The sequence below is a fragment of the Castor canadensis genome, chromosome 8, assembly GCF_047511655.1.
Source record: "Castor canadensis chromosome 8, mCasCan1.hap1v2, whole genome shotgun sequence".
Classification (NCBI taxonomy): domain Eukaryota; kingdom Metazoa; phylum Chordata; class Mammalia; order Rodentia; family Castoridae; genus Castor; species Castor canadensis.
The window spans coordinates 95809915-95882003 of record NC_133393.1 but is presented as its reverse complement, the minus strand read 5'-3'; the positions used below and the strand labels follow the sequence as shown (position 1 = coordinate 95882003).

Here is a 72089-nt window from a genome sequence, read left to right as displayed (position 1 = left end):
AAGCAATCTAAGTTATTAAATGTAAGGTACATGCTGTTGATAGTAGTTCTTTATTATTCTGCTAAAGCCATCATATAGTTGCAGTGACTCTTGTCATTTTTAATACTGGCTTTCTTAGGTTTTTGTTCTGTGACAAAAACCTGAGAATTATCAAGATTTATTTTGGCTCATTGTTTCAGAGGTTTCTGCTCCCACTTGGCTAGTTCCTCTGCTGTTAGCCTGAGAAGAAGCTGAACATCATGGAGGAGAGTATGTGGTAGAGCAAATTTGCTCATCTCATGGAAGCCAGGAAGCAGAGGGGGAGACAGGGAGGGACCAGGAAAACAATGCCTGCTAGCATCTACCACCATTGACTAACTCCTCCAACTGGACCCCACCTCCTAATGTTTCAAGCACCTCCTAGCATAGTGCCACCAGTATAGACCAATTTTTTCATACATGAGTCAGTGGGAAACATGTCATATTCAAACCATAACACTCTGCCCTTGGGCTGTAAACACTCGTAGCTACTTCAAAATGTAAAATGCATTCAGGCCATCTCAGAGTCCTCAAAGTCCCAACAGTTTCAACATTTTCAAAAGTACACTTCTAGTTTATTATGAGATTCAAGGCCAACTCTTAGGTATGAACACCTACAAAATTTAAAAGTATGTTACATATTTTCAATATGCAATGCCATAGAGTAAAGTTCCCATTCCAAAATAGAGCAATGGTGTCTTAGGAAGAAGAATGGACCAAAGCAAGACTAAAACATAGCAGGGCAAACATTAATCCTGTGCCACCATATCCACCATCCAAGGCACTTTGTGGTATGATACAAGTTGCAGAGGTTGTAAAGCATCCTGCCCCTATGGCCTTGCTGGTTTTCAGCCATATGTCTGTCTATTGGGCTGGCTCTGCTCACTCACTGCCTGCAACTTTCTTCTGCTGACCTTCCTCTTTCCTGGCTTTTCTAAATTCCTGGAGTCTCCATTGCAACTTATGCTTCACCTTCACAATATCATGCATTTCTCTCTTAGGGACTGCCTGAGGGGACTCAGAATCTGCCCCTCATTTCCTAGCCTCCAAGGCCTTGCTTGAAAATCTATGTGGAAAGCTCTATGCACCTATGACTCTTCCATTCTGCACACCTACAAAACAAGCATCACATGTGTGATACCAACATCTGCTGCCAGCGTGATCAGTAGCTGAGGCCATTGGACCACAGGGATTGTGGCCTCTGGGTGCCTGGGTGGCCATACAGAGATACTTCTGTAGAAGGCCCTATGTAAGGAGGATGACATGGAGCATTGGGTCAAAGCAAATTCACTCAAATGAATTAAGTTTAACACACTTGTGTCTCTTGTAGGTAAGGCCTGGCTAATTTCTCAGATACCCTCAAGGCATCTCTGCAAAGTTATTGGATTCTTTCTAATGACACTAAAAAAGGCCATTTGGGAGTCTTTGGTAGGTATACTTTCTTTGGTCCCAACTTTTTACATGTCTTCTCTGAGGAAAATGCAAGTTTTTAAAAAAACTTGTTCACCATTCTCAGTAAAAACATGACTGAAAGCAGCCAGCAATATTCAAGCTACAGCCTGAATATTGTACTGCATTGAAATTACCTTCTCCAGATTAATTAGTCTCTTGCTCTTAAATTCAGCCTCACTCAAAGTTTCAGGGCATGGACAATTGTAGACAAATTCTCTGCCAGAGTGTTACAAGAACTACTTCTAGTACAATTTCCAATGTATTCATTTACACTGAAACCCCATGAGCTATCCTTCACTGTACGTACTTCTATCCACATTCTGGTTTTCTGAGATTCTATCAAAACCACCTAGTAGTAAGCTCTACTCATAGTATCCAAACCCTTTTCTTGCCTGCTTCTCCAACTTTTACAGAATCCTCCCACAAACCAGCTCCAAAGGCTTAAGAAGCACATTGTCAGATGGTCACAACAATGACCCCACTGCTTAGTACCTATTTTCTGTTAGTCAGCTTTTCATTAATGTGACAAATGCCTGAGAAATATCAGTTTAAAGGGGGATTGTTGTGGTGAGGCAGAACATTATGGTGGGGAGCATGTGATAGAACAAATCTGTTCACTTCATGACAACCAGGAAGGAGGAGAGACAGGAAGGAGCCAGGGCCAGAGACCTACTTCCTCCAGGAAAGTCACACCTCCTACATTTTCCAGCACCTCCCAAAACAATGCCACCAGCTGGAGACTAAGATCTCAACACATTATCCTGTGGGGAGAGCTTTATTATTCAAACTGTAACATTAGTGATATTTGTCTTCTCTTATTTTTCTTTGCCTTGTTAGAATTTTATCAATTTTTATTTTCCTACTATTTATTTCATACATTTCCATGTAAATTTTATTTTCCATTTCTTTCTAATTGCTTTAGGTTTCAAGTGTTTTTCTTTTCATTATTATGCAAAATTAGGATGTTGATTTAAATGATTCTTGTATAGACATATATTCATTTAGTGCTGTAATATTCCCTCTAAGTGCTTTGTTATATCTCACAATTCTGTAAGTTGTATTTTTCACCTTTACTTACAAGAAATATGTTTTCCTTTTTCTTGAGACTTCTTTTTGATCAAATATTTAATGTGTATTAAATCCCAAATATTTTGAGATACTTTTGGCTCTCTATTACCATTTCTGGTTTGTTTCTACTACGGTCTCAGAATATATTTGGTCTTATTTCTTTTCAGTTTGCTGAAATATGTGTTATGGCACAGAATTTAGTATGTGTTTATGACTAACCCATATGGATGTTGAGGGAATTATTGTATAAGTGTGGGGAAACCCTGAGGACCCCAGAGACTCTTGGAAAAGAGCGGGGTCACTGTAGCTTTTGTGCAACAGCCCTAAGAGAGATAAGAAGTCCCACAGGGCTTTCTGCAAACTTCCTGTTCTCTCTCTCTGTGGAACAGGGAACACCCAGTTCTGCTTCTGGGCTCATAGCCATAGTGACGTGACAGCCAATCCTAGTACAGAGGTCAAAGGAGAACTGGGGACTGCCACTTACTTCTTCCTACTTTTCTGCACTGCTTAAATATGCTTTTCAGAAAACAAACTGTACCATTGCTGCCCAGCACTTCCTTGTGTTCATGTTGTTATTTGCCACACATTCCCCCAAGACCAGAGGACCCCCCAGCTGCAGCTGATCTGTGGTAAATTGGCACCCAATGTGGGACCCCTCTGAACATCTTGGCAGCTCACAAAAAAAGGAACAAGGGAAGAAAAGGTTTGACACGGAGCCCCAACCCAAGGAATTGAGGACCGTAAGTAGGGGAACAAAATGGGAAATGTTCAAAGTTCAGAGCATAGACACTTCATACAGCTGCTTGTCTGTTTATTAAAAAGCAAAGGAATATCTTACACCCAGGGACAAAATGAAGGTTTTATAGAGACAGTTATCCAATTTAATCCTTGGTTTCCTGAGCATGGAAATTTAGACCCTGGTAGCTGGGAAGCAGATAAGAGAAAATGTAAAGAGAGCTCACCAAAGAGGGGAAAATATTCCTATCCAATTTTTTGGTATATGGTCCTCTATTCATTATTGCTTGGGACCTCTAACAGATCCTTTTAAAGAGGCTCCTGAATCAAGTCTTCCAGTGGACAATAAGGAGGAGGAAAAGTCTCCCTCACAAAAACTTGTGAAATTTAAGTTTTCCACTATAGAGGATTCTGCACCACCTTATGCTGGTCTTTACCCATTTTGGCTCCATTTAAGGCTACCCCTCAAACAGGTACCATTCCTAAGAATGGTACAAAACAGGGAGAAGAAAATGAGGAAGTCTTTCTAGAAAAAACTTTCAGACAGCTATTATTGGAGGAAGGGAATGATGACTCTTCTCCTCCACTTTGGCTCCTTCACTTTCAGAGAACCCTCTGGGCTTTCCAGTCATCCTGGGACCTCTGGCATAATGACAACATGAGCCTATTTCTCTTGAAGTGCTAAGAAGGTTTAGAGATTCAGTTAGGGAGAATGGAGCTAATGACTTGTACACCCTTACTCTGTTCAAACATATGAGTCAAGAAAACTGTACACCATAGGATTACAAGCAGTTAGCTCTAGCTTGTCTTAACCCTGCTGGTTTCCTTATATAGAAAAAAAATATTATGATGAATGTGATGAACAAGGGCAAGGAAATAAGGATGCATGTGTGTCCTTAATGGAGGATCAGCTACAAGAAGTAGGACAATATGCTGATGCCCAACAACAGATGCCTGGTACACCCCAATATTTTGATCAGGTGAGATTATGTACAAAAAGAGCTTACAGTAGTCTTCCTAACTCCAGTAAGGAAGCTACTGAAGAATTTCTAAATCTAAAACAAAAGGCCAGTGAGCCATGGGCTGAATTCTTGGCCCTTGTAAAATGTGCTATAAGTCTCAAAGTTCAACATGCAGAGAAACAACGGTTCTTGGTCTGTCAAAGCGCATATGAGGGGGCTACCAAAGAATGTAAACAAGCTATCAGACCAGTAAAAATAATGATCTTTCTAATTAGGTTTCTGCTACCCAGGATATTGGCACTCAATCACATATGGCTGCCGCTCTTGCAGCCACCATAAATTCCTCAAAAGGAGCCACTTTCCCCACCCAGATGCCATGTTTTGGGTGTGGACAGTCAGGACACTGGAAAAGAGATTGCCCACAAAGAAGAAAGAACCCCCCACCTAAAGGGAATCCTTCTAAAATGTGCCCACAATGCAATAAAAGCTGTCATTGGGCTAAAGACTGTAATTCCAAATATCATGCTGATGGGAAACCTTTAAACAGGACTGGGGGCAACCTTCAGCCCTGCCCCAAGAAGGAGCAATTTTCTGTATCCAGTGGGAAAACTCCTGGAGTTTAGGATTTGATCTTCTGGTCTTAGAGGCATTGACCATCTCCCCTGGTAATACACCAGTCCCAGTGACATGTCATTTCCATAACTCTAGAAAGGAATTAACAGGAATAATTATGGGAAATGAAAAATAGCTTCTTCAAGGACTTACTATGCATCCTTATTATACTATGTTAAAATCCAAGTCTCCAACAGTAGTCTATGTTTCTAGTTCTAGGCAATGGATAGGATTAGAGAAGGATGCCAAGATTGCAATATTTTTGCCTTTACCGACTGAGACCCCTCCTCAAGTGTATTGCACTCAACCCATTTTAGATCAAAGGCCCTTAGCTACTATCTATATTTGGGGAATAGCTTTTTGGGGTCTTCTAGACACAGGAGCAGATCAGAGTGTTATCCCTCAATCATTATGACTTAAACATTGGGGCACAAAAAGAGGAACCACAGTACAAGGAGTAGGGGGACCACAATTGACCAAGGTTAGTGCAGAAGTACTCAAATGGGAAGATGAATAAGGCAATTCACGGACTTTCCAACCTTTCATAATTACAGGATTACAATTATGCTTATGGGGAAGAGTCATTATGCAACAATTGTGCATGACTCTTATCACACACGAAGCTCAACAAGATAAGGCAATCATGAGACCCTGGGAGGAGGTCCTTTCCCAACGTTTTTCCTGTTGCTGTGGAATTGATTATTCTTGTAACCACCTCCCCTCTTAGGGGCCACTGATATAAAGTCCTGACACACAGCTATACCACTTAAATGGTTAACCAATGAGCCTATATGGGTTGATCAGTGGCCACTTTTGGGACAAAAATGACAACAGGCTTATATATTGGTACAACAACAAGTAAAAGCTGGACATGTGGAGTCTTCCAATAGTCCATGGAATAGTCCTATTTTTGTAATAGAAAAAAAGCCAAAGGAAAATATTGATTATTACATGACCTTCAAGCCATTAACAAGGCCAGGCAAACCACAGGCGCTTTACAACCTGGCCTCCCTTCTCATGCCATGATTCCTGCAGGATTTGCAATTATAATTATAGATTTAAAAGATTACTTTTTTATTATCCCATTACATAATAATGACAAGGAAAAATTTGCCTTTACATTGCCATCCATTAATAATGAAAAAACAGCTCAACAATATCAATGGAAAGTATACTTCAAGGAATGAAAAACAGTCCCACCATATGTCAGGCCTATGTCCATGCAGCTATCATACCCTTCTATAAAACTTGGCCACAGATTAGATGTTTCCATTATATGGGTGATCTTTTAATTGCTTGTGCCTCATTTATGCTAGTACAACAGGCCCTCAAAGACTTATAAAGCTGCCTAGCTGTCTAGCTCCTGACAAAACACAGCTCTGCCCACCATTTAAATATCTGGGACACACTATAGTTGAAAATATAGTCAATCCTCCTAAAATAAAATTAAACATAAAAGAGGTTATGACATTAAATGCATTACAGACACTGTTAGGAAACATTAATTGGATTTGGCCTTTTCTCAAGATCCCCTTGGACTCTTTAAAACCTGTATTTGAGCTATTAAAAGGAGATTCACAATTAAACTCATTAAAAAAATTAACTCCAGAAGCACAACAGGCTATAAAACTTATTGAAGCTACTCTTCAACATAGTTTCATCAACTGGATAGACCCCAGTCAGCCCCTCCAGCTGATCTTATGGGGTACTCCAACTACTCCAACAGGGGGTATTATTCAATGGCCAAATAACATGATAAAAATGCGCTTTACTCATAACACACCCCCTAGGACTGTAAGGCAAAGATGTAAATAATTATCTGGCAATGATCCATCACTCATAGTTACTCCCTTCACCAATATTCAGATAGACAATCTTTATCAACAAAACTATTTATGGCAAGTTGCAATTAGTAATTACACAGGACAATTTGACAATCACTATCCTAAAGACCTTACAATAAAATTTTTAACTTCTCAGGCCTGGATTCTATCTTGCATCACAGCCACCAAACCACTAGCCAATGCAATCACTGTATATACTGATGGCACCAGTAAAGGGAGATCCGGATACATCTTTTGCTCCCCCTTGGGGACATGTACAGAATAAATAAACATTACAACCCCAGGAGTAACTGCACAACATGTTGAAGTCTTAGCAGTTCTTGCAGCCCTGCAAGGTCTCTCTGGTCTGGTCAATATAATTTCACACTCCCAATATGTAGTTAAAGCCATTAACTCTGTTGAGATAGCTAGACTAAAAGGAGATCTTAATTCTACAATTTTTCAGTTATTCACACAGGCTCAATTGGTCATTCAGGCTCATACTTCTCTGTTTTTTATTACTCATATCCATTCACATACAGGCCTGCCTGGCCCTATGGCTGAAGGCAACCAAAAGGAAGACCAATTTATTTCCTTTACAAGCACTAAAGAGTCTCTCTCCACCTTTCAACAGGCTCAACAGAGTCATGCTATCTTACATCAGAATTCTTCTGTATTACACAAACAGTTTCCATGAACAAACTAAACAACTCATCAGGACATGCCCTACCTGCAGCACCCTCCTGCCTTTGGGACCTAATATGGGCATAAATCCTCATAGGCTAAAAGCTAATCATATTTGGCAAACTGATGTTACACATGTTGCTCAATTTGGAACATTAAAATATGTTCAAGTAACAGTTGACACTCAAATCCCATATTTACAACTGCATATACTGGAGAAACCACTAAACATGTAACTCAACACTTGCTTGTTGCATTCGCAACTGTTGGAATTCCTAAATCCATAAAAACATATAGTGGTCCCATCTACCCAAGTAAAAAATTTCAAGAATTCTGTAATTTATGGGACATTACTCACAATACTGGGATTCCCTATAATCCCCATGGCCAAACCATTGTAGAACACCAACATCAAAGAATTAAAAATCAACTTATTAAAATAAAAAAGGGGGAAAACATCCCTAGGTCTTCACATACACAATTACATCTTATATTATTAACTTTATAGTTCTTCTCAATTGATACTCAAGGCATTATACCCATGGAAAAACACTTCTGTGCATGGAACACATGCTCCCCTGTGCGTGTTCTTTGGAAGAATTTAGAAACAAACACATGGCAGGGCCCTGACCCTTTACTAACTACAGGTCGAGGGTGTGCTTGTGTCTTTCCAGAACATGAACAATGACCAAGATGGCTGCCTCTCTGATGCATCAAACCAGTCACAGCTGTTGATGGAACCCATGAAGAGATGTCGGCTGGACGATCAACCATGACCCTGTTGTTGCCCCCCAAAAAAGAAGAAACCCCCAACAGTGACCTGGGGAGCCCTTAAAATTTTGGTTCAGAAGGCCCAAAATTGAGGTTCTACTCATGGGCAGGATGTCACTAGATTCGAGTTACTTCTTGTCTGTCTGTTGGATGTCCTGACCATTAATTCCCAGGGGGCCAGGGTGGAGGAAAATTACACACACTGATCATTTGTGCCTCATCTTGCAATCCTTTGCCCCAAAGTTTGGGGAGAACCATTGCCTGTATTTTGGAATAGTGCTTCTCATGCCTTAGGAGGCGGACCTTTGCCTGATGGTTATAACATCTCTGAACAGCTACAATTATCTCAGTATGACAGTTCCTTTGTAGGACACCCTATGTGCTTCTGTTCGCCTAGAGGTGTTAACATGACCCCATACCTTGTCTGCAGGCTCAACTTAATTATAAATATACTTGGGACAATTCTACTGGGGTGGGGCTCCTACTCTCCACAGTCATCCCTGTTAACAATTGTACTGATAATAACTGCACTAGACCCTCTACACAATGTCCTTTTCTCCCCCACTGCCCTAAGGTACAGACATTTTCACAAGGCCTTGGTTACGATCATGTGCCTCGGACAACTTGCATAAGACTTTACCCTACACCTATACATCCTTGGGTGCATTTTATGTCTTGGACCTTTCTCCTTACTTGGAATGAGTCTAATCCCACTGAATCAGTTTACCCTTAACAGTTCTCCAATATTAACTGGGGATCTAAACCCAAAATGTGGCATGGCCCCCCCACCACTCCATTATTCAATATCAATCTCAAGGGTACACCACCTTGGATACACTCCTTGGTTCTTTGAAACCTTATAACCTTTCCTCTTGCAACATCACTGTTTTTCCTAATAATCTAACCTTCTCTTGGGACTCCTCTAATTCTAATCATTCACTCAACTTTTCTGCCAGTTGTGTCAGGCCTCCTCATGCCTTTCTTATTGGTAATCTAAACTTTTCTGTTACTGCAAGCCAGATATTAGGACATATACAATGTAAAAACTGTACCTTGTATGCTTGAGTTGATTCCTCAGTTACCTCTCCTTTTTAAATTGTGCACCATCCTCCCTTTGCTTGGTTACCAGTTACCTTAAACCATACTTGGACTGGTGACAATGGGTTAGCATTACTACATCTAGCCTTAGAACAGATTCTTTGCCCAAGAGATTTTTAGGTGCTCTCATCTTTGCAATTGTCTCCCTTATAACTCTCATAGCCAGCACAACCACTGCTGTGGTGGCATTGACCAGGCAAATTCAAACAGCTCACTATGTAAATACTCTCACTAAAAATGTTTCTAACATATTGTATTCTCAAAATGACTTTAACAGGGACCTTCAACAAGGGATCCTCAAACTACAAGAAGAATTGAACCTTATGGAAGAAACTCTCACTGGAGTAGTCCAATAAATACAGCTCACCTGGGATTCCCAGTATCATCATATCTGCATTACTCTTGCTCAGTGGAATGGCATTTACCACAATTGGACTTTGATACAACATTATATTCAGGGAGCTTGAAGTCAAAATTCAACCTTACACATCCAGCATCTAACTAAAGATATTCTTGAGCCGCAGGCTGCCCATCTCTCCACTATCTCCCTGGACTCCATGAAGAGTTGGCTAGACAAACAATTCTAGTCATTGGTTCAATTTTGGACTTAAGGGACTAATAAGGATGGGTGGACTCATGCTTCTGGGTCTACTTAGTATTATATGGCTAAAAAGACTAATCACTCTAGAAAGTAACTGCCACAAAAAAGAAAAATTTCTAAACACTGTTTCATAAAAAATAAAAAGGGGGAGATGTGGGAAACCCTCAGGACCCCCAGAGCCTCTTGAAAAAGATCAGGGTCACTGTAGCTTTTGTGTAACAGCCCTAAGAGAGATAAGATGTCCCACAGGGTTTCTGTGAACTTCCCATTCTCTCTCTGTGTGGAACCCAGTTCTGCTTCTGGGCTCATAGCCAAAGTGATGTGACAGCCAATCCTAGTACAGGGGTCAAAGGAGAACTGGGGATTGCCATGTACTCCTTCCTGCTTTTTTGCACTGCTTAAATATGCTTTTCAGAAAATAAAGTGCACCATTGCTGCCCAGCACTTCCTTTTGTTCGTACACAAGAACTTAGAGGACCCTCAGCTGCAGTTCATCTGTGGTAGTATAAGCATTTATCAGAGTAAGTTAACTAATGGTACTATTCAAGTCAGGTATGTATTAACGGAATTTTTGCTTCCTTAATCTATCAATTACTGAGAAAGGATGGTGGATGTCTTCAAATAGAATATCTCTTATTCTATTCTACTCCTATTCTATTTTATTCTTTCTCTTTTGGTTCCATCAGTTTTTCCTAATATATTTTTATGTTCTGTTATTAGATACATACACATTTAGAATTGTTAGTTCATTTTTGAGTAGTAATCCTTTAGCATTATGAATGCCCATTTTTATTGCTGATAATTTTCATTGTTCTGAATTATCTTAGTGTAAAATAAAATAAATATCTTACTTTCATTTTGATTAATATTATTATTGTGTATTTTTGTCATTCCTTTACTTTTAATGTATAGGTCTTTTTTTATGTCAACTGTACTTATCCCAACACAAAGAAATGATAAATGTTAGAGTAATGCATATGGTAAACACATCAACCAAATCACTACATGCTATTGTATACATATATTGAAATATCACCCTGTACCCTATAAGTATAGACAGTTATTATGTGCCAATTAAAACTATGTATTAAAGTATATCTCCCCTAAAATGTAAAGATTAAGTTCATTCAATGTAAACAACATACATTAGCAACTAAGGAAGGATTGAGTAATAGGATTACATGAAATTAAAAATCTGCACAACAGAAGAAATGGTCACCAAACTGAAGAGGCTGCCCACAGAGTGGGAGAAAATCTTTGACAACTATATAGCTGACAAATTATTAATAACCAGAATATACAGGGAGCCAAAAAAACTAAACTCCCCTCAAAATCAGTGACCCAATGAAGAAATGGACAAATGAACTCAATAGGGCTTTATCAAAGGAAGAAGTCCAAATGGCTAAAAAACATATGAGGAAAAGCTGAACATCTCTGACCATAAAAGAAATGCAAATCAAAACCATGTTAAGATTCCACCTCACTTTTATTAGAATGGCTATCATCAAGAACACAAACAACAAAAGCTGGTGAGGATATAGGGAAAAAGAAACCATTAAATATTACTGGTCAGAATGTAAACTAGTACAACCACTGTGGAAAACAGTATGGAAGGTCCTGAGAAAACTAAAAGTAGAACTGCCATATGATCCAGCAATTCCACTCCTAGGGATATATCCATAGGAATGTTAGACAAGTTACAATAAGGTCCCCATATACCCTTGCTTATTGCAGCATGGTTTATAATAACTAAGCTATGGAAACAGCTACAATACCCACAACTGATGAATAGATGAAGAAAATGTGGTATTTATATACATTTTTCATTGCTCTGCTTGTTTTTTTTTCCTGGTCTTTATTCTTCTCTCACTTTACTTTAGCTGTATTTTTCCTTTCCCTTCCATTATTTCTCATTTCTCCTTTTCTTTTGTTACTTTTTTTTTCTATTTTTCTAATATTATTCACTAGCATTATGCCTCCCATGTTCTTTTGATTCCTACCCTTATTAACTAATATATTCCTCATAGATGCAGTACTATTTTATTTCTTTGTTCTTCTAAAATTATAAGAATTGTGGTAGTGATTGCTTTTAACTAGTAATTACTATGTATTCATTGCAGGTTTCTCTGTCCATTGCAGGTGCTTCTTTAGTTAGCTTTCTCCTTTCTCAGTCATACTGGAGAATGTATCCAGTGCTTTAAGCATGTTGAGTGTCTGTTTTGCTACTAGTTACTCCTCAAGTCCAGTAGTGAGAAACTGACCCTGAATAGTCAAAGCAATCCTGACCCAAATGTAATATTGGAATTATCACAATAACTAACCTTAAATTATACTAAAAACAGAATTGTGCAAGCACCTAAACAGACAGCTAGACTAATGAAATATAATAGAATCTCCAGAAATTAGCTCAAGCAGATACTGCCACATGATTTTTTTTATTGTTGTGATGGGTGGGGGTACATTGTAGCATTTACAAAGGTTCTTACAATGTATCAAATACATCATAATTGAATTCACTCTTTTCACTACTCTCTTTCATCCTCCTTACCCTGATTCCTGGAACAGTTTCAGCAGGTATCATTTTTGCTTTTATACACATGTGTATACATCATTTGCTCCACATTCATCCTCCTACCTTACCCCTCTCTCCCAGCCCAGGCAGAACCTGTTCTCCCCTTTTGTTCTCTGATTTTGTAGAAGAAAAAACATAAAACATAAAAGAGAAGCATGGTGTTTTTGCAAGTCTGATTCTTGACAAAGTTACCATAAACAGACTTTGGAAAAAAAAGATAGCCTCTTTAACAAGTGGTGCTGCAAAAAGTGGATAACCACAGGTAGAAGATGGAAACTAGATCCCTATCTCTAACCCTGTACAAAAATCAACTCGAAATGTACCAAGGACCTCAATGTAAGACCTGATATTTTGAAACTACTAGAAGAAAATATAGAGGAAATACTTCAAGTTATAGACATAAGCAACAGCTTTCTGAATAGTATGCCATTGACGCAGGAAGAACTGAGGAGTGGGATAGCATCCCATTAAAAAGTTTCTACACAGTAAAGGAAACAAACAACAGAATGAAGAGACAGCCCACAGATGGGAGAAAATAGAAAATCTTTTCCAAATATTCATCCTGCAGGTGATGAATGTAATGTATACCTAGAATATATAAAGACCTCAAAAAATCAAACAAAAAAACTACAAATAACTCAATCAACACACTAGCAAAAAAACTGAACATGCACTTTCAAATGACCAATAAATACCTGGAAAATGGCCAACATCCTTATCCAACAGGAATACCAAAACAAAACTACATTGGGATTCTATCTCACTCCAGTCAGAATGCCCACTAAGAAAATAAATAAAACCATGTAGTCTAAGGATGCAAGGGAATGAATCTTTATTCACTGGTAATCAGAATGCAAATCAGTGCAGTCATTATGGAAATCAGCATGGAGGTTTCTCACAAAAACCAAAATAGAACTTTCATATAATCTAACCATACCACTTTTGGGGGGGCCATAGTGGTATTTGAACTTAGGGCTTCATGCTTGTACTACTTGAGCCAAATTCTCAGCCCCTTTGTCTTTTGTTATATTTCTAACAGGGTATCATATTTATGCCCAGGCTGGCCTAGACTGTGGTCCTATTTATGCTTCCTTTGGAGCTGAGATGACAGGCACACACAAACATGTCCAGTTTTTTTGTTTGAAGTGGATTCTCATGAACTTTTTGCCCAAGCTGGCCTTAAAACTTCACCCTACTGATTATCCAGCTCCTGAGTTACTAGGATTAGGGGTGAGAGCCATTGTATCCAGCTAGGCATACTACTTCTGAAAAGAATCAAAGTCAGCTTATTGTAGAGATATCTACATACTTCACTATTCACAACACCCAAATTATGTAATTAGACCATTAATAGATGAAGAAAATCTGGTGTGTATAAGCAATAGCATATTATTCAGCCATAAAAAAATAAATTACATTGTTTGTTGGAAAATGAATGAAGCATTCATGGAACATGAATTTGATGGAACAAGCCAGTCCATCAAAGGGAGCTATCAAAAGTTTTCTCTCAGTTGTGCAACAAGAAAAAAATAGGACAAGGAGTACTACTAGAGTTGTTTAAGGGGAAGGAAAGGGGGAGGGTATACAAATAGTAATAGAGGGGATGAATATGATCAAAGTACCTTATATGCTTGTATTCAAATTTTGTAATGAATCCTCTTACTTGTGCAGTTAGGGTACACTAAGTTAAAAAACAAGTTTAAAAAATACTTGCCATAACCAGTGTGGGTAAGGTGTGAAGCTGCTGAAACTTTTGTATGCTTCCTGTGTAACTGTAAAATTATATCACCATTTTACAAAATAGTTTGTCACTTTCTTAAAATGTTAAACATATACTTACAATATAACCAGACTGTTACACTCCTGGTTGTTTAAATCAGAAAAATGAAAGCATATGACCACATAAAGTTTATGTTCAAATATTTGATGCAGCTTTAGTTATAATGCCCATAAATAGATAAATAGAAAAAATACATTTTGGTAGAGCAATGCAATTAAGTACTGGTAAACATTAAGAAATAAACTGTCTATTCAGTCAATAGCAAGGATGAGCCTCAAAATAATGAGGCTTCAGGAAGAGAGTCTACTTAAAAGAGCACTGGATTAGTCCATTCATATAATATTCAATACATTGTAAAGTATTCATAGGGACATTAGGCAGAGGTATATTTCCTAAAGGATAGTAAGAGACATATAGAAAGCAAGGATTATAATACTGCTTTAGGAAGCTTTTGGCAAAAGTGGATGTGTTCATTATTATGAGGTAGTGATGGTTTAACTTTACATAATTCTCAGAAAATATGAAATGCTTATCAAATTTTGTGCTTTATACATATCAAAATTTATGCTTTAGCATACTTTAAAATATGTACTTTGCTGTGCACATCTCAATAAACCTTTTAAAAAGCTTTATTCAGCACAATAATTTTTTATTAAAAAGATTATTTGCCATAAGTGAATAATCATGATAAATAAATACTGCATATTTGTGATTTTAGCCTATATGACCCAATTATTTTCTAAAATTTTGTTGTTGACAGAACCCCTACTGTTGTTTCATGTCAACATAGTGTCAGGGAAAATCGTTAGCTGATAAAAATGTTTATGTATCAAAGATAAAGTCTCTGAATTCCAGTTCCTTTTCCAACTAGCAAATACATTTATGTTGAATAATTCTGTCTTCAGGAACAAAAACAACATCCTCCTCTACTCTGGCAGTGTTCAACAATTCAGTCAGTTTCCAGCCAGGAAATGTACACTTTCTCATGCAAGTATGTCTTCCATGAACTTGACATCAAGAAATGATGGAATCACCTCTCTATTTCTCTTCATTTGTTTATGGTATAGCTCAATGTTTCTGCCTCTTAGATGACAATATTTAAAATCTAACATCCTATGGTTTGGATTTTGGAAATATACCACATTCAAAGGGAAACATGAAATTTAACATCTGGAATTGTTGCCAATTTTTATTTATTACTAAAAATGTTTTTACTATAATTATCATTGAATAATTCTCAGCACCTTCTCAGATTGCTAAAAAAGTTTTATTTCATTTTCTTCTGAAAGCTTTAACTTCCTGTATTTCAACACCAGAGTAAACAATATTCTTGCAAAGATCACTATAAAAATAAACCCCACAACTGATGAATGGATTAAGTAAACATGGTATTTATACACATGGAATTTTACTCAGCCACAAAGAAGAATGGAATTTTGTCATTGGAAAGTAAATGGATAGAACTAGAGAATATCATCTTAAGGGAAGTTAGACAGTCTCAGAAGGCCAAAATTCACACATTCTACCTCATATGTGGATTATAGACTCAAAATAAATGCAGTAATGTTATTGGACATGGGTCACACATCCAAAAATAAGGGAAGAACACACATGGGAGAAATAGGGAAAGGAAAGGAAACCTAAAACTTTAATGTGGTTGATGTGCTCCCTGTTGAGGAGCAAATAAAATAATTTTGAATTGGCAGAGTCCACTATGGGAATGGGACCAAGAAGTTGCAAGGAAGTCTGGTAGAAATGAACCAATGTGGTTTGTAATACACAAGGGCAAGTATCCTATATATTCTCTCATTAATGGAAGGTAGGGGAAAAACAAACAAGCAAATGAAAACAAAAAAGTAGCTTATGAAATAAAAGGGAACTACTAGGAAAGGGAAAGGGACATACAAACAATTGGAAGAGGGGATAAGAAAGAGTAACAGAATAGATAGAAATTCATCAAATTACATTGTATACATGTATGGCTATAGCAGGAAAGAGTAGGAAATAAGCTGAAACATATAAGAATATAACTTCCTAAATAGTACCCCAGTGGCTCAGTAACTAAGAGGAAGGATTGAAAAACAGTACTACATGAAATGAGTAAACTTCTGCCCAGCAAAAGACGTGGTCACCAAATTGAAGAGAATCCCACAGAGTAGGAGATAATCTTTGACAGTTATACATCTGAGAAAGGATTAATAACCAGAATAGATAAAGAGCTCAAAAAACTAAACTCAGAAAGAATCAATGATCCAATGAAGAAATAGGCAAATGAATTGCACAGAGATTTTTGAAAGGAAGAAATGCAAATGACTACAAAACACATGAAGAAATACTCAACATCCCTGGCCATATGGAAATGCAAATCTAAATCACATTAAGATTCCATACCACTCCTGTTAGAATGGCTACCATCAAGAACACAAGAAACAACAAATGTTATCAAGAATGTGGGGAAAAAAGAACTCTCATACACTGTTGGTGAGAATGGATCCAATTAAATAATTAACAGACACTTGAACAATGGATAAAACAATGTAAAACAGGTCTTGCTAAGGGGAGACCATTAATGGGAGAGAAAGGCAAAATGAACAAATTAAAGAAAGTGAAATGGTTGATATACTTTAAATACAAGTATTAGTATGCAACCTTCAAACATATTGAAATCACCATAAGAAGAGGATTAAGGTAGAAAGGAGTATGATGTAGGTGATGAACCAATTTGGTGCATGATAAATATATGTGTGTGTGTGTGTGTGTGTGTGTGTAAAAATCACAGTGAACCTCTCTACATAACTATCATAAATAAATCAAAATATTTTGCTTTAATAAATGAAAGACAGAAAAGTAAAACAGTTCCTGTGTGGGGGTTGGTACCTGTGGGAGGGGGGAGAGCATAAGAAAAAAGTGAGGGAAGGCAATTAAGGTGAAAGTATTACATATTCATGTATGTAAGTGGAACAATGAGACCTGTTAAAACCAATCTAAGAAGAGGAGAGAGAGAATAAAGGATAAAAATGGAGAAAGTGAATCTAAGCATTTTGTAAACATTACAATGTACACCCTGTACAACTATAATATGTTAATAAATAAAAAATAAGAAAAACATATTTGGAGGTTTCAAAATGGTGACTGGGACACAGACACAGACTGTGTGAGCACCATGAATCAGGGACCTTGCTGGGACCCTGGAGATACCCTTGGCTGAGATAATGTACAGGGAGAGGTGAAACTTCAGCACCCTGAACCTCTAGCCCTTGGAAGGCTTCTCCACACCATGAAACATTGAAAGAACACACAGCCACCAAGCACCAGCCCACCAGGTAACCACCCCACCAGGCTTCCATCCAGCAGGCTGGCCAGGGCACCGCCCTGTAGGCCCACCACCCGAAAGCCACAGGATTCATGATATATTCAACAAAATAACAGAAAATTTCCCAAATCTAGGTAACCAAACAGACTTGACATATTATCATTAAAACAACAAGCAAGAGAATAAAGAGAGAATATTGAAAGCTGTAAGAGAGAAAAAAACCAAATAACATACAAAGGTAAACACGTAAAAATCACCAACAGATTACTCAATGGAAACCTTAAAAGCAAGAAGAGCATGGAGTGAGGTATTCCCAGCACTGAATGAAAATAACTTCAACCCTAGGACACTCTACCCAGCAAAATTATCATTTAAAATAGATGGAGCAATAAAAGTCCTCCATGATAAGCAGACACTAAAACAATATATGACCACAAGCCACCAATACAAAAGATTCTTCAAGGAATTCTGCACACAGAAAGTAAAAGCAAACAAAACAATGAAAGGACAGGCAGTACCAAGGCACAGGAGAAGAAAAGGCAAGAAAGGAGAGAGTTGCATTGATTCAGCTGCTCACAATCAAATCCTTAAACAACAAAAACAACTAAATGACAGGAATCACCACATACCTATCAACACTAACACTGAATGTTAATGGACTTCATTCCCCCATCAAAAGAAACCAATTGGCAAAGTGGATTAAAAAGAAAGATCCAACAATCTGCTGCCTACAGGAGACCCACCTCATTGACAGAAATAAGCACTGGCTGAGGGTGAAAGTCTGGAAGAAGATTTACCAAGCCAATGGCCCCAGAAAACAGGCAGGGGTAACAATATGTATCTTAGACAAAGTAGACTTCAAAATTACATTGATCAAACAAGATAAAAAGGACACTCCATACTAATAAAAGGGGAAATACACCAAAAGGAAATAACAATTATCAACTTATATGCACCCAATGTCAATGTACCCAATTTCATCAAACATACTCTGAAGGATATAAAAACATATATAGACTCCAACACAGTGGTAGTGGAAGATGTTAATAATCCCTATCACCAATAGATAGGTCACCTAAACAAAAAATCAATAAAGAAATTCTAGAAGTAAATAACATCATAGATCAAATAGACCTACTGGGTGTCTACAGAATATTTCATCCAACATCTGCACAATATATATTCTTCTCAGCAGCTCATAGAACCTTCTCCAAAATTGATCATATCTTAGGGCACAAAACAAGCCTCAGCAAATATAAGAAAATAGAAATAATCCCATGCATTCTATATGATCACAATGCATTAAACCTAGAAATCAACAACAAAAACAACAGTAAAAAACATACAAACAATCAGAAGCTGAACAACTCATTGCTTAATGATCAATGGGTCATTGATGAAATAAAAGAGGAAATTAAGAGGTTTCTGGAAGTTAATGAAAATGGAAACATGACCTACCAGAACCTATGGGACAAAGCAAAGGCTGTCCTCAGAGGAAAGTTTATACCCATGAATGCACATATAAAAAGGGCAGAAAGATCTCAAATAGATGACCCAATGCTACATCTCAAACTCCTAGAAAAACAAGAAAAAGCAAATCCCAAAACAAGCAGAAGGAAAGAAATAATAAAAATAAGGGCTGAAATCAATGAAATAAAAATAAAAAAAATACAAAGAATCAATGAAACAAAAAGCTGATTCTTTAGAAAAATAAATAATATTGACAGAGCCCTGGCAAACATAACTAAAATGAAGAGAGAAAAAACCCAAATCAGTGAAATCATAAATGCAAAAGGGGAGATAACAACAAACACCATGGAAATGCAGGGAATCATCAGAGACTACTTTGAGAGCCTATACTCTAATAAATTTGAAAATCTTGAAGAAATGGACAGATTTCGAGATACTTATGACAATCCAAAACTGAACCAAGAGGATATTAATCACCTGAATAGATCTATAACACAAAATGAATTTGAAGGAGCAATAAAGAGTCTGCCAAAAAAGAAAAGTCCAGGGTTCTGATGGATTCTCTGCTGAATTCTCTCAGACATTTAAAGAAGAACTAATACCAACCCTCCTTAAACTGTTCCACAAGATAGAAAAGGAAGGAACACTACCTAACTCATTTTATGAAGCCAGTATTACACTCATCCCAAAGCCAGACAAAGACACCTCCAAAAAGGAGTACTGTAATCCAGTTTCCTTAATGAACATCCATGCAAAAATCTTCAATAAAATAATGGCAAACAGAATCCAACAACACATCAGAAAGATCATACACCATTAACAAGTTGGCTTTATATCAGGGATGCAGGGGTGATTCAACATATGCAAATCTATAAATGTAATACAACACATTAATAGAAGAAAAGACAAAAACCACTTCATCATCTCAATAGATGCAGAAAAAGCCTTCGACAAGATCCAACACCACTTCATGATAAAAGCTCTAAGAAAACTAGGAACAGAAGGAATGTACCTCAACATTGTAAAGGCTATATACAACAAACCTACAGCCAATATCATACTTAACGGTGAAAAATTGAAGCCATTTCCCCTAAAATCAGGAACAAGACAAGGGTGCTCACTATCCCTACTCCTATTCAACATAGTACTGGATTTCCTAGCCAGAGCAATTAGGTAAGAATTAAAAAAATGAATACAAATAGGTAAAGAAACTGTCAAAAGATCCTTATTTGCAGATGATATATCCTATACCTTAAAGACCCAAAAATTTCTACCAAAAAGCTCCTAGAAACCATAAACAGCTCTGGCAAGGTGGCAGGATAAAAATCACCTTACAAAAATCACTGGCTTTTCTGTACACCACCAACAACAAACTGAGAAGGAATATATGGAAACAATTCCATTTACAATAGCCTCAAAAAAAATCAAATACCTAGGAGCAAACTTAGCAAAGGCTGGGAATAACCTTTATAAGGAGAACTTACAAACCCCTGAAGAAAGAGATTGAGTACGACTACGGAAGATGGTACGATCTCCCATGCTCAGGATTGGTAGAATCAACATAGTAAAAATGGCTATACTTCCAAAAGCAATCTACATGCAAATGCAATTCCCATTAAAATTCCAATGACTTTCTTCACAGAGATTGAAAAATCTACTCTAAAGTTCATTTGGAAACACAAGAGACTGCGAATAGCCAAGGCAATACCAGCAAAAAGAGCAATATCTGACTTCAAACTACATTACAAAGCAATAACAATAAAAACAGCATGGTACTGGCACAAAAACAGACATGAAGAGCAGTGGAACAGAATAGAGGACCCTGATATGGATCCACACAACTTTGCCCACCTTATTTTTGACAAAGGGGACAAAAATATATGATGGAGAAAAGACAGCCTCTTCAACAAATGTTGCTGGGAAAAGTAGTTATCCATCTGCAAGAAACTGAAATTAGATCCATGTTTATCACCCTGTAATAGTATCAACTCAAAATGGATCAAAGACCTTAATATCAGACCAGAAACTCTGAAGTTGTTATAGGAAGGAGCAGGAAACACTCTGGAACAAATAGGTATAAGCAAAGACTTCCTCAATAGAACCCCATCAGCCCAGCAACTAAGAGAAAGGATGAATGAATGGGACTTCATAAAATTAAAAAGCTTCTGCACAACAAAAGAACTGGTCTCTAAACTGAAGAGACCACCCACAGAGTGGGAGAAAATATTTGCCACCTATACATCAATGGACTGATAACCAGAATATGCAGGGAACTTAAGAAACTAAACTCTCCCAAAATCAATGAACCAGTAAAGAAATGGGCAACTGAACTAAATAAAACTTTCTCAAAAGAAGAAATTCAAATGGCCAAAAAACACATGAAAAATTGCTCACCATCTCTAGCCATAAAGGAAATGCAAATCAAAACCACATTAAGATTCCACTTCACCCCTGTTGGAATAGCTATCATTAAAAACACCACCAACAACAGGTGTTGGCGAGGATGTGGGGAAAAAGGAACCCTCATACACTGCTGGTGGGAATGCAAGCTAGTGCAACCACTCTGGAAAAAAAATTTGGAGGCTTCTTAAAAATCTAAACATAGATCTCCCATATGATCCAGCAATCCCACTCCTGGGGATATACCAGAAGGAATGTGACACAGGTTACTGCAGAGGCATTTGAACACCCATGTTTATTGCAGCACTATACACAATAGCCAAGTTATGGAAACAACGAAGATGCCCCACCACTGACAAATGGATCAAGAAAATGTCATATTTGTACATAATAGAACTTTATTCAACCATGAAGAAGAGTGAAATCTTATCATTTGCAGGTAAATGGATAGAACTGGAGAACATTATTCTGAGCGAGGTTAGCCAGGCTCAGAAGACCAAAAATCGTATGTTCTCCCTCATATGCAGACTTTAGATCTAGGGTAAATACAGCAGTGTTGTTGGACTTGGGTCACATGAAAAGGATACAGCACATATGGGGAGTATGGGAATAGGTAGAAAACCCAAAACCTGAAAGTATTTGATTTCCCCACTCCAGAGGAACTAAATACACAAACCTTAAAGCAACAGAGGTCAACACTAGAAGGGAATCAGGAACCAGTGTAAAGATCAGTTAGAGATGAATCAACCTGGGTTGTAGCACATTTTCACATGGAAGCAATGCTAGGAATCGCTCTGTATTGCTACCCTTAACTCAACTAGCAAAAATGCTTTGTCTTTCTTATTATTGCTTATGTCTTCTCTTCAACAAAATTAGAGATAAGGGTAACACAGGTTCTGCGTGGAAGAGAACAGGGATGGGGAGTAGAGGGTGGGGGACTGGGGAGAGAAATGAGCCAAACAATGTATGCACATGTGAATAAATGAATTAAAATTAAAAAAAAGAAAAACATATTGAAAATAAATATTGTAAGTTCTTATTGGTGCATTTATTGCATCAGTGGATGAATGATTGAAAAACTACAAACAATTTGCCTCTTAGAGTCTGAGATTTGCAGAGAGGTTGTAGTGAATAATTTGAAGTAGAAGTCTTTTTCTCCCTGGACCAAATATAAATCTTAAAATCAAGAACTGATTTAGAAAAAAAAAAGCTTTATAATATAACATAATTTTTTATTTGTTGTTCTTTTCCTTTATTCTTCCTTGCATTGAACTATTGACTGTGCCCTGTAGAATGGTGTTTTTAAACAAGTTATCAAAGGGATCTGAAGTTCCATGAACAGATTTCATGGTTTTATGAATGGCTAGGAAATTTAGCAAGTATAATGAATGGGGGCAAATTGAATACAAAACACAATGCATCTTATCACTCCCAACCTGTCCCCAACACTTGCATCACTCCTTGAGTAGAAGCAGTGATAGAAGCCCTGTTTGACAATTTCTGAGACAATGAATTTTATTATTTTCAAAGAATCTATATCAGCTTGTATGTCGCCAGGTTAACATCACATATGATGTTTCTACTTGTTCTCTAAGAACAATGGGAGGTCATTTCCGAGATTCTACTTCTCCTTATGGTTCTAATTTATAGTTTGTCAATGAGCCATCTTAGAAAGATAGCAAGAGGGGAGGCTGTTTTACTAAATAGGTCTTTGTAGTTAAGCTGATAAGCTAAAGTAATATCTATTGCAGCTTTTCATTAGTGTTTGAGAACTACTTACCTTACTGCTAAGATTATTGGTGTTTTAATATTCCCTATTTTACTACTAGGACTGCTAAGCACTTTGTCAGAAATCACTGAAATTTGCTACCATTTCCCATTAACATTTCCTGCACATTTTCAGCAGGTCTCCAACCAAAAATCCTCAGTATTAGCTTCTTCAATATTCTATGAGGAACATTCAGACTTTGCCTGTCTCAGCTCTTCTAAAATGATGTTGAGGTTTGGAGCCTGCTGCATTTAAAAGCAAACACATTAGTAAAACAATTTTCAGCTGAAGTGGACCCCTAAAGGGAACAATAGGAAGTGCAATTTATTGCTTCACAGGTAGCCTTCTTAAGCCACTCTGTGTGAAGAATAAGATTTGTACTTAGGGCATAAGGGTACAACCTCTCCCTACTAATTCTCATTTGGTACCCAGTTTATTTCAAAATGACATTATGGAAGGATAGAGGCTTTCATAGATTAGCATTTCAGTGTACTTACTTTTCACACCAATCAAAGGAAATGAGTTAGTCTTGTTGAGAGAGTCCTCTGAATTTAAAAATACCAAAGTACAGGAATATGGGAGAAAAGCTGAATATGATAAAAGCAAAGTATCTATGCTGCTAAATCAAGTCGGCACAAGAAACCAACTGCAGATGCAGGCAGTGGCATGGGAGAACCCACATTATTATACTAAACATGGATTCCAGATGAAGTTCAAACAGTGTGGTTTCTTTTTTATGAAATTCAGAAAATACAAGACAAATCTAGAGTGATTGAAAGGCCACAAGTGGATAGTTAGATTCAATGGCACATGGAAGTAGGGCAGTGTCACAAGAAGGACCAGAAAGAGATAAAGGAACAATTCACTGTGATATTCTACAGTTACACAGATGAGCAAATTTGTCCAATGCCTTGGTTTACAATGACTGTATGCACTGGTATGTAAGATATACATAATTAATTTCATGAAAAGTAACACAAGCAGAATTGATTAGAAAATTATAATGTGCAAATTGCATCAAATATTTCCCCATACCCATACTAAGATGTAAATATGTAACAGGATGATTTTTTTCACAAATTAGTATTACTTCCAGAATTCAAAAACTGCAAAGCAGTATAAGTAATTACAGTGAAAGCCTGGAATTCAAGTGTTTTAACTTATAATTAATTATGGTTACAAATAATTTATTCTCACTTATTATAATTCTACAGAAAATTTCCATTAGAACCTGAATTCCTTTGCACATGTCATACAGCTCATAGTACCTTTGACTATTTATTTTCTTTACTCATCATTCAAATTTCATCATACTCTAAGATTCCCCTTGGAAGCCAGCTTTGATCTTTAAAATTGCTTTAATTTTTCACTTCTTTTCCATTACAATATGAATCACATTATATAGCAATGTGTGTTGTGTGTTATAATGTTCAGTTTTTCTCTGACAATTTTAGCAATGCAGGATACTTAAAAGCAAGTACATTGCCTAGCAATGAGCACTTGTATCAAATAATCAGCCAAGTGTATCTAGCTCATTTGCATATAACATTTGCTACATTAAGTGATCATTTATGAGTAGGCAGATTTCTAGGTGAAGATAGAAGATAGATATTCTGGACCAAAGAAGGCACTTTGCTCCTAGAGGTTAGAAAGATCTCCAAAGAAAGAATGGCATAGAGTATATAACTAAAACTATTATGATATAAATACACATGAAGAAAAATGGCAATGATCCAAAATAATGTAATTAATAGTTAAATTAAATTTTCTAATCATGTGCAAGCAGCATTTTATTACAGTCTAAATTTTGCCATGTTTTCAAAAGAACAAAACCTTTGAAGCATGTGCTTGAATGCTTCTTTTACTTGCTGGTTCCTTAGAGTGTAAATGAAAGGGTTTAGTAAAGGGGCCACAGAGGTATTGAGCACAGCTATACCTTTAGTGAAAGTCACTCTTTCCTTTGCAGATGGCTTCATATACATAAAAATACAACTTCCATAAGTAATAGAGACAACAGCCATGTGTGAGGAACAGGTGGAAAAGGCCTTTGTTCTTTGCTGAGCAGAAGGTAATTTGAGAATGGTTTTGATGATGAATATGTAGGACAGAACCACTAGCAACAATGTAATGACAAGTGCAATCACAGCTAAAACAAAAGCCATCAATTCTATGAAATGTGTATCTGCGCAAGAGAGCTGAAAGACAGAAGTGTCACACTGGAAGTAATCAATCATTCTGGAAGCACAGAAATCAATCTTGAGTCCCAACAGCAAAGGGAGAAAGATTGTTAATAATCCAGTTACCCAAGAGCTGAGCACAAGTTGCTGACACATTTTGCTGTTCATGATTATAGGGTAATGCAGGGGTTTGCTTATGGCAACATAGTGGTCATAAGACATGGCAGCCAGGAGGTAAAATTCTGTAATTCCTAATAGGAAAAAAAAAGAATAACTGAATTGCACAGCCATTGTAGGAAATTATTTTGTCTCCAGTAAGACTGCTCATCAAGAAACGTGGGATGCCAGCCATTGTGAATGAAACTTCTAAAAAGGAGAAATTTCTAAGGAAGTAGTGGAGTCTTGAGGCAGGGATCCAACAGTGTGAGTAGGATGACAATTAAGTTCCCCATCAGGCTCAAGATGTAATCAAAAAACAGAAACAGGAAAACCATAACTTGTAGCTGAGGGTCATCTGTGAGGCCAACCAAAATAAACTCTATCTCCACTGATTGGTTCCTCATTTCTCTTTCGTTCTATCACATCCACAGAAAATAAAAACCAGTATCACGTATAAGAAAAGAGATTCCTTCCTTTTCAACCATACAAAGTTCCAGATCTGCACAGATATTTTCACAAATCATCCTAGAGTGCATCATAATGAACACATTCCCCAGTTCCTCAGTGTTAATATGTACCCCAGGTGAATGTGGTGATCTTGAGACTGAAATCGTGCTTAGAAAATTGAGAAGAAGGAAGATAACACAACTTTCCATCCTTTATCTCCTATTATTTCTGAATGAAAAAAAATAGTTATGTATGAAAAAATACCACTGACAAGTATTACTTAAGCAACATTTAGAAAAGTGATGTTTCAGGTAGAAGTGCAAAACTTCTCCGTGTTGTACAGGTACTTGTCATCCTACAACAAATAGTTGGTACTTCTAGATAATTAAAACTTTACTTTAAAATATTATAAGAAATTTATAACATGATAAATATTATAGCTATTATTTCATATGAAAAATTCTAATACACATTGGAAAATGTGCTTATTCTTTTACAATGTGCACGTGTTAAGATAGCATATCATTTCCTGATTAATTTGACATGTTATAAAGTTGAATAAAAATTAGACATACATAAAAATCTACATTTAGCTTTCAAAATATACACCAATAGTGATACACCCAGACCATGGCAACTACCAACATTCATTCACCTATAATATTTTATTCAATGAATCAGAGCTTAGCACACTTGTACCTGAATAATTTAAAAAAATTTTTTGCAGTGCTGGGAATCAAACCCATCACCTTGTGCATCCTAGGCACAATGTCATCCCCAGACCATTTTGTTTTTAAATGGTAACAGTATTATTTTTCAGATCATGCATGCCATGTAAAGCAAAGGTAATTGATTCAACCCCTCATCTCTGCTGAAGATACTACATTCTCAACAAATTTCTTTGATTTTTTTATAATGCTGACATAGATAGCAGCATATATTTCATCTTCTTGCTGTGGTTTGAATACCTAGGGGGTCTAGTGAAGTGTTGTGTATGATAAAGTGTTGTAGAAGCAAAGACATACAAAATTTCAATAAGACATATTGTGCGAAGGGATGCATAAAAGGAAGAGAAAGAAAGGCTTATGATAGCCTAATGATAAGTGGTATATTTTTTCTAAATTAGATGAATGAATACAAAAAGAAATGAAAACAATAAAACTATGGATACAAATACATAAATAAGAAGTAATGCAGAAAACTTTAAATATAGGATATTCTATTACTAATAAATACCTCTTCACTAATTTACTAAAGTACATACTAACAACATGAGTATATTTTAAGTCAGCATTATCTGAAGAAAAAAGAAGAGAATATATGATAAATTTCAAATTTACAAAGGGTACTGACACTGCTGTTGAGACCCATTATGAACAGTATAGCTCTCCTTATCAAAATATTAATATTACAATGTTAAACAATTAAAGAATAATTCACAGATTTATTGAGATCTATATAAATAAAACCCACCGTTCTTGATGCTCCACATATTACATGGGACAAAGGAGATGAAATGCAAAGAAGAAAATTGTATTCAGGCTTGCATTTGGACCAAGGGTCATGCTAAGGGAGGGTATTTAAGAGGTCATGGTTTTAAAATTATAGTATTATACAAATTGTTATATAAGTATTTTTATAAGTTCTTATAAAAGGCCAACCTATAGCACATTTCTTTTTTGTGAATTTTTTTGTATTTCTTTTAAACAGAATTATTGATAGTTCTAGGGGAAAACTCTTAAGTATTTTTCTCATCACAAAAAACAAACAAACCCATTTTCAAATGAACACTAAGTTCATATGTTTGCATTGAAAATATTAACAGAATTATTTCCAATCTTTGAAACATATTATTGTTTAGAAAGTAGAACACATAAAAATATAAAGAACTAAAAGGTAACTGAAAAATAAGAAGTATTTCCAGTGTTACATACAGGAATTTACAGATTCTTGTATCTGTATATTTGGATCTTTAGATGGATCCTAACATGAGTGAAAAGATTAGAAAATATTCTAGGCAGAAGAAGCAACATAAATAGCAAGTAATAATGGCAAAAAGCATGTTTGAGCTGGAGACCATAATTAGGTTTCATATTTAGCAATCTCTCAGAAATCATAAACTATTGGAAAGAACAGTGCCCCATGTCCAGAGTTCTTTGGAATAGCACATTCAGGTGGTTGTGAAACATTACCAAGTATTCTCATTTACACAGATTATTCAGTGACAACATTGATACAAGGTACAATCATGCAATAGAATTTCAACATATCAAAACACTGATTGTCCTACCTCAACAATCACATATCCCGTGTATACCTGCAATAGATACTCTAAAAAAGAAACTCAAGCCACAGAGTAGAACAATGAATGCATAGGTCAATAAATCTTATTATATTCAGTTTTGTTAGATACTATGAATGTCCCCAAAATAATGACCATTAGAAGGCTTTTAAGTTTTAGATTATTATTGCATTTTACTTCTAAGCTTTCACCATTATTTACAAGTCAAAATGTAAAAAGTATCAATATACTAACTTTTCAATAATTTAACAACATTCTTTAATAAATTGTATGCACAGATTGAGGCAATCATTCTGTACTTCAATACATAACTCATTCTTGTGGACAGGGAGCACTGATGACACATTCTTCTTTCTATGCAATGTATTCTACCCTAAATTACGTGACTGGTTTAAATGCTGTCTCAGAGATATTATTTTTGACTAATTTGTTGCATATTATTAAGAAAGTCTATCAAATTACCCTCTTTTTTACAACTTATTATAATTCACATACCAGAAGTATTTTAAACCTTGTTAAATGCTGCATACAGTGCAATATGAAAATTACCTATCATGTGACATCATGGAGTATTTATGCTTTTGTGTCTTACAGGAAACTAACAAGGGCAAAAATTCTGAAGGTAACTGAGGTCCAAGAACATCATTTCCTAAGGGATTGACAAATTGTATTTTACAAAAGTGTTTTCTGTAGCCATAAAGGTACACATACACACAAACCTTTACTTCTTTGAACTATGCTTCCAGAGAATTCAGTATAGATTGTTATAGTATTTGACTGCCTACTACACATCTGTCTTTTGAAATCATAGTTACATGGTTCAAGAATTTGAAGTACAGAGAAGGAAGAATATTTTAAGTAGATATGAAAAGTGAAAATATAAGATGGATAGTGATAGCCAGTTATAGATCAATTGACCTCAAGATAAATGTATTATAGAACAAATACCTTCTTTCCTTTTGGTTTATTCCTTTAAATATATATCCTGTAAAACACACTACATTATTTTTAGATCTATTTCAAATTTGATTTAGCTGCATAGTCCTTCTCTGTGAAGATGTACCACTATTGACCCCTTCCCTTATATGTCAGCTAACAGAATATTTACAATTCAGTTAGAAAATGTGTACTAATGAATAAAATTCTGCATATGCATTTTCATAAAACAAGATTTGCATAATGCTTAAGGTCTAATGTTAGAACTTTAGGATTAATTCTTAAAACTGGCATTGCTGAATCAAAACTAAACCCTATATATTTTTTCAGCTATTGCTAAGCTGTTCTCTACATATATTCAATCAGTAGGGTTGATTAATAAGACAATAGGGTTCTTTATCAACAGCCTCAAGAAGAGGGTGGGTTTTTATACTTGAAAATAGCTAGCTTTCTCATTGTTAAGCATTATAACTGAGCATCACATGCATTTCCTTAAAGTTTGGGGTTGAGTATTATTTCATAAACTGAACAGCCTTGTGATACATTTACATATTTGTGAATTGTCTAAGCATATTTCTTGATCTTTTTTTCTATCATGTTTTTCCATTTGTTCACATATTTTAGGCCAGCAATTTGAACTTTCTGTTTGTAACATATGCTGCAAGTATTCCCTCCTGGTTGTCAGTGACTTATGATCTTGTGTCTGTGATGTAAAAACTTTATTTTTGTGTGTTTTAAAGTTTCTATATTCTTGATTACTCTGCTTGGATAACAAGTGATGATTGGGAACACTGTTCTTATATCTTCGTAAAAGATTCACAATTTCTTTTAACCTTGTCTAGTTTCATTTCCCCATTAGATTCCCAATCAATTTATATTCAATGTTATGTATGTTGTAATAAACAAGGCTAATTTATGATTTTCCAAATTGCTTCCTGCTTCCTAGTAGTATTTAGTTTGAAAGACCATTTTCATTCCTCTGATTGAACATAGTTGTCATATGCACATTTGTATATATATGTGTATATATATATATATATATATATATGAACCTATGTATTTATATATATGAACCTCTGTATGTATATATATATATATATGAACCTATATATATGTGTGTGTGTGTGTGTATATGAACCTATATATATGTATACATGTGTGTATATATGTGTATGCATATATGTAATTTTTGTTCCGTTTCATTGATTAGTCCCCCTATGCAGATTGGATGTGGGATAAAATGGATTTGAAGGAGTTTGACTTTGATGCCCCATTTCATTTAGACCTGGAAGCCATGTCAGAAGACCTTTTGGCCATGTTGGATGACACATGGGATCTCTTTACCATCTAGTCCAGAGACTAATAAAGAGCCCCCCCCCGGCAGTAAACCAAATTGGTCATCTCCCAGAAAGTTTTGCAACAACTGCCCAGGTTGTCCCTTTCACCATCTTATACCCTCTTCCCCCAGGCATCCTCTCCTCCATTCTAGATCATCCTTATAGTTTAGAGTTAAGTGGTGAAGTGGATATCTTTGAAGGAGATAGGAAACCCAACTCTACTGCTCATATTACCATGTTCCCCAGTGTGTAAAGGAAGAAGACAACCCTTCAGATAATGACAGTGATACCTGTATGATCCCTGAGTTCTACACAGGCTCTCAGCCTCTCATCTTTAAGGCCTCTCTAACCAGGACCTTGCCTTCTCCAGGTCCCCATGGGTCTGCTCACCCCAAATCTTATGACCCTCCTGGAGAGACAGCAAAAGTAAAGAGTGAGTAGCAGGATAAGAAGCTGAGGAAAATGGAGCAGAATAGGACAGCAGCCACCAGGTGCTGCCAGCAAAAGAGGGTAGAGCAAGAGGACCTCACTGGTGAATGTAAAGAGATAGAAAAGAAGAATGAGACTCTGAAAGAAAAGGCAGATGCTCTGGCCAAGGAGATCAAGTATCTGAAGGATTTGATAGAAGGGGTCCACAAGGCAAGGGGGGGAGAAGAGGGTTCCCTGGTAGTGTAATCAAGAGTACTGGGTGTTTATACATAGGAGTCTTGTGCTGAAGCTGTATTGTAATAAGTTATTTTGTAATGTAAGTAAAAAAAAAAAGAGGACACAAGAACTCACAGGGGGTGGGGAAGGAGAAAATTTCCATGAGTGGTCTGGCAGAAGTTGAACTGCAGAGGGAATAAATGGATTAAAAAAAAAAAGATGAGTGAGAGATTCCAAAAACACAATTAACATTGTTGATCAACAGTGTTGAACAGGTATGCAATCTACCCACACAGGGGTCCTGGAGACCACATAGCATGCAGGCACAGGGAAAATTCTGGGTTTTTTTTTTTTCTCAGAATTTGGCCAGAGTGCAGTGCTGGGAACCACTGTGAAAGGATCCTGAATAGGAGCTATGGTGGAAGTTGCCCTAGGGATCAAATTTCCCTATATTGTCTTTCTCCTGGAATATACAGCAAGGTTTGGGCAGGTGTTCACTGAAAGCTTGGAAGAGCTGGCCTAGAGGAAGGGGAAGGTCAGACATCTCTGAGTCAGACAGGTGGAGATCCGCATGTAGACACTAATGCTCAAACTTGTGGCAGGGAGTAAAATCCACTTCTCACTGGACAAGTCTAAAGGTCAGGCAAAAGGGCCTAAATGACACAGTCCTTTGACCCTAACTCAGAAAAGAGAGTTTGCACAGCTCTCTTGGTAAATTCCTGAGTGCCTGCTGACCATTTAGCCCAAGAAAATAGTTAACTACATCTACATACTGTTCCCTGGTGCCTACAAGAAAAACAACATTTTCCTCCTTGTGAAACTCCTTAATTCTGCTCCTCTAATGAGATAACCTCAAGCACAGACGTGTTTTGAACCTAGTTTCGATGATGCTTGCTTCCTTGTACTTACATACAAAATAAACAAGCTGGCTTAATTCAGAACTCGAATCTCTCACCAGGAGCATGCAGTCCATTCCATCCCAACTTCCTCTATTTGTGTCTGTCTTTTCTCATTCACTGTAACTCCCAATCAGTTCTCCTAACCCACTTCCGTGGGACACAAGAGGCAAAGATCCAGGAGGGCGCACTGGGAGGGTAGAGTCAGCAGAGCAGTCTGCCAGGAGAGCATTCTGCCATGAAAGTTTCCCAGCACCAGAGAGTTGAAGACTCCAGAAATTAGAACTTGTTGGCAGAAATCTTCGTCTTGAGAAGTAACAACTGCCTGCTTACTCACACAGAACATGTCCCCTGGTTGTGAGGCACACAATACAGAAGAAAACAAAGGAAGCTGAATTAACCAACAGACCACTCCTGCCAGGAAACAGATTGCCAAATTATCCAGAGAAAGAAAAGCCAGTCAGCATTTTGCTCTGACCCACAATTTTGACTGACTTACAGAACTGGAAACCTGTCCCCTTTCATTATTTAAATTTTTTTTTTTGTTTTTACATTTCCCCTCTTGTTTTCTTTTCTTTTTTCTTCCTTTTTGATATGTCATTTTTCTATAGTAGTGTTTTAAACTAGACTGATCCTATAAACATTTACATATTTTTTGTACAATTCATTTTTCGCTTTGCTTTCACACTTCCCTTATGTTACTTCTTTATTTAATACAACTTCTTTGGCCTTTTTTATTCTGTTTTGTTTTTCTGATTGTTGACATTGTCATTGTTGTTTACTGTATTTTAACTTTCTTCTGTCTTTGAGATGGGCTCTTCCCACAGGCCCTGGCTGGCCTGGTGCTTGCCATCAAACTGCCTTACTCCCTTTTTCTTATTTATTTAAAAATATTTTCAGTATTTTTTTTATTCATATGTGCATACAAGGCTTGGGTCATTACTCCCCTCTGCGCCCACCCCCTCCCTTACCACCCACCCAGCCCCCTTCCTCTCCCCCCTACTCCTCAATACCCAGCAGAAACTATTTTGCCCTTATTTCTAATTTTGTTGTAGAGAGAGTATAAGCCATAATAGGAAGGAACAAGGGTTTTTGCTGGTTGAGATAAGGATAGCTATACAGGGAGTTGACTCACATTAATTTCCTGTGCATGTGTGTTACCTTCTAGGTTAATTCTTTTTGATCTAAACTTTTCTCTAGTTCCTGGTCCCCTTTACCTATTGGTCTCAGTTGCTTTTAAGGTATCTGCTTTAGTTTCTCTGCGTTAAGGGCAACAAATGCTAACTAATTTTTTAGGTGTCTTACCTAGCCTCACCCCTCCCTTGTGTGCTAAAACTTGTTGTGTTTGCCCTTGATCTAATGTCCACATATGAGGGAGAATATATGATTTTTGGTCTTTTGGGCCAGGCTAACCTCACTCAGAATGATGTTCTTCAATTCCATCCATTTACCAGCAAATGATAACATTTCGTTCTTCTTCATGGCTGCATAAAATTCCATTGTACATAGATACCACATTTTCTTAATCCATTCATCAGACATAGATACCACATTTTCTTTATCCACTCATCAGTGGTGGGGCATCTTGGCTGTTTCTATAACTTGGCTATTGTGAATAGTACTGCAATAAACATGGGTGTGCAGATGCCTCTGGAGTAACCTGTGTCACAGTCTTTTGGGTATATCCCCAAGAGTGGTATTGTTGGATCAAATGGTAGATCAATGTCTAGATTTTTAAGTAGCCTCCAAATTTTTTTCCAGAGTGGTTGTACTAGTTTACATTCCCACCAACAGTGTAAGAGGGTACCATTTTCCCCGCATCCTCACCAATGCCTGTTGTTGGTGGTGTTGCTAATGATGGTTATTTTAACAGGGGTGAGGTGGAATCTTAGTGTGGTTTTAATTTGCATTTCCTTTATTACTATAGATGGTGAGCATTTTTTCATGTGTTTTTTAGCCATTTGAATTTCTTCTTTTGAGAAAGTTCTGTTTAGTTCACTTGCCCATTTCTTTATTGGTTCATTAGTTTTGGGAGAATTTAGTTTTTTAAGTTCCCTATATATTCTGGTTATCAGTCCTTTGTCTGATGTGTAGCTGGCAAATATTTTCTCCCACTCTCTGGGTGTTCTCTTCAGTTTAGAGACCATTTCTTTTGATGAACAGAAGCTTTTTAGTTTTATGAGGTCCCATTTATCTATGCCATCTCTTAGTTGCTGTGCTGCTGGGGTTTCGCTGAGAAAGTTCTTACCTATATCTACTAACTCCAGAGTATTTCCTACTCTTTCCTGTATCAACTTTAGAGTTTGGGGTCTGATATTAAGATCCTTGATCCATTTTGAGTTAATATTGGTATAGGGTGGTATACATTGATCTAGTTTCAGTTTTTTGCAGACTGATAACCAGTTTTCCAGGCAGTTTTTGTTGAAGAGGCTGCTATTTCTCCATTGTATATTTTTAGCTCCTTTGTTAAAGACAAGTTGGTTATAGTTGTGTGGTTTCATATCTGGGTCCTCTATTCTGTTCCACTGGTCTTCATGTCTGTTTTTGTGCCAGTACCATGCTGTTTTTATTGTTATTGCTTTGTAATATAGTTTGAAGTCAGGTATTGTGATACCTCCTGCATTGGTCTTTTGACTGAGTATTGCCTTGCTATTCCTGGCTTCCTGTGTTTCCATATATATTTCACAGTAGATTTTTCATTCTCTTTAATGAATGTCATTGGAATTTTGATTGGAATTGCATTAAACATGTAGATTAATTTGGGGAGTATAGACATTTTTGCTATGTTGATTCTACCAATCCATGATCATGGGAGATCTCTCCACTTTCTATAGTCTTCCTCAATCTCTTTCTTCAGAAGTGTATAGGTTTCCTTGTAGAGGTCTTTCACATCCTTTGTTAGTTTTACACCTAGGTATTTGATTTTTTTTGAGGCTATTGTAAATGGAATTGTTTTCATACATTATTTTACAGTTTTCTCATTGTTAGTGTATAGAAATGCTAATGATTTTTCTATGTTGATTTTATATACTGCTACCTTGCTATAGCTATTGATGATGTCTAGAAGCTTCTGAGTAGAGTTTTTTGGGTCTTTAAGGTATAGGATCATGTCATCTCCAAATAGGGATATTTTGACAGTTTCTTTACCTGTTTGTATTCCTTTTATTCCTTCTTCTTGCGTAATTGCTCTGGCTAGGAATTCCAGTATTATCTTGGATAGGAGTGGAGATAGCGGGCATCCTTGTCTGGTTCCTGATTTTAGAGGGAATGGTTTCAGTTTTTCTCCATTAAGTATAATGCTGGCTGTAGGTTTGTCATATATAGCTTTTATAATGTTGAGGTACTTTCCTTCTATTCCTAGTTTTCTTAGAGCTTTTATCATGAAATGATGTTGGATTTATCAGAGGTTTTTTCTCCATCTATTGAGATGATCAAGTGGTTTTTGTCTTTGCTTCTGTTAATGTGGTTTATTACGTTTATTGATTTTCATATGTTAAACCACATCTGCATCCCTGGGATGAAGCCTACCTGGTCATGGTGAATAATCTTTTTGATGTGTTGTTGAATTCGGTTTGCCATTATTTTGTTGAGGATTTTTGCATCAATGCTCATTAAGGAGATTGGCCTATAGTTCTCCTTTTTGGAGGTGTCTTTGCCTGGTTTTGAGATAAGTGGAATACTGGCTTCATAAAATGTGTTAGGCAGTTTCCTTCCCTTTCTATTTCATGGAACAGTTTAAGAAGGGTTGGTATCAGGTCTTCTTTAAAGGTCTGATAGAATTCAGCAGAGAATCCATTTGGTCCTGGACTTTTCTTTTCAGGGAGACTCTTGAGTGCTGCTTCAATTTCATTTTGTGTTGTAGATCTATTCAGGTGATTAATTTCCTCTTGCTTCAGTTTTGGATGGTCATATGTATCTAGAAATCTGTCCACTTCTTTAAGATTTTCAAATTTATTAGAATATGGTTTCTCAAAGTAGTCTCTGATGATTTCCTGGACTTCCATGGTGTTTGTTGTTATCTCCCCTTTTGCATTCCTGATTCTACTAATTTGGGTTTTTTCTCTCCTCATTTTAGTTAGGTTTGCCAGGGGTCTATTGATCTTGTTTATTTTTTCAAAGAACAAACTTTTTGTTTCATTAATTCTTTGTATGGTTTTTTTGGTTTCTATTTTGTTGATTTCAGCTCTTATTTTTATTATTTCTCTCCTTCTATTTGTTTTGGGATTTGCTTGTCCTTGTTTTTCTAGGAGTTTGAGATGTATCATTAGGTCATTGATTTGGGATCTTTCAGTCTTTTTAATATATGCACTCATGGCTATAAACTTTCCTCGTAGGACTGCCTTAGCTGTGTCCCATAGGTTCTGGTAGGTTGTGTTTTCATTTTCATTGACTTCCAGGAACTTTTTAATTTCCTCTTTTATTTCATCAATGATCTATTCTTCATTAAGTAATGAGTTATTTAGTTACCAGCTGTTTGCATGTTTTTTGTCTTTACTTTTGTTGTTGAGTTCTACTTTTACTGCATTGTGATCAGATAGTATGCATGGTATAATTTCTATTTTCTTATATTTGCTGAGGCTTGCTTTGTGTCCTAGGATATGATCTATTTTGGAGAAGGTTCCATGGGTTGCTGAGAAGAATGTATATTTTGTAGAAGTTGGATGAAATGTTCTGTAGATATCAACTAGGTCCATTTGATCTATTGCATATTTTAGATCTTGGATTTCTTTATTGATGTTTTGTTTGGATGACCTATGTATTGATGATAATGGGGTGTTAAAGTCTCCCACAACCACTGTGTTGGCATTTATATATGCTTTTAGGTCTTTCAGTGTATGTTTGATGAGATTGGGTGCGTTGACATTGGGTGCATATAGGTTGATAATTATTATTTCCTTTTGGTCTATTTCCCCTTTTATTAGTATGGAATGTCCTTCTTTATGTCATTTGATCAATGTAGGTTTGAAGTCTACTTTGTCAGAGATAAGTATTGGTACTCCTGACTTTTTTCAGGGGCCATTGGCTTGGTAAATCTTCTTCCAGCCTTTCCTCCTTAGCCTATGCTTATTTCTGTTGGTGAGATGGGTTTCATGTAAGCAACAAATTGTTGGATCTTCCTTTTTAATCCATATTGTCACGCGGTGCCTTTTGATGGGTGAATTAAGTCCATTAACATTAAGCGTTAGTACTGATAGGTATGTGGTGATTCCTGTCATTTAGTTGTCTTAGTTGTTTGAAGATTTGATTGTGTGTACCTAAGTTGAGGTTACTCTCTACTGTCTTGCTTTTTCTTTTCCTGTGGTTTGGTGCTGCCTGTCTTTTCATGGTTAAGTTGGGTTTCACTTTCTGTGTGCAGAATCCCTTGAAGAATCCTTTGTAGTGGTAGCTTTGTGGTCACATATTGTTTTAGTTTCTGCTTATCATGGAAGATTTTTATTGCTCCATCTATTTTGAATGATAGTTTTGCTGGGTAGAGTATCCTGGGGTTGAAGTTATTTTCATTCAGTGCCCGAAAGATCTCACCCCATGCTCTTCTTGCTTTTAATGTTTGTATTGAGAAGTCTTCTGTGATTTTGATGGGTTTACCTTTGTATGTTACTTGTTTTTTCTCTCTTACAGTCTTCAATATTCTTTCTCTAGTGTCTGAACTTGTTTTTTTAATGATGATATGTCATGGGGTGGTTCTATTTTGATCTGGTCTTTTTGGTGTCCTGGAGGCCTCTTGCATCTGTATGGGAATATCTTTCTCTAGATTTGGGAAATTTTCCATTATTATTTTGTTAAATATATTACGCATACCCTTCGCTTGCACCTCTTCTCCTTCTTCGATGCCCATGATTCTCAAGTTTGGTCTTTTGATGGAGTTGGTGAGTTCTTGCATTTTCTTTTCACAGGTCTTGAGTTGTTTACTTAATAGTTCTTTGGTTTTTCCTTTATTTACCATTTCATCTTCAAGTTCTGAAATTCTGTCTTCTGTTTGTTCTATTCTGCTGGATTGGCCTTCCGTTTTGTTTTGCAGTTCTGTTTCATTCTTTTTTCTGAGGTTTTCCATATCCTGGCTGGTTTCCTCTCTAATGTTGTCTATTTTTATCCTGAGTTCATTTATCTGTTTATTCCTCATGTTCTCTGTTTTACTTTCATATTTATACACTGCTTCTCTGCTTTGCTTTATTTCTTCTTTTGCTTTTTCAAATTCTTTATTTTTGTTGCCTTGGAATTTCTTGAGTGTGTCCTGTACATTTTGGTTGACCCTATCCAGTATCATCTTTATAAAATTCTCTTTGAGTACCTGTAGTATGCCTTCTTTTAAATTATTCTTGTGGGCTTCATTGGGACCTTTGGCATAGTTTATCTTCATTTTGTTTGAGTCAGGATCTGAGTACCTGTTTTCTACATTCCCCTCTGGTTCATGTACTAAGTTTTTGCTGTGGGGAAACTGGTTTCCCTGTTTTTTCTGTCTTCCTGTCATTGTCTTTGGTGTTGTTACTGTCCCTGTACTGTGTGCAATTAAGTATTTTCTAGCTTGTAATAATAACAATGGTAATATTTAGAATGGAAGGGTGAGGTGAGATGGAAAGTATTTTTAGTATTAATGATGGTTGTGCAAGGTATTTCATTGTGACATTTCCATATATGCATACATTATACCCTGTTTTGTTTCATTCTTTCCCCCCATTATTCTTCCTTTTATCCCAATACAGTGGTTATAAGTGTGAGCCATCACACCCAGACTTTCATATTTAATTTTTAATCATCTTTGTTCTTCTCTCTACTTTCTACTCTTCCCACCTTTATCTTCTTCCATTCTTCATATTGTTTGATCAATTTTTTTTCTCTCTTACTTTTTCTTCTTTTGCTAGTTCCTCTTCTACAATTTGTTTTGTCATTGTTTTTGGTTGTTCATTTCTGTGCTTTATTATTAATTCTCATTCATGTTTTCTCTTTACCTCTTCATCTGCAACTGGATTTTATCTATTTATTGTGTTCTTTCTTATTCTCCCCCATTTACTTTTTCCCATTCTTTTGCTTATGTGACCTTTTTTCTTGTATTATTCATTAATATTACACTCCTATTTTATACACATTTTACCTTTATTGAGTAGTATCTTGTAAGTTTGTCTCCCTGTTCCTCTAAGGTTGTTGAAGTTGTGGTAACTTTTTTAATTAGTTATCATAGCATAGTGGGTATATCTAGCAATTGTGATTGTCTTCAGCTAGTTTTGTTCTTTTTGAGTATTGTTTGTGATTGGGCTACACACTTAACCAAGTGGTGAGAAACTACACCTCAATCCCGCCACTACACAGTCCTGCCTGAATATTAAGAATACTTCACTTGAAAGAATACAGCAGATTAAAACCTCCAGCCAATGACTCAGCCTCAGATGTACAAATCCCAATACAGAAACATAAGAAATATAAAAAACAAAGCAAAATGACTTCTCCAAAGTAAACAATTCCATAATAATGCATATTAATAAAAATGAAATGGATGAAATCACAGTCAAGGAATTCAAAACTAATGATTATATGAATGGTTCCTAAGATTAAAGAGGACACACACATAATCACCTTAATGAATTTAGAGGGAATACAAATAAACAGCTGGATGAAATTAGGCATACAATGCAGGATATTAAAGAAGAATTCAGCAAAGACATAGAAAGCTTGAAAATAAATCAAATTGAAATTTTGAAAATGAAAATCTCACCGAGACAAATAAAAACTCAGTTGAAAGGACAACCAACAGACTTGATCAAGTGTAAAAGAGATAATCAGAGCTTGATGACAAGTTAGATAAATTAGGACTTTCAGACAACAATAAAGGAAAAATAAGACATTATAAATGAATATACAAGACTCTGGGCCTCTAAACCTATGAATCATAGGCATAGGAAAAGAAGAGGGACAACCTGTAGGAAAGTAAACATATTCAATAAAATAATAGCAAAATATTTCCTAAATCTTGGGAAAGAGTTTATCACCTATGTATAGGAGGCTTTTAGAATAACAAACAGACAAGACCTGGAAATAATCTCTTCATATCATATTATAGTTAAAATTTGGGATATATTTTACAAGTAAAGACTATAGGGAGCTGCAAGAAAGAAGCACAAAGTCAAATATAAATCCAAACCCAAAAGAATGAAAGCAGATTACTCAACAGATATCCTAAAAGCCAAGAACCCCAGGATTATGTACTTCAAGGATGGAAAGAAAACTGCCAACCTAGATAACTGTATTCAGCAAATCTATCCTTTACTATTGAGGAGAATTAACAATTTTCCATGATAAACAAAGCTAAAGGAATTCATGACCACTACACCTGCATGGAAAAAGATGGATAAATGTATTATATACATAGAGGAGGAATGTGAACACAACCATGAGAATATATGAAAAAATAAATCTCCTGAGAAGGGTAAACAAACAAAGGAAGATTAGAAATGAATGACTGAATAATAGGAACTAGATTATAGCTTTCAGATAATAAGTCTAATGCTAAGGATCTTGATATTGAATTAAAAGACAGATGGGTTGATTGAATTTGAAAATAACAACACACACAATTAAAACAAAGGATCAAAACAAAAAAAAACCCACAAAATTTTGCTGCCTGCAATAAATGCACCTCACTGGAAAAGACAAACTGCCTGAAATGAAAGAATAGAAAAACACATTTTAAACAAATGGAAGTGAAAGCAATCAGGAGCAGCTATACTCATATCTGACAAGGCAATTGAAATAGCAGCAAAAATCTTCCCAACAAAGAAAAGCCCAGGACTACTGAATTCTACACACCTTTTAAAAAGAAGTAACATCAATGCTCCACAAACTTTTCCACAAAACACAAAGGAAAGCATCACTTCCAAACTGAATCTATGAGCTAGTATAATCATGATAACAAAATAAAAAAAGGACATAACAATAAAAGACCAATTTCTTAATGAATATAGCTATAAAAACTCTGAGTAAAATACCCATAATCCAAATTCAAGAACACCTGGTAAAGCTCACACAGTGTAGTCAAGTTGTCATCATTTTAGGAATACAAGGGTGGTGTGACAAATGCGAATTACTACATGTAATACAGCACATAAACAGAATAAACAGTAAAAATCACCTCAATAGATGCAGAAAAACTCTTTGAAAGAACTCAACATCAATTCATTATAAAAATCCCTGAAAGAACTCAGAATAGAATGTGAATACCTCACCACAAAAAAGCCTACATATCATAAACGTCTTGCTAACATTTTACAAACTAAGTAAAAATTGAAAACATTTCTTTTAAAATCAGGAAAGAGACAAAAAGTCATGTGCCAGTGACTCATGACTACAATCCTAGTTGTGTGGGAGGCTAATATAGGTAAGATCAAGGTTCAAGACCAGACTAGGCAAAATGTTCACAAGACCTTATCTCAATCAACAACTGAGCACAGTGGCTTGTGAGTTTTTTCTCAGAATATAGCAGAAAGCTTAACATAGAATGATTGCAGTGCAAGCTAGCCTGGTCAAAAATCAAGACTCTATCCAAAACAACTAGAATACAAATGGCTGGAAGTGTGGTTCAAGTGGTAAAATGGATACCTAGCAAGCACAAACACTGAGTTCAGACCTTAATGCTTTCAAAAAATCAAAATGACACTATTAGTTAACTCCATCAGAAAACTCTTACATCTGATAAACACATTCGGATAGCAGCTGAACAAAAATCAGCATGCAAAAACTTTTAATTTCCTATCCAGCAACAACAAACATGCTTTGAAAGAAATCAAGATAACTATCCCTTTAACAATAGCCTCAAAAAGAAAAAACTAGGAATAAACAATCTAGGAGGTGAAAGACCTCTAAAATATAATGGTCAAATATTGAAAAAAGAAATTTAAGAAAATACTAGAACATGGAAAAACTCCCATTTTCATAGACTGACAGATGTAACATAGTGAAAATGTGTATAATACCAAAAGCAGAGGCAACAGAGGCTCAGACCTGTAATCCTAGCTACTTGGGAGGCTAAGATCATTAGAACCAATCATAGGTCAAGGTCAGCCCAGACAAATAGATCTCTAGACTTCATCTCCAAAATAAATTAAACAAAATGTGGAGAAGTGGCTTAATAAGCAGAGCACCTGCTGTGCAAGTATGAATAACTGAGTTCATTCCCCACCCCACCAAAAAAAAAAAAAAGATTCACTGCAGTCTTCCATCAAAATTCCAATGATGTGCTCATTTTGGCAGAAAGCAAAAATGGAATGGTACTGAGATTAGCATGGCCCCTGCCCAAGGATGACATGCAAATTTGTGAAGCATTCCATGGATTTTTAGATCTCAAGAAAAGAGCAGACAAGTAATTAGAGACTAGAATAGAACTGAATACAATGACTCTTACACAACTAAGTGACAAGAATCATCACATACCTCTCAATATAAACATTGAATGTTAATGAATTCTACTATACCATCAAACGATATGGATTGGCAAACTGAATTGAAATGGAAGACCCAATGATTTGTTGTTTGCAAGAAACCCACCTTAAATCAGAAGCAAACATTGGCTTAGGGTGTAAGGATGAAAAAACATTTTATCATTTACATCAGATAAAACCCAATTAATCAGAAGAGACAAAGAAGGCCACTTCATGTTAATAAAAGGAACAATATCTCAAGAAGAAATGACAATTGTTAACTTATATGTGCCCAGTATCTGTGCACTCAACTTCATTAAACATATACTATTGGAGTTAAAAACACAGATAGATCCCAACATGGTGATAGTGGGAGATTTTAATACTCCTCTATCACCATAAACAAGTCATTCAGGCAAAAAAAATCAACAAAAATCCTTAGAATTAAATGACACCATAGATCAAATTGACCTGACAGACATCTACAGAGTATTCTATCCTGCAACAACACAGTATACATTCTTCTCAAGAACTTTCTCCAAAATAGATCATATTTTAGGTCACAAAGCAAGTCTGAACACATATAAGAAAACTGAAATAATCTACCACATACCATCTGACCACATTGGAATAAAACTAAAACTCAAGAACAAAAGAAACAGCAGAAAATATTCAAACACCTGGAGACTGAACAACACATTACTTCATGATCAGTGGGTCATCCAAGAAATAAGGGAGGAAATAAAAAGTTTCTGGAATTTAATGAAAATAAAAGCACCACTTACCAGAACCTATGGGACCCAGAAAAGGCAGTGCTAAGGGGAAAGTTTATACACATGAATGCATACATAAAAACATGCAGAAAGATCTCAAATAAACAACCCTAGTGGTGCATCTCAAATTTCTAGAAAAACAAGACCAAACTAAAGCTAAATTAGCAGAAGGAAAAAAATTAAAACACAAGGGATGAAATCAATGAAATAGAGACAAAAAGGATCAATGAAACAAAAAGCAGTTTCTTTGAAAAGATACATAAGATTAATACATCCCTAGCAAACCTGACTAAAATGAGTGGGGAAAAGATCCAAATTAATACAATTTGAAAGGAAAATGGGGAAATAACAAATACCAAGGAAATCCAGCAAATCATTAGAATAACTTTGAAAACATATATTCAAATAAATCAGAAAATCTAGAAGAAATGGACACATTTCTAGACACATATGACTATCCAAAATTGAACTGAGAGGATATAAATCATCTTAGTAGATCTATAGCAAGCAATAAAATTGAAGTAGCAATAAAGAATCTCCAAAAAGAAAAGTCCAGGACCTGACATATTCACTTTTGAATTCTACCAGAACTATAAAGAAGAACTAATACGAACATTCCTCAAAATTTTCCATGAAAGAAAAAAGGAAGGAACACTGCCAAAGTCATTCTATGAAGCCAGTATTACACTCATCCCAAAACCAGACAAGGACATAGCAAAAATAAGGAATTACAGGCCAATCTCTTTAACGAAGTTTCATACAAAAATGTTCAATAAAATATTGACAAGTCAAATTCAACATCATATCAAAAAAGATTATTCACCATTATCAATTTGGTTTCATTCAGGGATGCTTGGATGTCTCAACATATGCAGATCATTAAACATAATACAACATATTAAAGGAAGCAAAGACAAAACTCACAAATCTCCTCTTAACATATGCAGAAAAAGCCTTTGACAAAATTCAACACCCTTTTGTGATAAAAGCTTTGATGAAACTAGGAATAGAAAGAATGTATCTCAATATAATAAAGCCTATATATGACAAGCCAACAACCAACATCATACTAAATGGGGAAAAACTGCAACCATTTTCTCTAAAGTCAGGAATGAGACAAGGATGTCCACTCTCCCCACTCTTATTCAACATATTCTTGGAAATCTTAGCTAGAGCAATAAGACAGGAAGATGAAGTAAAAGGAATTCAAATAGGAAAGCAAGAAGTCAAAGTATTCCCATTTGCAGATGACAAGATCTTATACCTAAAAGACCAGGAAAACTCTAACAAAAAACTCTTATTCATCATAAACACCTTCAGCAAATAACAAGATACAAAATCAATTTATCAATCAATCACAAATCATAGCTTTATACATACTGACAATGAACAGAGCAAGAAAGAATATAAAAAAAAAATTCCCTCAAAATTACCTAGCCACAAAATATACCTAAAAACTTAACAAAGGAAGTGAAAGTCCTCTATAATGAAAACTTTAAACCATTAAAGAAAGAAATCAAGGAACACTACAGAAAATGCAATGATCTATCATGCTGATAGATTAGCAGAATAAATATTGTGAAAATGGCTACATTACCAAAACCTATCTAAATGTTCAATGCAATCCCCATAAAAATTCTCATGACATTCATCACAGTGATTGAAAAATCAAACTTAAAGTACATTTAGAAGCAGAAAAGACTACAAATAGTGAAGGTAAAATTGAGCAAAAAGAGCAACACTGGAGGTGTCACAATATCCAACTTGAGAAAATGGTGATTGGGACATAGACACAGACTGTGTGAGCTCCGTGAATCAGGGACCTTGCTGAGATGCTGGAGACATGCATGGCTGAGATAAATCACCAGGGAGAGCTGAAACTTCACCACCTGGAACCTCTAGCCCAATACACTGAAAAAGCAGGCAGGCCACCACCCCTATGCCACCACCATCAGGGGGCCTGCCAGGCCTATGCCATACAGGAGTGCCAGGCTTCCACCCCGCAAAACAGCCAGGCTGCCACTCACTGGCCTGCCAGGCTTACCAGGCTGTTACCCCACTGGCCCTCCAGGACCACCAGGTTTCAGCCCTCTGGCCTGCCAAGCTGCCAACCCACCAGGCCGCTATCCAGAAACCTGCTCAGCCATGCCCTGACTGCCAGCCCAGAGGCATACCGGCTGCCATCCACCACAGAAGGGCTCCAACTCCACCAGATGCCAGCTCCAAACCTGCCTAGTAGATGGAGATGAATAAGACTGGATGCTAAAGGAGTAATATCAGAACTACTAAGACTGAAATTCCAGTGTTCCTGAACTTGGAATACTTTTTTTCTTTTTTTTTCCCCTCTTTTCTTTAAGTGTTTGTTTGTCTTGTTCACTGTCTGATTGTCCACAATATCTCCCTGGTGATTTCTTTGGTTCTCCATTTTTTTTCTTTTTTCTCCTTTCTTGGTTTTGTTAGATTTACTATTTTAAGTTAGCCAATACTAAATTACACATAGACCAGGGACAGAAACAGTACAAAGTTGAATAGTGAAGATGACAAAAGGATAGAAACCATTCTTCCTCCAAGATAAATTAGTACAGGGTTCAGAAGGAAATGAAGAAAACAGATACCCAGATCCAGATTCCAACAAAACAAAGATAAATTACACCAAGGAACACAACTAAGCACACAAGAACACTCTGAAAGAAGAAATCCTCCAAGTTATCACTGAGAATTTCATAGAGATAATACTAGACATGGTCAACCAAAATGTACAGGAGGCAATCAAGAAATTCCAAGACAACAAATATAAAGAATATGAGAAAATGCAAAAACAAATAAATGAAATCAGAGGAGCCCTAAGTAAACATCAAAATGAAACAGAGAACACCATAAGTAGAGAGAAATATGAATTAAGGACAAAAATTGACAATATTGAAGAGGAGGTGACCCATGATATGGAAAACATAAGAAAAAAGAATGAAACAGAATTACAAAACAAAATGGAAGGCCACTCCAGCAGAACAGAACAAACAAAAGACAGGATCTCAGAATTTGAAAATGAAATGGTAATTAAAGGAAAAACTGAAGAACTATTAATCAGACAACTCAAGACCTGTGAAAGGAATATGCAAGAACACACCGACTCCATCAAAAGACCAAACCTAAGAATCATGGGCATTGAAGAAGAAGAGGTGCAAGCAAAAGGAATTCATAATATATTCAACAAAGTAATAACAGAAAATGTCCCAAATCTAGAGAAAACTATGCCTATTCAGGTAGAGGAAGCCTCCAGGACAGCAAACAGACTTCACCAAAGTAGAACTACCCCACAACATATTATCATTGAAACAACAAGCATAGAGAATAGAGAAAGAATATTGAAGGCTGTAAGATAGAAAAAACAAATAACATGCAAAGGTAAACCCATCAAAAGCACAGCAGATTTCTCAACAGAAACCTAAAAAGCAAGAAGAGCATAGAGTGAGGTCTTTGGGGCAATAAATGAAAATAACTTAAACCCTAGGACACTCTACCCAGCAAAACTATCATTCAAAATAGATGGAGCAATAAAAGTCATCCATGATAAGCAGAAACTAAAACAATATATGACCACCAAACCACAGCTACAAAAGATTTTTCAGGGAATTCTGCACACAGAAAGTGAAAGCAAACAAAACCATGAAAGGGCAGGTAGTACCAAACCAAGGGCAGAAGAAAAGGAAAGAAAGAAGAGAGTAACATTGAATGAGCTGCACACAATCAAACTCCTAAACAACAAAGACAACTAAATTACAGGAATCACCACATACCTATCAATACTAACACTGAATGATAACAGACTTAATACTCCATCAAAAGACACAGCTTGGCAAAATGGATTAAAAAGGAAGATCCAACAATCTGCTGCTAACAGGAGACCCATCTCATTGACAAAAACAACCACTGGTTAGGGTGAAAGGCTGGAAGAAGATCTACCAAGCCAATGGCCCCCAAAAATAGGCAGGGGAAACAATACTTATCTCTGACAAAGTAAATTTCAAAATTACATTGATCAAAGAATATAAAGAAGGACTCTCCATACTAATAAAAGGGAAAATACACCAAAAGGAAATATGGACTCCAACACAGTGGTAGTGGGACAATTTAATACCCCCTATCACCATAGAAAGGTCAACCACACAATAAATCAATAAAGAAATTCAAGAAATAAATCACACAATAGATCAAATAGACCAGGTGATGTCTATAGAATATTTGATTCAATTGCTGTACAATATACATTCTCAGCAGCTCATGGAACCATCTTCACAATTAATCATTTCTTAGGGCACAAAGCAAACCTCAGCAAATATTAGAAATAGAAATAATCCCATGCATTTTATCTGATCACAATGCATTAAAACTAGAAATCAACAACAAAAACAACAAGAAAAAAAGCAAACATTTGGAAGCTGAATAACCCACTGCTCAATGATCAATGTGTCATTAATGAAATAAAAGAGGACACTAAAAGGTTCCTGAAAGTTAATGAAAAGGAAAACATGACCTATCAGAACCTATGGGACACAGCAAAGGCAGTCCTAAGAGGAAAGTTTATAGTCATGACTGCATATATTAAAAGGTCAGGAAGATCTCCAATCTATGACCTAATGCTATATCTTAAACTCAAAGAAAAACAAGAACAATCAAATCCCAAAACAAGCAGACAGAGAGATATAATAAAAACAAAGGCCAAAATCAATGAAATAGAAACAAGAAAAAAACCATACAAAGAATTAATGAAACAAAAAGCTGTTCCTTTGAAAAAATAAATAAGAATGACAGAGCCACAGCAAACCTAACTAAAATGAGGAGAGTAAAAACCCAAATCAGTAAAATCGGAAATATAAAAGGGGAGATAACAACAAACCCCATGAAAATCCAGGAAATCATCAGAGACTGATTTATGAACCTATATTCTAATAAATTTGAAAATCTTGAATAAATGGACAGATTTTTAGATACTTAGGACCATCCAAAACTGAACCAAGAGGATATTAATCACCTGAATAGATCTATAACACAAAATAAAATTGAAGCAGCAATCCAGGACCTGATGGATTCTCTGCTGAATTCTATCAGACACTTGAAGAAGAATACCAATCCTCCTTAAACTGTTCCACAAAATAGAAAAGAAAAGAACACTGCCTAACTCATTTTATGAAGCCAATATTACTCTAATCCCAAAACCAAACAAAGACACCTCCAAAAAGGAGAACTATATGCCAATTTCCTTAATGAACATTGATTCCAAAATCCTCAATAAAATACTAGCAAACCAATCCAACAGCACATCAGAAAGATCATCAAACATGACCAAGTCTGCCTCATCCCAGGGATGCAAGGATGGTTCAACATTTGCAAATCTATACATGTAATACAGCACATTAATAGAAGAAAAGACAAAAACCACTTCATCATTTCAATAGATGCAGAAAAAGCCTTCGACAAGATCCAACACCACTTCATGATAAAAGCTCTAAGAAAACTAGGAACAGAAGGAATGTACCTCAACATTGTAAGGCTATATACCACAAACCTACAGCCAAAATCATACTTAATGATGAAAACCTGAAACCATTTCCACTAAAATCAGGAACAAGACAAGGGTGCTCACTATCCCTACTCCTATTCAACGTAGTACTGGATTTCCTAGCCAGAGCAATTAGGTGAGAAGAAATAAAAGGAATACAAAAAGGTAAAGAAACTGTCAAAAGATCCCTATTTGCATATGATATATCCTATACCTTAGAGAACTAAAAAACTTTACCCAAAAACTCCTAGACTTCATAAACAGTTATAGCAAGGTAGCAGGATACAAAATCAACTTACAAAAATCATTACCTTTTCTATACACCAACAACAAACAAACTGAGAAGGAGTATCTGGAGACAATTCCATTTATAATAGCTTCAAAAAAAATCAAATACCTAGGAATAAATTTAACAAAGGATGTGAATGACCTCTACAAGGAGCATTACAAACTCCTGAAGAAAGAGATCGAGGAAGACTACAGAAGATGGATAGAGCTCCCATGCTCGTGGATTGGTAGAATCAACATAGTAAAAATAGCTATACTACCAAAACCAATCTACATATTTAATGCAATTCCCATCAAATCCCATTGACATTCATCACAGATGTTGAAAAATCCACACTAGAGTTCATTTGGGAAATCAAGAGTGCAAGAATAGCCAAGGCAATACTCAGCAAAAAGAGCAATGCTGGAGGTATTACAATATATATTGCAAATATATTGCAAAGCAATAGCAATAAAAACAGCATGGTATTGGTACAAAAACAGACATGAAGATCAGTGGAATAGAATAGAGGACCCAGATATGAATCCAGACAATTATACCCACCTTATTTTTGACAATGGTGCCAAAAATATATGATGGAGAAAAGACAGCCTTTTCAACAAATGTTGCTGGGAAAAGTGGTTATCCATCTGCTAACAACTGAAACTAGATCCATGTTTATCACCCTGCACTAGTACCAACTCAAAATAGATCACACTTTAATATCAGATCCAAAAGTCTGAAATTAGTACAGGAAGTAGCAGGAAACACTCTGAAAGTAATAGGTATAGGCAAGGACTTCCTCAATAGAACCCCAGCATCCCAGCAACTAAGAGAAAGAATGGACAAATGGAACTTCATACAATTAAAAAGCTTCTGCAGAACAAAAGAAATGGTGTCTAAACTGAAGAGACCACCCACAGAGTGGGAGAAAACATTTGCCAGCCATACATGAGACAAAGGACTGATAACCAGAATATACAGGGAACTTAGGAAACTAAACTCCTCAAAATCAATGAAACAATAAAGAAATGAGCAGCTGAACTAAACAGAATGTTCTCAAAAGAAGAAATTCAAATGGCCAAAAAACACATGAAAAAATGCTTACCATCTCTAGCCGTAAAGGAAATGCAAATCAAAACCACACTAAGATTCCACTTCACCCCCATTAGAATAGCCATCATCAAAAACACCACCACCAGCAGGTGTTGGAGAGGATGAAGGGAAAAAGGAACCCTCATACACTGCTGGTGGGAATGCAAGCTAGTGCAACCACTCTGTAAAAAAAACTTGGAGCCTTTTTCAAAATGTGAACATAGATCTGCCATATGATCCAGCAATCCCACTCCTGGGGATATACACAAAGGAAAGCAACACAGGCTACTCCAAAGGCACCTGTACACCCATGTTTATTGCAGCACTATTTACAATAGCCAAATTATGGAAACAACCAAGATACCCCACTAGTGATGAATGGATCAAGAAAATGTGGTATTTATACACAGTGGAATTTACTCAGTCATGAAGAAGAGTGAAATCTTATCATTTGCAAGTAAATGGATGGAACTGGAGAATATCATTTTGAGTGAGGTTAGCCAGACTCAGAAGACCAAAAATCATATGTTCTCCTTCGTATGTGGACTTTAGGTCTAGGGCAAATACAGCAATGTTGTAGGAATTGGGTCGCATGACAAGGGAAGAGCACATACTGGAGGTATGGGGTTAGGTAGAAAAACCAAAACATGAAAGCATTTGATGTCCCTACTCCAGAGGAACTAATACAGAAACCTTAAAGTGACAGAGGTCAACACAAGAAGGTGATCAGGAACCTTTGTAAAGATCAGTTAGAGATGAATCAATTTGGGTTGTAACACATTTGTACATGGAAGCAATGCTAGGAATCTCTCTGTATAGCAACCCTTAACTCAAGCAGCAAAATCGCTTTGTCTTTGTTATTATGCTTATGTCTTCTCTTCAACAAAATTAGAGATAAGGGCAGAAGAGGTTCTGCCTGAAAGCAAGGTGGGTAGCTGGGAGAAGGTGAGAGTGGAAGCAGGGGGGAGAAATAACCCAAACAATGTAGGCACATGTGAATAAATGAATTAAAAATAAACAATACGTGACTTGAAACTATACTACAGAGACATAGAAATAAAATCAGCATTGTACTGGCACAAAAACATATATGAAAACCAATGGAACAGAATAGAAAACCCAGATAGGAATCTATGCAGTTATGGCAACCTGATTTTTGACAAAGTTTCCAAAAGCATACAATAGTGAAAAGAGTCTCTTCAAGGAATGTTGCTGGGAATACTGGATATCTGCTTGCAGAAAACTGAAACTAGAGGTCCATGTCTTTTAACCTGTACAAGTATCAACTCAAAGTTAAGGACCACTTAAAGTCTTAATGTAAGACCTTTGAAACTTTGAAGGTAGTGCAGGAAAGAGCAGGGAATACATTGGAACTAATAGGCATAAGCAATAATTTCCTAAATAGAACTCCAATGGCTCAGCAACTTAGAAAAAGATTGACAAATGGGACTACATGAAACTGAAACATTCTGCATAGCAAAAGAAATGGTCACCATATTTAATAGGTAGCCCACAGAATGCAAAAACAAAACCTTTGCCAGCTATTCAAACAACAAGGGATTAATAACCAGAATATACAGGGAGATCAAAAAACTAAACTCCCAAAATATCAGTGTCCAGAGAAGTAATGGGTAAATGAAATGAACAGAGGTTTTTCAAAGGAAGAAGTTCAATGGCCAAAGAACACATGAAGAAATGCTCAACTTCACTGGCCTTAAAGAAAATGCAAATCAAAACCATGTTAAGATTCCACATCGCTCCTTAGAATGGCTATCTTGAGGAATACAAACAACAAATATTGTCGAGGATGCACATAAAAAGGAACCCTCATACACTGTTGATGGGGATATAAATTAGTACAACCACGATGGAAAATAGTACAGATGCTCTTCAAAAAACTAAAAATGAGCTGCCTATGATCCATAAGTAACCATCCTAGGGATATACTTGAAGGAACTATAAAACAGGTTACAATAACAACTGCCTATTCATGTTTTTTGCAAGATTAGTCACAATCGCTAAGCTATGGAGACAGTCAAGATGGCCACAACTAATGAATAGATTAAGAAAATGTAATATTTATATACAATGGAATTTTATTCAGCCATAAAGAACAATGCAATTTTGTTGTTTGCCAAATGATGGAACTGGAGAATATCATCTTAAGTGAAGTTAATCAGGTTCAGAAAACCAAAACTGCATGTTTGCTCTAATATGTGGAATATTGGCCCAGTGCAAATTTAAGCAATACCATGAAGCAGATTTCACTAATGAAAGAAGGGGGCTAAAGAAGAAGTTAAGAAGTTGAATATGGTTGATGTACTTTCTATACAGTAACTAACATAGAATTTTAAAATGTGTTGAAATCACCACAAAAAGGGACTAAGGTAGAGAGGAGAAAAATAAAGAACATGAACCAATTTGAGATATTATCTATAAATAGGAATGTCATAAGAAAACTCCCAGTATAGCTATATTATCCAAACAAAAATATCTTTTTCCAAAAACATTAGATTTTGTTTAGGAAAAAGCTCATTCAAAAGAGCTAATTTTGTGAGTTAGTCAACCTGTAAATTAGAAAAAATTTTCTAGTAGAGATGCTATTGAGTTACTGAAAATATAAACTAATATGTATGAAGTAACACAGGGATTTGAATAATTAGCTCTGCCTTGGAATAACAAATAAAGTTCTTAAGAAAACTGATATTTGAAATGATGACTTAGAGTGCTGAGGACAAGCTCATTAATATATAAAATTTTTCAGCATAACTCAGTGATAGCTTAGCCAAGTGGTTTAACTTGGACAGTACATTTTCACCAAATTGATCCTCACTGATACATAAAGAATTAAGACTATTTTATCTATTCAAAGACCCTTAGGTTTTATTTTTATTAAATTGTCTCACAATATTACATATATGTATATTTGTATTTTCTGCATGCTTAATATTTCTAAATTTAAGAAAGTGCTTTAGAATCATTAAGTGTACTTAATAAAATTAAGTTGTTATATACCTAAATAACAACTTACCCAAATAATTTCGGATATGAAATACATCCTATAGTTCTACAGAAACCTATACGATTTTCCCATTATATACACTATGTGTAGTTCTCCCTGGGAATAATTATTCTGTCCCTTTTGGTACCACATTCCAAACTTATTTTCCTTCAGTGAAGATATGTATATTTTATAAAATGAAATTAAAAATTATGGCCAAGATAAGCACAGCTTTGTGAAAATTTTATGAAATATGGATATTCATGAAATATTATCATTTATATTTAAGTTTTTAACAATTCTGGTAGTCACACGGGAAATAATTTTAAAACTCCTAGCAGAATCTGACCTACAGCTGGAAAACAGCCTTAAGATAAGGATGTGATTCTTTAGTTATCTTGGTTTCAGTAGCAGGAGGAATAGCTATATAGATATACATCTACCTCTATGACAATCTCCATATGCACACATTTTACAAATATATTTTATATATACACTTGAGAAACAACTTTTGGAAATAATAAATACATTAAGTTGACATTACTCTTGTGTAGTAACAATTCATTTCATTTCTAGCTAGATTTAAGAATATCCCAAGCAAAAAAAGGAAGTTTGAGGTTTGAGAGCAACAGTTAAGTATTGTATTTAACTGTTAATTCTCAAAATAATTCAGTAAGATTAACACATTTTCTTTAAACCATGATTAAATGGCTTGCAAATGTAATTCATTTCAGAAAGAAAATAAATAATGTTTCCATGGAACATGCTTTAAATTATAACTCTAAAATATGTATATATAATTTTAATACATAACATGAAAGATGAACATCACTTGTGATGTCTAAATGCCACTATGATTTCTTTTAATTTCTTTAAATAGAAAATTGATAATATGACCAAAATATAAAGAATATTAATTTCAAGGGTTATAATCAATCATAAATATAGAGTAGCAAATAACCTTTGCACTAATACATTCAATGTAATTATGAATGAAACAATATTTTATAGTCATGATTGAGTGGAATTTTCCCCCCATACTGAGGATTAAACTTAGAGTCTCATGCATGCTATGCAAACACTCTACCACTAAGGCACACCTCCAGTCCTATGCAGAATTCTTAAAAGACAAAATTTTGAAACTTACTCAGTTTTCAAAAGATATCCACAGAAAAATAAAGTAAGAAGAAGAAAGATAAAATAGAATACCTGTAATGGAGAATAAAGTAGAAATTAACTACTTTAGATGAAACATATTTGTGAAAAAATAGTTTGAAAAGGCATAAAGATGAATCAAAAAGCACTGAAAAGAAAAAACAAAAAGGAAGAAACTGTGTCTTACAAGCTGTTGGTTTTACTTGAGTCTTTTATTTACTTCCTTTATACAATAAAATAGAATATTCAATTAATTTTTTTGAGAATGAGTCAATCCTGTATATTGTATTAATGAAGGCTTTCTTCACTTGCTCATTCTGTAAGGTATAGATAAAAGGATTCAAAAGTGGAGCAACTGAAGTGTTCAGCACTGAAATTCCCTTGGAAAAAGAAATCCTTTGTTTGACTGATGGTTTAACATACATGTAGATGCAGCTGCCATATGACAGGAATAGCACAATCATATGAGAAGAACATGTGGAAAAAGCCTTTTTCCTCTGACTAGTTGAAGGGATTTTAAAAATTGTCACAGTAATAAAAGTGTAGGACATCATCACCAACATCAGTGTGACCAATAGTGTCACCAACAGTGTCACCAAAGCTGAGGCAAATCCCATTGTCTCCAGGAGCTGTGTGTCTGAGCAGGAAATCTGCAGGAGGGGAGTAGTGACACAGTGAAAATGATCAACAACATTGGAGGCACAGAAATCAATATTTAGTCCTATTACCAGTGGTGGAAAGATGACAAAAAAGCCAGCAAGCCAAGAGCTGAGAACGAGCTGTGTGCAGAGTCTCATGATGGTTGTGTAATGCAGGGGCTTGCAGATGGCCACACAGTGGTCATAGGACATTGCTGCCAGTAAGTAAAATTCTGATGCTCCAAGTAGGAAGGCAAAAAACACTTGAGTGATACAATTATTACAGGAAATAGTATGGTCTCCAGTTGCCATAACAACTAGCAATTTAGGAATGCATGAAGTAGTGTAGGAAATTTCTAAGAAGGAAAAATTCCTGAGGAAAAAGTACATGGGGGTCTTAAGGTGGGAATCCACCAGGGTGAGTGTGATGATGATCAGATTGCCAGTGATGCTTAGCAAGTAGGTGAGAAGCAGGAAGATAAAGAGCACACCTTTCACTTGTGAGTCATCAGTCAAACCCACCAAGATGAACACTGTCACTCTTGTGTGGTTTCTCATTATGGTCCTCTGACCCTTACCATGTCTGAATAGAAAAAAAAAGTAGTTATTTATCTGTTCAGCACAATGGCCATGAAAACTAGTGTTGAAGAGAAATATAATGCTTATTTGTGTCTTATAGATGGTTATACCAAGAAAAATAATTTTAGCATTTTCAGATTTTCTGAGTAGAGAATTAAGATATAAATTTGCAATTCTACTGGCAAATAATCTACATGATGTTAGTGATTGTTCATTTGTTTTATGTAAATGAATTAGAGGTAAATTAACAGTTTAAAGACAGAAAAAATATTTTTGTTTGTTGAGAATTACCAGGAGTTGGATGCCATGTTACTTTCCTTTTCAGTTAAAGATTACTTGAATAAAATGAAACACATTTGCCTAAAAACCCAAAATGCTGCCTGTTATTTGAAACATATCACTCCACATTTTACATTACACACACACACACACACACACACACACACACACACACACACACATATACTTCTCCATTCTTAGTATACAGTGCTAGCACATGATTACTATTTTATTCACTAAATCAAGCTGAAATTCCTATTCTTGTTGCATTTCTTCCATGGCTGCAATACAATTCTGAATAGATGAAAATGAAGCATAGGAAACAATTGTATTTACTGTTCCTATTAGTATTCCCATTGCTTAGATCTCTGCTTTCATCCTCCATTCCTTTCACCCTGAACCCTAATAACAAATCAACAGGAATAATATGATAACATGAGTGACTGCAGATAGATATTGACACTTCTGCATTTCTTCTGTGTTTATAGATCTGAGAATGCACCAAGTAAAGTGAATATTGGGATGCAGGCACATAGGAACAAAGGGAAATATATAAATGTAGTTTTATGAGATGGGGGAAATGAATACAAAGCTGTGTGGAAATCTAGAGAGATAAGGATTCTTAAAGATGGGACAATGAAGTTAAAAAATTAAAAATGTTAAATATAAATTTTTTCTCCAACCACTTCTGGTTCTTGCTACATTTCACTCTTTATTTAGAGATCAAAATATGAATAATTTTCAGCTCAGCATAGCCTAAAAAGAAGAGGATTATTTGGTGAATTTCAAAAAGCATAATGAATCTCTGGACAGCACTGAAACATAATTTAAGAGTCATACGAATATTAAAATGCAATGAAGAGACATTAACAAGGAGATAATTGTTTTTGACATCAAGTATATATAAAATGAGGTAGCAAACTTATACAACAAAATTGTTTAAGTTTGTATAGCAAGTAAATTGGAGGTCTAATATTAAGATTAATGACATCTCCAGGGAAATTTTCCTTTCTGGGTATCTTCATCATCAAACACATTAAGCAGTTACATTTTCATGATGGACATGACATTATATGAGAATATATTTTGTGTTGAGGGTATCATGATAATTATTTACAACCTCTAAAACATACATTATGGAGAAAGTATAGATATCACTAAAATAGACATGTAAGGATAGGTAGAACTTATTTCCAATTATATCTACAAAACATTGCAGGAGAAAATTTGGATTCTACGATAGGTATGAGAATAAAAGAAATCAGACATGGTATTCCAATAAGAACATTCTGACCAAAAGCAAAAAGTATACAAACAGAAATTTATCAGAAACAATGGACAGAGTTTTGCTGTTAAAACCATGGATGTTAATGATGTAGATAGACATGAGGGAAAAGAAATGACTCATTTTTATTGGATGGTCCTTTCTCATTCAGATAATTTTGAAGGAATTTCTTAGAATATTTTTCCTTATTTACACAAATTGCCTTAACTGTAACTATTTTAGGAATCAATCTAAAAGACAAAAATAGGAATTTTATCATGTTAGATCACTCCTTTGTCCAAATTCAACACCATATAGACCAACTATCCAAATACACTGTAAAAAATAAAAAATATGTTAGAAGTAAAGCCAATGAATGAAGTTTCATTTAGCCGTTTTAGCTAATATAAATATCAGATTAACAAAATAAAGTTTTCAATTCTAAATTGTCATATCATTATTTTCTTCCTGAATTAAAATTTTAAAAGTTGAAGAAAAATAGGTTAGTTTTTTAAAAGTAAAACAAATGTGAATTACAATCTATCTAAGCAAACATTATTTTATACTTTTATAAATATTTACATCTTTTGAAATTCTAAATCAGTATGATAAAAAGTCTTTAAATTGCAAATATTTATCTAAAACAAAAAGTATCTTAAGTAAGTAAATATTATGTCAGAAAATCACCTAAGCTTCAATTTTTGACTTTTTTACCTAGGGTTGAACTGAGCACAGGATACTCCATTCCTCTCTGAAAGAATCTCACCTTACTCCACAATCTGGGATATCTTCCCTCACTTATAAATGGCACTCTTGGAAATGATTTGATTAACCAACTTATTCCAGGTAGATGAGTGTATTAAGTAAGGCTCTCCTACTGTAATTTCCTTATCCATGTATTGATCACCTTCTGCATGTTAAACACACTAACATATAAAATCAATCTTGAGCTATGGCATTTTTCATGCTCTCTGGGTCCAGAATGAAAACATGTAAAGGTGCTTGATGAGCTCTCAGCAGGATTTGAGATTCTCAAACACCACTTCCCAAGAGACCATTGGTTTTTCTGTTCTATAAGTGTTCTCCCCAGGCACTACACAGTTTTAAAAAACAAGACATACGTTAAAAAGAGGCCACTTCAAACTATATCTCCAGTGTATACATAATATAGATTGTCCTAATAAGTGTTTGCCTTTCCATTTGAGGAAAGAAAGTGTTTATAGTTTTCAGGGGAGGTATCTAACACATGTATTTAGATAGATTCTAAGAAATTCTGAATAAAGAGATACATTCTGAATAAAGGGATACATTCCCTCCCACATCACTTTACCGCTGACTGACGACCTTAGGGCTTCCACTTCAGTAACTCAGTTTTGGAAGGGTTTGCTGAAAACAGTTGAACCCATCTGTCTATTTCTTCAGGCCATTAGCTATGTGACATTGTCTTCTCCATTCTGTGATTGAGAATAAGGTGGTTTGGTTTTCTGAAGGCTGTTTTCTTGAGGTGGTAGATTAGTGAGTAAGAAACCATGCAGGTTCTGGGGTATGTCCATTTTTCTTATTATACTGACAGAGCCATCTGGTGGAGGATGTAAGATACGTCAGATAAAGTTAAGTTCTTTTTTTTCCCCTCTGTCTCTCTCCTTTTATTTTATCATTTTTACATTTACTTACATTGTTTGTGCCACCTCCCCTCCACCCACAACCCCACTCTCAGGCAAAACCTGTTCCACCCTCTTCTCTGATTTTGTTGAAGAGAAAACATAAGAGATAATAAGAAAGATATATCATTTTTGCTAGTATGGGATAAAGATAGCTATACAGAGAGATTCCTAGTATTCCTTCCATGTACATGCATATTGCAACCCACATTGGTTAATTTCTACCAGACCTCTTTGCTACTTCCTGCTCCCCTTCTTATAGCAGCCTCTGCCAATTTAAGATTACTTTATTTGCTACAATATAGTGAGCACATTAACCACATTCAAGTTTTAGGTTTCTTTCCTTTCCCTATTTCTCCTGTGTGTGTTCTCCCCTTAGTGTGTGATCCATGTCCAATAATGTTACTGCATTTGTTTTTGGCCTATAATATGCCTATGAGGGAGAACATGCTATTTTTAGGCTTCTGAGCCTAGCTAACTTTGCATAAGATGATGTTCTCCAGTTCCATCCATTTACTTGAGAATGACAAAATTTCATTCTCCCTTGTGGCTGAGTAAAATTCCATTGTGTATAAATATCACATTTTCTTGATCCTTTCATCTGTTGTAGGGCATCTTGGCTGTTTCCATACTTTGGCTATTGTAAATGGTACTACAATAAACATGGGAATGCAGGTGCTTTTATAGTAACTTGAGTCGCATTCCTTCAGGTATATCACTAGGAGTTGGTATTGTTGGATCATATGGCAGATCTATGTTTAGTTTTTTAAGGTGCCCCCATAATGTTTCCCAAAGTGGTCGTACTAGCTTACATTTCCACCAGCAGTGTATGAGGGTTCCTTTTTCTCTGTATCCTTGCCAACATTTGTTGTTGGTGGTGTTCTTGATGATAGCCATTCTACCAGGGGTAGGTGGAATCCTAGTGTGGTTTTGATTTACATTTCCTTTGTGTCCAGGGGTGGTGAGCATTTTTTCATGTATTTTTTGGCCATTTGAATGTCTTCCTTAGAAAAAGTTTTGTTTAGCTCAGTTGCCCACATCTTTATTGGTTCATTGATTTTGGGCTCTCTATATATTTTGGTTATCAGTCCTTTCTCTGATGTATAGCTGACAAATGTTTTCTCCCATTCTGTAGGTGGTGTCTTCAGTTTAGAGACCATTTCTTTCTTTGTGCAGAAGCTTTTTAATTTCATGTAGTCCCATTTGTCCATCCTTTCTCTTAGTTGCTGGGCTAATGGAGTTCTACTGAGGAAGTCCTTCCTATACCTATTGTTTCCAGGGTATTCCCTGCTCTTTCATGTACTAACTGCAAGGTTTCAGTTCTGTTATTAAGGTCCTTAATCCACTTTGAGTAGATATTAGTACAGGGTGACAGACATGGATCTAGTTTCAGTTTTCTGCAGACAGATAGTCACTTTTCACAACACCATTTGTTGAAGAGGCTGTCTTTTCCTCCATCATATGATTTTGGTGCCTTTGTCAAAAATAAGATGGCATTACTGTGTGGGTTCATATCTGGGTCTTCTATTCTGTTTCACTGGTATTCATATCTGTTTTTGTGCTAGTACCATGCAGTTTTTATTGCTATGGCTATGTAGTATAGTTTGAAGTCAGAATTGTGATGCCTCTAGCATTGCTCTTTTTGCTGAGTATTGCCTTGGCTATTCACGGTCTTTTGTGTTTCCAAATGAACTTTAGGGTAGATTTTTTCAAACTGTGTGATGAATGTCATTTGGAGATTGATTGGAATTGTGTTGAACATGTAGATTTCTTTTGGTATTGTAGCCAGTTTTACTACACTGCTGCTACCAATCCATGAGCATCTTTCCTCCTTCTGTAGTGTTCCTCGATCTCTTTCTTCAGTTGTTTGTAATTGTCCATGAAGAGGTTATTTACCTCTTTCATTAAGTTTACTGCTAGGTATTTAATTTTTTGGAGGCTATTGTTGATAGGGTTATTTTCCTATATTCTTTCTCAATTTGTTCATTATTGGTATATAGAAAGTTTACTGATTTTTGTGAGTTGATTTTATATCCAGCTACATTTCTGAAGCTGTTCAAGGTGTCTAGAAGTTTTGGGGTAGAGTTTTTTGGGTATTTGAGGTATAGAATCTTGTCTTCTGGAAATAGGGATATTTTGACTGTTTCTTTACTTATTTGCATTCCTTTTATTCCTTCTTCTTGCCTTATTGCTCTGGCTAGGAATTCCAGGACTATGTTGAAGAGGAGGGGGGAGAGTGGCACTTTTGTCATGTTCCTGAGTTTAGGGGGAATGGTTTCAGTTTTTCCCCATTAAGTATGATGTTGGTTATAGGTCTGTCATATATAACCTTTATAATGTTGAGGTACATTTCTTCTATTCCTAGTTTTCTTAGAGCTTTTATCATGAACTGATGTTGAATCTTATCAAAGGCTTTGTCTGCATCTATTGAGATGATCATGAGGTTTTTGTCTTTGAATCTATTAATGTGCTTTATTACATTTATAGATTTGCATATGTTGAACCATCCCTACATCCCTGGGATAAAGCCAACTTGGTCATGGTGTATGATCTTTCTGATATGTTGTTGGATTCAGTTTGCTATTATTTTATTGAGGATTTTTTCATAAATGTTCATTAAGGAGATTGGCCTGTAGTTCTTCTTTTTGGATGTGTCCTTATCCAATTTTGTGAGAAGTGTAATATTGGCTTCATGGAATGAGTTGAGTGGTGTTCCTTCCCTTTCTATTTCATGGAAAAGCTTAAGGAGTGTTGGTATTGGTTCTTTGACGTTCTGATAGAATTAAGCTAAGAATCCATCAGGTCCTGAACTTTTCTTTTTTGGGAGACTCTTTATTGCTGCTTCAATTTTTTTATGTGTTATAGATCTGTTTAGGTGGTTAATTCTTGGTTCTGTTTTGGATGGTCATAAGTATCTAGAAATTTGTCCATTTCTTCAAGACTTTCCAATTAATTGAAATATATTTTGTGAAAGCAGTTTCTGAAGATTCCCTGGATTTCTGTTATCTCCCATTTTTCATTTCTGATTTTGCTAATTTGGGTCTTTTGCCTCCTCATTTTAGTCAAATTTGCCAGGGGCTTGTCAATCTTATTTTTTCTTTTCAAAGAACCATCTTTTTGTTTCATTGATTTTTGCATGGTTTTTTTGGCCTCTATTTCATTAATTTCATCCCTTTTATTATTTCTTTCCTTCTGCTTGTTTTGGATTTTGCTTGCTCTTCTTTTTTCTAGGCATTTGAGATATAACATTAGGTTGTGTATCTGAGATATTTCTGTGTTTTTAATATATGCACTCATGTCTATAAACTTTCCTTTTAGGACTGCCATTGCTGTGTCCCATAGGTTATGATAGGTTGTGTTTTGATTTTTATTAGTTTCCAGAAAATTTTTCATTTCCTCTGTTATTTCTGCCATGACTCACTGATCATTGAGAAATGTGTTATTCAGCCTCCAATTATTTGTGTGTTTTTATGCTGTTATTTTTATTGTTTAATCCTAGTTTTAATATATTATGATCAGATAGTTATACAGGGAGTTATTTCTATTTTCTTATATTTGCTGAGGCTTGCTTTGTGTCCTAAGATATGATCTATGTTGGAGAAATTTCCATGGGCTCTTTAGAAGGATGTATATTGTGTTGTTGTTAGATTAAATATTCTATAGACATCAATTAGGTCCATTTGATTTACAGTGTCATTTAGTTCTAGGACTTCTTTGTTGATTATTTTTGGATGACCTATCTATTGTTGATAAAGGGGTATTAAATTCTCTCACTACCATTGTGTTGGAGTCTATATGTGCTTGTAAATTCTTTAGTGTATCTTTGTTGAAATTAGGTGCAATGACATTGAGTGCATATAGGTTGATAATTGTTATTTTCTTTTGGTGTATTTCCCCTTTTATTAGTATGAAGTGCCCTTCTTTATCTCATTTGATCAATGTACGTTTGAAGTCTAATTGGTCTGAGATAAGTATTGCTACTTCTGCCTGTTTTCAGGGGCCACTGGCTTGGTAAATCTTCTTCCAGCCTTTTACCCTAAGGCAGTGTTTATTTCTCTTAGTAAGATGGGTCTCTTGTAAATGACAGCTTGTCAGGTCATCCTTTTTAATCCAGTTTGGCAAATAGTGTCTTTTGATGGGGGAGTGAATCCATTAAAATTCAGTGTTAATATTGATAGGTATGTGGTGATTCCTGCCATTTAGTTGTTTTTGTTGTTTCAGGGTATGATTGTGTGTAGTGGAATCAATGTTACTCTCTGATTGCTTGTTTTTTCTTTTCCTATTGTTTGATGCTTCCCATCCTCTTGTGGTTTTGTTTGCTTTTATCTTCTGTGTGTAGAATTTCTTGTAGAATCTTCTGTAGTGGTGGCTTGATGGTCATGTATTGTTTTAAATTTTGTTTATTGTGGAAGATTTTTATTGCTCCATCAATTTTGAATGATAGTTTTGCTAGGTAGAGTCCTAGGGTTGAAGTTATTTTCATTCAGTGCCTAAAATACCTCATTCTATGCCCTTCCTGCTTTTAAGGTTTCTGTTGAGAAATCTTCTGTTATTTTGATGGGTTTACCTTTATATGTTATTTATTTTTTTCTCTCTTGCAACCTTCAATATTCTCTCTCTGTTCTCTATGTTTGTTGTTTTGATGATAATATGCCATGAGGAGGTTCAATTTTGATCACGTCTGTCTGTGTCCTGGAGACTTCATGTACCTGAATGGGCAAAACTTTCTCAAGACTTGGGAAATTTTCTGCTATTATTTTATTAAATATGTTACATATCACTTTGGTTGGTATCTCTTCTCCTTCTTCCATTCCCATGATTCTCAGGTTTGGCCTTTGATGGAGTCACTGAGTTCTTGCATATTCCTTTCACAGCTCTTGAGATGTTTGAGTAAGATTTATTCTGTTTTTTCTTTCATTTCTTTTTTAATCTTTGAGCTCTGAGAGTCTGTTCCACTTGTTCTAGTCTGTTGGAGTGGCCTTAAACTGTGTTTTTTATTTGACTGATGAGACTTTTTATTTTCACAATTTCTGTTTGATTCTTTCTTCTAAGGTTTTCCAAATCTTTGTTGAAATCTTCTCTTATAACTTGTTTTGTTGTCTTTAATTCATGCATCTCTCTTTTTATAGGGTGCTTTGTTTCACTTGGTATTTGTTGACATCCTTTCTGAGTTCATTTATTTGTTTCTGTGTCATTTCATGTTCTTTGTTTTTGGTGTCTTAAAATTTCTTGAGTACATCTCGTAAATTCTGGTTAACCATGTCTACTATCTTTTCCATGAATTTCTCAGAGAGTTCTTCCCAGATTTCTTCTGTGAGGGCTTTTTAGTGGGCATTACATTTATTTTTGTTTCATTGAGGTCAGGATCTGGGTATCATTTTCTTCATTTACCACTGAATCCTGTATTGAATTATTTTTTTGAGGAGTGTGGTTTCCATCCCTTCTTCTTGCCATTGTTCCACTGGGTGATGTGCCACTATATTTTTGGTAGGCTATTTGGTGAATTTGATTGCCTGATGTCTTTTCCTGATTTAATTTTTGAGTTCTGGACCCTTGTCTGGGGGTGTAATTTAGCATAACAAGTTCACAGGTTCAATGACAGACCAGTTTACATATTCTATAGAAAACCCTTTGATGATAATATTTATAAACAGTCAGAGTTGGGGGGGTAATGGTTATTAGAGTAGTTATAAACTATGAGAAATTGGCACTAAAAAAGTGAAGTGGGATAAAGTGCGGTGGGTTAAGAGCTATGGGGGTTTCTGGCTTTTGTGGTTTTTGTTTGTGTTTGGGTGTAGTTTTGTTGTAGGGAAGGGTGTTTGTGTCAGGGATTGCAGGGGTCTGGGGGTGTGTGCAGTTGGTAGATTAGGCTAGTCAGCAGCTGTTGAGTGTGCAGGAGGGAGGGGTAGTGCAGTGACAGGTTGAGCGAGGATGGGAAGAAGAGGTGAAGACAAGGGAAAGAGTGGAAAATAAGGGGCAGGAAGAGTAGTCAGGAGGGAGAACATGAATTGTAGTACAGGAGAAGGAAGGACAGTGAAGAGGATGATAATAGGGATAAGAGAACAGTGGTGATGGAGTTAATAATACAGTAATAAAAAAGGAAGGAAAGAAAGGAAAGGAAAGAAAGAGAAAGAAAGAAAGAAAGAAAGAAAGAAAGAAAGAAAGAAAGAAAGAAAGAAAGAAAGAAAGAAAGAAAGAAAGAAAGACGAAAGAAAAAGACACAATAAAAAAACACACCAGGTTCAGGAACCTGGTTCTGTTCCATCTACTAATCAAAGTTCTACAGTTATTCCTTAGGTGTCCAATACTGATATTGGTGTTCAAGTGAAAACTCTAGCATGGTCTCACCAGGTGACTGGCTTGTGAGTGGTATTTGCATCTTCTGTCCACAAGATTAGTTGGAGTTGGGAGGTGAGGTAAGACTACCAGCTCATGAAGGGTGGTCAGAGCTGTTTTCACTAGGCAGCAGCTGGGTTGCCCTTCAGCTGCAGCTCTGTTTGGTCAGCTCCTCCTCCAGCAAGGTGGGGCTCTGGGATCCACCACCTGTCCAGCTTTGGGAGGTTAGTTTGTCACTCAGCTCCCTCTCTCAGCCTTTATGCTTCTCCCAATCTCTGCTGGCAGCTCCTCTAGGTGGGTTGTTTGTTGGCCCCATCTCCACTCTCAGCCTTTGCTGCTTTATGGCATGGGCACTGAGAGCTCAGTTCTCTGCCACAATCTCACAGTTCAGCAGTGAGAGATTGGCTTTTTACCCCTTCCCCATTCTCCAGGGAGGGTTCAGTGTTGCACCCCCTCTTCAGTGTCAGTGTTAGATTACAGTTCACTGTTTATGGCTCTCAGATTTGCTTGAGGAGGGCATTCAGTCTACTCATGGGCTGCACTGAGTTATTTTCCCCAGGGTGGGGGGATTAGATAGGAATGCCATGTGGTGTGTAATGCTCACCTATATATTCTGCAATCTCACTCAGGTAGATTTGGTGCCAGCTGTTGGTGAGAAATGGCATTGTTTGGCATGGCATAGGGATGCTTTCCATAGGCTAGGGGTCCAGGATGTCACAGAGTTTGATTCTGATTGATATTCTGTCTTCTGCTTGTTTGGAGAAGAATGAAAAGAAGAAAAAAAAGAAAGAAAAGAGAAGTGGCCAGGGACTTTTTTCCCAGGGCTGGAGCTAGGCACCCCTTTGTGGCTGTGCCAGGCAGGATTTTCATGACTGTTAGGTGCAATTAAAGACTGATTTAAGGGTCAGTCTTTGAATTTTATCAGCACCTAGTATGTGGGTGGTTATTATTTTGGCTAGGAATAATCACAATTATCCAAGTGTGGCTCCAGCATCTCAAAGAGGTATCCGAAGTCAGAGATCTTAGGAGATATGATTCCCTACTTTAGCCACCATTTTTTCCCCTCTAAAATTAGGTTCTTGTAGTGAGTGGGTGATCTCCACGGGATGCTTACTTCTGGAGGAAGGATCCAGACACTGTTTTTAAGAAAAATCTCATAAATACTTCTTCCTATGCCTTTGAGATTAAAGGTGTTCTCTACCTACACTTCCACTAATCCAGTGGTGCATTCCTATAGCTAGTGCTCCATATATCTCTATAATACATATATGATGTGTATTATGTATATATATGTATAATGCTTCACATATATAGATATGTATGTCTATATTCATATATATTTATATCTATGTATATATGTATATATTTTTTCTATCACACACATCTCATGCTTGACACATTCACCTGAGTGATCAGGTAAATGAGGAACAATGATCTTTTTTACAAAAGTTACCTAAATTAAGCTTGTATCCCTTAGATCCCATTCTTTGTCTTTTCTTAACCTATTTTCTGTTTCTATGCTAGAACACTGTAAAATAGCTATTTATTTTAGCTCATCGTTTTGGAGGCTGGGAAGTCCAAAATCACATGGCCTAATCTTTGAGGGCCTCATGTTACTTCAGCACATGACAAAACGAGGAAGATAAATGGGCTCATGTAGACAAGATGAAAGTGCATGAAACTCCTGTAATAACTAGCCTATTCCAGTGAGAAAGAGATTATTGATTCATTTATAAGGACTTTGTCCCTAAGACACAAATATCTCCCACTAGGCTCCATCCCCCAACACTACTGCATTAAGGAATTTAAGTTCCAATAACTGTGGTTTTGGGGATGTGCTCAAATAGTAACAGCTTCCTTGTATCCAGGATTGACTAGGAAGGTATGCCAACCAAACTGATCTGGGTTTGCAGTTAGTGAACAAAAGATACATTTTCCCACGAATAATCAAGTTGGAATCTTAAGTTTTCAGAGTAGATCCATTTAACTCCTCACCTTTTTTTTTCTTGTTCATTGTACAGGAAGAAGATGAGTGGAGAAATTCTTTTCTGGAGTCAGCTACTTTCTTTGACCATTCTGCTTTACCTGGGTGCATCCATCAGGAAGAGATATATGATGTGCATGTTACTAGTTCTTTGCTGAGCAGCTTGCATAATAAAAGCTGTCAAACTACAGATGTTCTAGAGATCTGAACACATAATTCAGATTAATTTCAGGGATCACAATTGTATAACTACCCCCCACTGAATTCATGGCAATCACTGCTTTATTTTCTCTCTAAAGTTGCCTCTTCCAAGATGTAAAATAAATGGAACCACACAGTGTATAGGTTTTTAAACCCTGACTTCTTGTATATAGCAATATTCATGTGAACTTCATCTATGCCTTTGTATACTTGATAATGTATTTCTTTAATTGATAAATATCCCACTATATGGATATGTCACATTTTTACACCTTTACTTGAGGAAGTATATCTTAATTTCCTCCATATTTTGAATTTATGAATAAAACTTTCTGTCTTTTCTTACAGATATTTTCATGGAGATGAGTTTTCAAAAAATTGGTAATTAAGTAGGAATGTGATTTCCTATCGTACAGAAAGTCTCCATTTATCTCTTTAAGAAGAATTGTCTTCAAGACCAGCTGTGCCATTCTACATTTCCAGCACGTCATGTATTAGGTCCCCAGATGGCACTGCTACTTTGGGAGGTTCTCAAAACTTTAGGAGGTGGGGTTACACTAGAAGAAGTAGGTCACTAGGAGTGGGTGCTTGTATGGTAATGATCCCTTCCTGACTTTCTCTTTCTCTGTTTTCTTTTCATCATAAGGTGAGGTAGATTCTCTAATAATATGTGCTCCTGCCACCATGATACTCTGCCCAAACACATAGGGCCAAACCATGGTCTGAACCCTTTGAACCATAAGTCATAAGAAATCTTTCCCTCCTCTTGGATTGGGGATGTAGCTCAAGCAGTAGAACGCCTGCTTGCCAAATACAAGGACTTGAGTTCAAACCCCAGTACCACCAAAAACAAACAAACAAAATGCTACAAAAATGTACAACACAAATTGATTTTGCAAGTCAATGAGTTTCACTGTGACTTTTCTACACATGCATACATCATCATGATCATATATATGCTCCCTTCAATCCTTTCTTTTCTCCCCCTTCCTCTCTCTTTTCTTATTTCCTCCAGTCTCCTGCTACTTCCTTCTTCTACCCTGATATCTCTTTCTTCTACCCTGATACCTCTTTCTCCTTTTAGGTCATCATTTTTTTCCCTTAGTTTCCTCAAATGAGAGAACACATTCAATAATGGTCTTCCTTTGTCTGGCTTATTTCAGTTAACATCATGTCCTTCATTTCCATTGCTGGAAATGACATCATAATGCATGCTTTTCTCTATGGATTTCAGGGTGCCTCCTCCATCTTTACCTCAGCTTTCTAATTGTTTCAGTTGTCTAAGTTTTTCTTATAATAAGAATAAGGTAAAAACTTTCAAGCTATACATGTTGCAGTTAAAACTGGTAGCCTCTGACTCAAATTTCCATTTCATGTCTGATATCTATTTGTGAGTTAATCTAACAGACTTCCTATGATTTTCTTACTCTCATGGCCCTATAGTAGATTTGAGAAACACTTGCCCATTCCTTCTTCTACCCAGAAAGGTTAGTAATAAATAAAAGCCCTGCTCATTTGGTTACTATCATTCCTTACCTCCTGATTCTTAGCCTCATTCACCAGTAGGACAGTGGGAATATCCTACCCTCTCACTCACTATTTGGCCAAGAGAATCCATGCCTGGAATTGGGGATGTCTCCATATTCTTAACCTTGTCCATGGAAGATCATTGTGGGGCTTCTTCCAGAAAGTTGCCAACATTTTCTTCTCCAAAATTGTCAAGAATTGGAAGGTATTGCTTAGTGAGCCACATTTTCATAGTTTCTAATAGAAAGCACAATACTCTTGATTACTCAGGACACAGAAGGTGGCAGGAGCTTCATGTTTGTATCCTTTCCTTTTGCTTTCTAACACCCAGCAGGGGCAAAGCATAGGGATCCCATATGGATGCTGCACACACAACCAACCTGTATCATTGCTGAAGAACTCTGAGTTTATGACATACTCAATATTTTAAAGAAACTGTCAGAATGCTGAACTTGCCATTCTATGAGAAATTACCTTTGTAATCCTCACCAGGAAATAAACTTGTCTTTTCCCTGTAAGCAGATATTGCCTTTATCTTTTGAACTAAAGAATATAAAAACATCTTTGCCACAATAATAAGAAAATAAGAGTTAATACAAAATGTGTGAAAATACTACAGAAAATTGCATCTCCTCAGTCATTCATGCTACTTTTTTTTCGTTTATGTCTGATGTGTTTGTTACCCTACATAGTTGCATAAAATAAACCTTTAAGGAAGGTAGTTTGTTTGGAATTATTTATTTCATTTTGAAGCATCCAATAAACAGTGCTTGCTGTTTACAAAAAGAAAATGGAATATGAACAGGTTATGACATGAAGGATTTTCACTTGGAAAGAACATTGTATTAAAGGCTAACCTTTCTCCAGGTGGATGAAGAGGTTAGACAGCAACATGGTAAGTGTGTGAAATACAAGCACTATACAGCTACTTAATAGAAAGGCTGACCATATTGAGGATGGAAACAAAACAAGTCTGTGGTTTTAAATTCTCAGGTTGGGTAACAATCAGCACACCATGGTGTTCTGACTACTTTCCTAAAAAATTACATTATCTCTTCAACCCTGATGCCTGTCAATTGACCCTAAAAACAAAGGTAGACTTGCATATTACAGCTTGTTGCATTAGCAACATTAGTTGAGTTTATCTCTTTTCTAGATCTCATTCGTGACTGTTCATTAATCAGTATTTGAGGGTGAGAGATACCAACTGGACAATACACACACACACACACACACATATATATATATATATATATATACATATATTTCAAATATTTCTTATTTTTCCAGAGGAAAGTCATGCTAGAGTTCAATGCCAGTAGAAGCTGTCTCTCTTCTTGTGTTTGATAATGTACATACTGCCTTGCTTACAGGCATTAATGATGTCCTAGCTCAGTTTAAAGAGGTTTCCAGATACTCTCTTTCCTTATGCCTCCAAATATTTATTGATACACTGTTAATAAAAATATCTAAAATTATATAGGGGGTTAACTTAAAAAAACCCATTTTCAAATGAGACTACCTATATGCCAAATATATTGGAATGATTTACCAATGTATGCTGACAAAAGCCCTGAGGAGCATATGTGGAAAATCAGTACTGCACATGATACTCCAAAGAAAATGGACATATAATTTTAATCAAGGTGAATTTGTTGGCATGTTTTTTTTTTGTGTTACTGGGGCCTTCATCTTAAACCCACTCCACCAGACTTATTTTTGTGAAGGATTTTTTGAGATAGGGTCTCATGAACTATTTGCCTGGGCTAGCTTCAAACCACAATCCTTCTGATCTCTGCCTTGTGAGTAGCTAGGATTACAGGTGTGAGCCACTGGTACCTGGCTTGACATGCTTTTAGTATTTGTGGATTTTGCAGAACAGCTCAACTTTCTGATGGAGGTTGTGATTTCTAAAATAGTTATTTTAATGAAGAAAACAAATCCAAAGATGCAAGGTGATATTGACATGGAATGTCTTATCACATGAAGTTCACTAACATATTCCTTAGCTATGTAATGAAAGAAGACCCAGAAAGAAATACTTTCTATAAGATATTTATTGACATGTTTACATGGGGATTTTACAAATAGCTTAAAAGGAATTGTGATCACAGCTCTAAAATGAAGGTATGAGGCACTTTATTAAGATGAACTTCCAGATTTCACTGGGAATGAGACATCATGGGAAGTCAGAGTTTATGTTGTAACATTTAACTGACAGTGGCAAGTTGGGTGTGGTTATCTATTGATTACTAGGGTTGAAGTGGTTATCAAAATTGCATGATGCACTTTAGTGGGGATAACAGATCGTGTAATTCCTAGTACTTAAATAAATAGGCAATGCATTAAGTTCTCAATTGAACTATACAATTGAAGACAGTCTAGGGTGAGTGAAAGGAAGAATAACTCAGACATCAAAATGGAGTGAAATTCTCTTACCCCATTATAGACTAATCATTTCATAAAGCTAGATCCCATGAAGATTATTGTATTTGAGGAAAGATCATGCATTGATTTTAATGACTAAATCTTCCTCCAGTGTTTATTAAAGAATGTGTGGTTCTTTGTTAGGAAAAGAGTACATGGACTAGTATGATATTGTAACTGTATGATTATATAATTTATTATTATATTTTTCTGGAATTGAGTGACTTCAGCTCTGTACTAATCTTAATTATGATGACTGTTGATTGCTGGTGATTCACTTATCAGAATAGAAGATAATGAGTTTGGAAGAAGATATACTGGTAAGTGGTGATTATTTAATAGTCTGACTTCCAGTGCTGCTAAAGCATGTGCAAACTTTTCCCATTAGATACATTTAGGTCCAAATAAATTTTAAAAGTTGACAATAAGCTCATCAACTGAAAGGCAGTAACTTCAGTTGCATCTCTCAATTGAAGATAGAAGATATGGAAGACGATTTCCATTCATTTATTTGGAAATAGCTGAAAACTTGCTGGTACTAAAAATAATATTATTGATTTGCTGAATGGGCTTTTACTTTTTTTGTTTGTTCTTTTCTGAATGGGTTTTTATAGATTAATAAATAATACCATAAACAGATTTCAAAACCTGTCAGGTAAAATAGTATATCATCATTCTCTAACACCTTAAACCAATAGCCACAACCCACAGGTCAAATGCAAGTGAAGAATAGTGTTTGTCACTCCTTAGATCTAAGAATATCTGTTCATATTTAAAGGGTTGTGAGAAGAGGAGAAGAGTAGGCAGAGGTGGAAAGGAAGAGAAGCATATGAGAAGCATATGCTGATATACCAATTAATTATTCTAAAAATGTTCCAGATTCAGATGGTTCTGGGTTTCTCAGGTAAA

The 72089-nt window shown here is 35.9% G+C and overlaps 1 protein-coding gene and 3 pseudogenes across 1 annotated transcript; 2 read left to right on the top strand and 2 right to left on the bottom strand.

Moving 5' to 3' along the window:
• Nucleotides 1–24920: 24920 nt before the first annotated feature.
• LOC109680606 (olfactory receptor 6C6-like) lies at nucleotides 24921–25867 on the bottom strand (annotated as a pseudogene).
• An 870-nt stretch (nucleotides 25868–26737) lies between these two features.
• On the top strand, nucleotides 26738–31160 carry LOC109680605 (cyclic AMP-dependent transcription factor ATF-4-like; annotated as a pseudogene).
• An 11091-nt stretch (nucleotides 31161–42251) lies between these two features.
• LOC141410523 (U6 spliceosomal RNA) lies at nucleotides 42252–42348 on the top strand (annotated as a pseudogene).
• A 12148-nt stretch (nucleotides 42349–54496) lies between these two features.
• Nucleotides 54497–55480, bottom strand: LOC141425944 (olfactory receptor 6C74-like). Its single transcript, XM_074084868.1, has one exon. It carries the CDS (start codon nucleotides 55478–55480, stop codon nucleotides 54497–54499), a length of 984 nt encoding a protein of 327 aa, XP_073940969.1.
• Nucleotides 55481–72089: the final 16609 nt, after the last annotated feature.

Coding starts and splice junctions, on each gene's coding strand:
- LOC141425944 (XM_074084868.1), bottom strand. CDS start 55,480: ATGAGAAACCACACAAGAGTGACAGTGTTCATCTTGGTGGGTTTGACT.